Here is a 72,089-nt window from a genome sequence, read left to right on the forward strand (position 1 = left end):
TGTCTGGGGGGATTTGATTTCTGAAGGTTTAAATAAATTGATTTAGTATCTGCCCTGCAAATGTGTGTCTGTGCAAAAGTCACTTGATTTCAAACACATAATTTTCCACTTTAAATATCCAGGAAATGTGAAAGCCGCTCGGTCATATCCGAGTCTTTGGGACTCCATGGACTATACAGTCCATGGAAATGTCCAGACCAGAATACTGGTATTAGTAGCCTTAGCCTTCTCCAGGGTATCTTCCCAACTCAGGGACTGAACCCAGGTCTTCATCATTTCAGGTGGATTCTTTACCAGATACCAAGGAAGCCCCAGGAAACTGTGCCTTTAATAGGACAAGTGTTCATCAGAGGCAATTCTGATGAGGATTTGATAAAGATACATTCGTGTGTCCAGGAGAGAGGGAGAGAAAAGACTAAACAACCATGGGACAGGAGACAGGGGACAGGATCTCCCCCTATCCTTTTAGATGCAATTAAGACTACATACTTCGTCAATGCAATTAAACTACCCAAAGAAGTGGCAGTAATACTCCGCTGGGGCCATCAAATGGATGATTCTGACGTAACAGAGGGAAAAAGAATAACCTACCAACAAACGAAAAAGACAGCCACCCAGTCTTTAATACTCAGGCTCCCCTTCTGTGGGGCTTCCCTCCTTATTCAGTTGGAAAAGAAGCTGCCTGTAATTCAGGACACTGCCTGCAGTATAGGAGACTTGGGTTCGATCCCTGGATTGGGAAGATCCCCTGAGAAGGATATGGTAACCCAGTCCAGTATTCTCGCCTGGAGAATCCCATGGACAGAGGAACCTGGCAGACTACAGTCATTGGGGTCTTGAGTTGGACACGACTGAGTGACTAAACCACCACCTCCTGTGGGACAAGGTTCACACTGATATTAAACCCCATTATTCCCCTGAGGAACTTTGATGTTCCCTGTCTGATGGAGATATTTTACTCCCCTCTGGATGGCTTCAAACAGATAAGAAACGTACCTTACCCTCTAGTGGTCAATTCAAAGTTCTTAAAACTTGACATCAAACATCCAATTTGGGAATTGAAAACACTTCCCAAGTTGCTTCATGTCTATTTAAACAAAAGGGATTAAGAAAAACTAGAAGTCAAATTGTCACCGGATGTAAACTATGTTTCTTAGTTTCAGAATACTAAGATCATGGCATACGGTTCACATCACTTCATGGTAAATAGATGGGGAAACAGTGGCTGACTTTATTTTGGGGGGCTCCAAAATCACTGCAGATGGTGACTGCATCCATGAAATTAAAAGACGCTTACTCCTTGCAAGGAAAGTTATGACCAGTCTAGGTAGCATATTAAAAAGCAGAGACAGTAATTTGCCAACAAAGGTCCGTCTAGTCAAGGCTATGTTTTTTTTTTTCCAGTAGTCATGTATGGATGGGAGAGTTGGACTATAAATAAAGCTGAGCACTGAAGAATTGATGCTTTTGAACTGTGGTGTTGGAGAAGACTCTTGAGTCCCTTGGACTGCAAGGAGATCCAATCAGTCCATTCTAAAGGAGATCAATCCTGAGTGTTCACTGGAAGGACTGATGTTGAAGCTGAAATTCCAATCCTTTTACCACCTGATGCGAAGACCTGACTCATTGGAAAAGACCCTGATGCTGGGAAAGATTGAGGACAGGAGGAGAAGGGGACAACAGAGGATGAGACAGTTGAATGGCATTATTGACTCGATGGACATGAATTTGAGCAAACTCCAGCATTTGGTGATGGACAGGGAGGCCTGGCGTGCTGCGGACCTTGGGGCCTCAAAGAGTCAGACACGACTGAGCAACTTAACTGAACTGAACTGTAAAATATGTCAAAAGAATAATCCTCATGACAGCCAATCAGCTCCTCCAGGTTTACAACATACAAAATATCCTGGAGAAGACTGGCAGATAGATTTCAGCATATGCCTAAAGGCAAGAGACACCAATATCTACTGGGTTTTGTTGATACCTTTACCGGGTGGGTAGAGGTAGAACGGAACAGGCAAAAGAAGTAATTGAAATTTTAATACATGAGGTCACTCTTTGCTTTGGTCTACTTGGAAAAATTTCAAGTGACAATGGCCCAGTCTTTCAGACTGCAATAACTCAATGAGTCTTTCAGGCCCTAGAAATTGAGTTTCACTTACGTTGTCCTTAGAATCTCAATCTCTTGGCTAGGTAGATAAAGCCCACAATATAATCAACAGACATTTATGAAAACTATCACAAGAAACTCCCCTTCCATGTATTTCACTACTCTCATTAGCTGTAGTAAGAAATACTTCACAGTCTCTAGGACTCAGCACTTTTGAGATGTTATATGGAAGGGCATTTCTCACAAATGACTGACTTTCAGATCAAGAAACAGTTGAATTAACAAAAGTTGTCACTAATTAACTTCTTTCCAAAGACAGCTACGACTTTAACAGATGGGATCGCACAACAAAAAGAAAATCAAAAGTCCTAATATAATCCTGGGGACCTGGTATTAGTAAAGACCATTCCTAACAATTCAGTTCAGTTCAGTCGCTCAGTCGTGTCTGACTCTTTGCGACCCCATGAATCACAACACGCCAGGCATCCCTGTCCATCTCCAACTCCCGGAGTTCACTCAAACTCATGTCCATCGAGTCGGTGATGCCATCCAGCCATCTCATTCTCTGTCGTCTCCGTCTCCTCCTACCCCCAACGCTCCCAGCATTAGTCTTTTCCAGTGAGTCAACTCGTCGCATGAGGTGGCCAAAGTATTGGAGTTTCAGTTTTAGCATAAGTTCTTCCAATGAACACCAAGGATTGATCTCCTCTAGAATGGACTGGTTGGATCTCCTTGCAGTCCAAGGGACTCTCAAGAGTCTTCTCCAGCACCACAGTTCAAAAGCATCAATTCTTCGGCGATCAGCTTTCTTCACAGTCCGACTCTCACATCCATACATGACCACGGGAAAAACCATAGCCTTGACTAGACGGACCTTGGTTGGCAAAGTAATGTCTCTGCTTTTCAATATGCTGTCTAGGCTGGTCATAACTTTCCTTCAAAGGAGGAAGCGTCTTTTAATTTCATGGCTGCAATCAGCATCTGCAGTGATTTTGGAGCCCCCCAAAAAATAGAGTCTGACACTGCTTCCACTGTTTCCCCATCTATTTCCCATGAAGTGATGGGACAAGATGCCATGATCTTAGTTTTCTGAATGTTGAGCTTTAAGCCAACTTTTTCACTCTTCTCTTTCACTTTCATTAAGAGGCTCTTTAGTTCCTCTTCACTTTCTGCCATAAGGGTGGTGTCATCTGCATATCTGAGGTTATTGATATTTCTCCTGGCAATCTTAATTCCAGCTGTGCTTCTTCCAGCCCAGCTTTCCTCATGATGTACTCTGCATACAAGTTAAATAAGCAGGATGACAATATACAGCCTTGATGTACTCCTTTTCCTATTTGGAGCCAGTCTGTTGTTTCATGTCCAGTTCTAACTGTTGCTTCCTGATCTGCATACAGGTTTCTCAAGAGGCAGGTCAGGTCGTCTGGTATTCCCATCTCTTTCAGAATGTTCCACAGTTTACTGTGATCCACACAGTCAAAGGCTTTGGCATAGTCAATGAAGCCGAAATAGATGTTTTACTGGAACTCTCTTGCTTTCTCCATGATCCAACAGATGTTGGCAATTTGATCTCTGGTGCCTCTGCCTTTTCTAAAACCTTCTTGAACATCTGGAAATTCATGGTTCACATGTTGCTGAAGCCTGGCTTGGAGGATTTTAAGCATGGCTTTACTAGCGTGATTCCCTCCTCAACCCCCACATGGGAGGGATCTTATTCTGTAATTCTCTCTTCATCTGACACTGTTAAGGTTACAGGTATAAACACCTGGAATCATCACACATGGATAAAATCTTGGAATCCTCCCAGAAAAAATCAGGGACCATCGAATACCCTCAATGCAGAAATCACAAGAGAATTCTCAGTGCTTGGAATGTCAATACACCCTCTTGGAAAGATTGAATGGACTGTTCCAGAAGGGCCCAGCTAAGTTACTCTTCTAACACAACATACACAGACACATACTACTCTATTTTGTTCTTAATGTAATAATGACCTCTCAAGTCCCTTTAGATTGGACACAGAAAGTTTTCATTTTATGGGCACAGTCTCACGCAATGTTCGAAAATCAATCCTGTGGTTGGGTCTGTGGAGTTCTCCCATTAATCTCCATTCATGGACTGCCTTGATTAATGTCACCCTTAGATGAATCTGATTTTTAAAAGGTATGTCATTTTATGCTCCCCTGGTGTGTCAGATGGTAATGAATGCGTCTGCAATGATGGAGACCTGGGTTTGATTTCCTGGGTTGGGATGATCCCCTGGAGGAGAACACAGTGACCCACTCCAGTATTCTTGCCTGGAGAATCCCCATGGAGAGAGGAGCCTGATGGTCTGCAGTCCATTGCGTCGCAGAGTCAGACATGGCTGAGTGACTAAGCGTATGTCATTTTGTCCAAGACGATAAAGATCAAACGAAAAATTTAAATGTCCTTAACATGAATTTATTGGCTTGGTGTAATACTACTAACACTTTGGGTCACAATCTACGTTTTGATTGTGATCAAACAGAAAGAGATGCCTATGGCTATTCTATAAAAGAAGCAACCAATACTAGTTATGCCTGCAGGGGAACCAAAACCACACGATGTACTGCCAACAAGTACACCAAATCTGGGACCAGTACATGTGAACAACCCCAGAAAATGAGCAATTGACAACAACAGCTCCCATTTGTTAGAAACAAAATAGTCATACCAAATTATATCCTGACAGTACTAAACCTTCAGGATTCTTATCAACGTCTTTATGTAATCCAACAATAGCAGTAAATCACATGAACTCAGCAGATTCAGTCATATAGCCAGGGACTAATTGGGTTAACAGTCCAGACATATGATTTTTAGCCCCGATGGAAGGCACTGCATATGTGGGACCATTCTTTGGCCACAGTTACCCCCAGGATGGATTGCAAAATGTGCCCTGGGATTATCGTTTGCACATGGTCAAATTTTGAATGAATTACCTCATAAGCAAGTCAATCTCTCTATACTACAGGTGAGATGGACGCCATCTGTGTTCCACTAGTATGACTATCGGACTCCAATATTTGTGCCATCACTTGGCACCACTGACATAACACTCAGAGAAGAAGCCTTGACTAATTTGACAAGACAAGCTTCAAATGATACTATGCTAGAGATTGCAGCCTTCATTTTCAGACAAGCTTTAATGTGCCAAGCTCTACTCCAAAATAGAATGACATTAGGTATATTAATGGCAGCACAGGGAGGAACTTGTGCCATAATTCATACACAGTGTTGTGTATATATAGGTGATTACTCACAAAAATGTGTCTGGTTTTCTTTTTTTCTTTTAATTTATTTATTTTAATTGGAGCCTAATTACATTATGGCAATGGTTTTGCCATACACTGACATGAATCTACCCCGGGTGCACAAGTGTTCCCAATCTTGAACCCCCCTCCCACCTCCCTCCTTATCCCATCCCTATGGTTCATCCCAGTGCACCAGCCACGAGTATCCTGCATCATGCATCGCACCTGGGCTGGCGATTCGTTTCACATATGATAATATACAAGTTTCAATGCCATTCTCCCAAATCATCCCACCCTCGCCTTCTCCCACAGAGTCCAAAAGACTGTTCTATATATCTGGGTCTCTTTTGCTGTCTCCTATACAGTGTTATCGTTATCATCTTTATAAATTCCATGTATATGAGTTAGTATACTGTATTGGTGTTTTTCTTTCTGGCTTACTTCACTCTGTCTAATAGGCTCCAGTTTCATCCACCTCATTAGAACTGATTCAAATGTATTCTTTTTAATTGCTGAGGACTACTTCATTGTGTATATGCACCACAGCTTTCTTATCCATTCGTCTGCTGATGGACATCTAGGTTGCTTCCATGTCCTGGATATTATAAACAGTGCTGCAATGAAAATTGGAGTACATGTGTCTCTTTCAATTCTGGTTTCCACGGTATGTATGCCCAGGAGTGCGATTGCTGGGTTGTATGGCAGTTCTTTTTCCAGTTTTTTAAGGAATCTCCACACTGTTCTCCATAGTGGATGTACTAGTTTGCATTCCCACCAACAGGGCAAGAGGGTGCCCTTTTCTCCACACCTTCTCCAGCATTTATTGCTTATAGACTTTTGGATAGTAGCCATTCTGACTGGTGTGAAATGGTACTTCATTGTGGTTTCAATTTGCATTTCTCTGATTATGAGTGATGTTGAACATCTTTCATTTCTTTGTTAGCCATCTGTATGTCTTCCTTGGAGAAATGTCTGTTTAGTTCTTTGGCCCATTTTTTGATTGGGTCATTTATTTTTCTGGAATTCAGCTGCAGGTGTTGCTTCTATATTTTTGGGGTGAATTCCTTATCAGTTACTTCATTTGCTATTATTTTCTCCCATTCTGAAGGCTGTCTTTTCACCTTGCTTATAGTTTCCTTTGCTGTGCAGAAGTTCTTAATTTTAATTAGGTTCCATTTGTTAATTTTTGCTTCTATAAAGCTGAAACTGCAATACTTTGGCCACCTCATGAGACGAGTTGACTCACTGAAAAAGACTCTGATGCTGGGAAAGGTTGGGGGCGGGAGGAGAAGGGGACGACGGAGAATGAGATGGCTGGATGGCATCACCGACTCTGTGGACATGAGTTTGAGTGTACTCCGGGAGTTGGTGATGGACAAGGAGGCCTGGCGTGCTGTGATTCATGGGGTCGCGGAGAGTCGGACACGACTGAGCGACTGAACTGAACTGAACTGAACTGAACTGATTTCCAATATTCTGGGAAGAGGGTCCTTGAGGATCCTGCTGTGATTTATGTCAGAGAGTGTTTTGCCTATGTTCTCCTCTAGGAGTTTTATAGTTTCTGGTCTCACACTTAAATCTTTCATCCATTTTAAGTATATTTTTGTGTATGGTTTTACGGAATGTTCTAGTTTCTTTCTTTTACAAGTGGTTGACCAGTTTCCCCAGCACCATTTGTTAAAACTATTGTCTTTTCTCCATTTTATATTCTTGCCTCCATTGTCAAAGATAAGGTGTCCATCAGTCAGTTCAGTTCAGTCACTCAGTTGTGTCCGACTCTTTGCGACCCCATGAATCGCAGCACGCCAGGCCTCCCTGTCCATCACCAAATCCCGGAGTTCACTCAAACTCATGTCCATCGAGTCGATGATGCCATCCAGCCATCTCATTCTCTGTCGTCCCCTTCTCCTCCCGCCCCCAATCCTTCCCAGCATCAGAGTCTTTTTCAGTCAGTCAACTCGTAGCATGAGGTGGTCAAAGTATTGAAGTTTCAGCTTTAGCATCAGTCCCTCCAATGAACACCCAGGATTGATCTCCTTTAGAATGGACTGGTTGGATCTCCTTGCAGTCCAAGGGACTCTCAAGAGTCTTCTCCAGCGCCGCAGTTCAAAAGCATCAATTCTTTGATGCTCAGCGTTCTTCACAGTCCAACTCTCACATCCATACATGACCATGGAAAAACCATAGCCTCGACTAGACGGAACTTGGTTGGCAAAGTGATGTCTCTGCTTTTTAATATACTATCTAGGTTATTCATAACTTTCCTTCCAAGGAGTAAGCGTCTTTTAATTTCCTGGCTGCAATTAGCATCCGCAGTGATTTTGGGGCCCCCCCAAATAAAGTCTGACACTGTTTCCACTGTTTCCCCATCTATTTCCCATGAAGTGATGGGACCAGATGCGATGATCTTTGTTTTCTGAATGTTGAGCTTCAAGCCAAACTTTTCACTCTCCTCCTTCACACTCATTAAGAGGCCTTTGAGGTCCTCTTCACTTTCTGCCATAAGGGTGGTGTTATCTGCATATCTGAGGTTATTGATATCTCTCCTGGCAATCTTGATTCCAGCTTGTGCTTCTTCCAGCCCAGCGTTCCTCATGATGTCCTCTGCATATAAGTTAAATAATCAGGGTGACGATATACAACCTTGACGTACTCCTTTTCCTATTTGGAACCAGTCTGTTGTTCCATGTCCAGTTCTGACTGTTGCTTCCTGACCTGCATACAGGTTTCTCAAGAGGCAGGTCAGGTGGTCTGGTATTCCCATCTCTTTCAGAATTTTCCACAGGTGTGTGGTTTTAACTCTGGGCTTTCTATTTTGTTCCATTTATCTATATTTCTGTCTTTAACGCAGTACCATACTTTCTTGATGATTGTGGCTTTGAGGTAGAGCCTGAAGTCCAGCAGGTTTATTCCTCCAGTTACATTCTTCTTCTTCAAAATTGCTTTGGCTATTCGAGGTTTTTTGTGTTTCCATACAAATTGTGAGATTATTTATTCTAGCTCTGTGAAAAATACCTTTGGTAGGTTGATAGGGATTGCATTAAATCTATAGATTACTTTGGGTATTATACTCATTTTCACAATATTGATTCTTCCAATCCACGAACACGTTATATTTCTCCATCTATTAGTGTCTTTTCTGATTTCTTTCACCAGTGTTTTATAGTTTTCTATATACAGGTCTTTTGTTTCTTTAGGTAGATAAATCCCTAAGTATTTTATTCTTTTCGTTGCAACAGTGAATGGAATAGTTTCCTTAATTTCTCTTTATATTTTCTCATTATTAGTGTATAGGAATGCAAGGGATTTCTGTGTGTTTGTTGATTTTATATCCTGTAATGTTACTATATTAATTGATTAGCTCTAGTAATTTTCTGGCAGAATCTTTAGGGTTTTCTCTGTAGAGGATCATGTCATTGGTGAACAGTGAGAGGTTTTCTTCTTCTTTTCCTATTTGGATTCCTTTTATGTCTTTTTTGCTCTGATTGCTGTGGCCAAAGCTTCCAAAGTTATGTTGAATAGTAGTGGTGAGAGTACGCACCCTTGTCTTGTTTTTGACTTTAGGGGAAACAATTTTAATTTTTCACCATTGAGGATAACGTTTGCTGTGGGTTTGTCATATATAGCCTTTATTATGTTGAGGTATGTTCCTTCTATTCCCGCCTTATGGAGGGTTTTTATCATAAATGGATATTTATTTTTGTCAAAGGCTTTCTCTGCATCTATTGAGATAATCATATTGTTTTTTTTTTCACTTTGTTAATGTGGTGTATTACATTAATGGATTTGCGGATATTGAAGAATCCTTGCATTCCTGGGATAAAGCCCACTTGGTCATGATGTATGATCTTCTTAATGTTGTTGGATTCTGATTGCTAGAATTTTGTTAAGGATTTTGTCATCTATGTTCATCAGTGATATTGGCCTGTAGTTCCCTTTTTTTGTGGCATCTTTGTCAGGTTTTGAGATTAGGGCGATGGTGGCCTCATAGAATGAGTTTGGAAGTTGACCTTCCTCTGCAATTTTCTGGAAGAGTTTGAGTAGGATAGGTGTTAGCTCTGCTCTAAATTTTTGGTAGAATTCTGCTGTGGAGACATCTGGACCTGGGCTTTTGTTTGCTAGAAGATTTCTGATTACCGTTTTGATTTCCGTGCTTGTGATGGGTCTGTTAAGATTTTCTATTTCTTCCTGGTTCAGTTTTCAAAAGTTTTACTTGTCTAAGAATTTGTCCATTTCTTCCAAATTGTCCATTTTATTGGCATATAATTGCTGATAGTAGTCTCTTTTGATCCTTTGTATTTCTGTGTTGTCTGTTGTGATCTCTCCATTTTCATTTCTAATTTTATTGATTAGGTTTTTCTTCCTTTGTTTCTTGATGAGTCTGGCTAATGGTTTGTTAATTTTATTTATCCTCTCAAAGAACCAGTTTTTGGCTCTGTTGATTTTTGCTACGGTCTCTTTTGTTTCTTTTGCATTGATTTCTGCCCTAATTTTTAAGAATTTTTTTCCTTCTATGAACCCTGGGGTCCTTCATTTCTTCTTTTCTAGTTCCTTTAGGTGTAGATTTAGGTTACTTAGTTGACTTTTTTCTTGTTTCTTGAGATATGCCTGTATTGCTATGAACCTTCTCCTTAGCACTGCTTTTACAGTGTCCCACAGGTTTGGGGTTGTTGTATTTTCATGTTCATTCATTTCTATGTGTATTGTGATTTCTTTTTTGATTTCTTCTATGATCCGTTGGTTATTCAGCAGCGTGTTGTTCAACCTCCATATGTTGGAATTTTTAATAGTTTTTCTCCTGCAATTGAGATCTAGTCTTACTGCATTGTGGTCAGAAAAGATGCTTCGAATGATTTCACTTTTTTTGAATTTACCAAGGCTAGATTTATGGCCCAGGATGTGATCTCTCCTGGAGAAGTTTCCATGGTACTAGAGAAGAAGTTGAAATCAATTGTTTTGGCGTGAAATATCCTATAGACATTAATTAGGTCTAACTGCTCTACTGTATCATTTAACGTTTGTGTTTCCTTGTTAATTTTCTGTTTAGTTGATCTATCCATAGGTGTGAGTGGGGTATTAAAGTCTCCACTCCAAAATTACTGCAGATGCTGATTGCAGCCAGGAAATTAAAAGACGCTTGCTCCTTGCAAGGAAAGTTATGACCAACTTAGATAGTATATTAAAAAGCAGAGACATTACTTTGCCAACCAAGGTCCATCTAGTCAAGGCTATGGTTTTTCCCGTGGTCATGTATGGATGTGAGAGTTGGATTGTGAAGAAAGCTGATCGCCGAAGAATTGATGCTTTTGAATTGTGGTGCTGGAGAAGACTCTTGAGAGTCCCTTGTACTGCAAGGAGATCTAACCAGTCCATTCTAAAGGAGATCAATCCTGGGTGTTCATTGTAGGACTGATGCTAAAGCTGAAACTGCAATACTTTGGCCACCTCATGCTACGAGTTGACTCATTGGAAAAGAGTTTGATGCTGGGAAATGTTGGGGGCGGGAGGAGAAGGGGACGACAGAGAATGAGATGGCTAGATGGCATCACAGACTCGATGGACATGAGTTTGTGTGAACTCCAGGAGTTGATGATGGACAGAGAGGACTGGCGTGCTGTGATTTTTGGGGTCGCAGTGAGTCGGAAACGACTGAACAACTTTACTGAACTGAACTATTATTGTGTTGTTGTTAACTTCCCCTTTCATACTTGTTAGCATTTGTCTTACATATTGCAGCACTCCTCTGTTTGGTGCATATATATTTATAACTGTTCTATCTTCTTCTTGAATTGATCCTTTGATCATTATGTAGTGTCTTTCTTTGTCTCTTTTCACAGCCTTTGTTTTAAAGTCTGTTTTACCTGATATGGGTATTGCTACTCCTGCTTTCTTTTGGTCTCCCTTTGCATGGAATATCTTTTTCTAGCCCTTCATTTTCAGTCTGTAGGTGTCCCTTGGTTTATGGTGGGTCTCTTGAAGACAACATATATGGAGTTCTTGTTTTTGTATCCATTCAGGCAGGCTTTGTCTTTTGGTTGGTGAATTCAACCCATTTACATTTAAGGTAATTATTGATAAGTATGATCTTGTTGCAGTTTACTTTATTGTTTTGGGTTCGAGTTTATACACCTTTTCTGTGTTTCCTGTCTAGAGAATGTCCTTTAGCATTTGTTGGAGAGCTGGTTTGGTGATGCTGAATTCTCTCAGCTTTTGCTTGTCTGTAAAGCTTTTGATTTCTCCTTCATCTTTGAATGAGATCCTTGCTGGGTATAGTAATCTGGGCTGTTGGTTATTTTCATTCAACACTTTAAGTATGCCCTTCCATTCCCTCCTGGCCTGAAGAGTTTCTATTGAGAGATCAGCTGTTATCCTTATGGGAATCCCCTTATGTGTTATTTGTTGCTTTTCCCTTGCTGCTTTTATTATTTGTTCTTTGTGTTTGATCTTTGTTAATTTGATTAATATATGTCTTGTGGTATTTAGCCTTGGGTTTTTCCTGTTTGGAACTCTCTGGGATTCTTGGACTTGGGTGATTATTTCCTTCCCCGTTTTAGGGAAATTTTCAACTATTACCTTGTTAAGTATTTTCTCATGGTCTTTCTTTTTGTCTTCTTCTTCTGGGACTCCTATGATTCAGATGTTGGGGCATTTAACATTGTCCCGAGTTGTCTGAGACTATCCTCATTTCTTTTAACTTGTGTTTCTTTTATCCTCTCCTTCATCCTCTAATTTATTTCTACCATCCTATCTTCTAACTCACTTATTCTATCTTATCCCTTCGTTATTCTACTGTTGGTTCCCTCTGGAGTGTTTTTGATCTCATCTATTGCATTATTCATTGCATGTTGACTCTTTTTTTTTTATTTCCCTCAAGATCCTTATTAAACCTTTCTTGCATATTCTCTTCCTTTGACTCCAGGTTATTTATCTGTAACTCCAATTTGTTTTCAAAATTTTGGATCATTTTCACTATCATTGTTTGGAATTCTTTGTCGGGTAGGTTCCCTATCTCTTCTTCTTTTGTTTCGGTTGCTGGGCATTTATCGTGTTCCTTTACAAGCTGGCTCTCATCTTGCTTACATTGCTATTTCGGGGAGGGGGGGACCTTTCCATCTTCTGGCAGTTTGTGGAGTTCTCTTTATTGTGGAATTTCCTTGCTATGGGTGAGGTTGGACGGGTGGCTTGTCAAGGTTGCCTGGTTAGGGAAGCTTGTGTCAGTGTTCTGGTGGGTGGAACTGGATTTCTTCTCTCTGGAGTGCAATGAAGTGTCCACTAATGAGTTATGAGATGTCAGTGGGTTTGGAGTGACTTTGGGCAGCCTGCATATTGAAACTCAGGGCTATGTTCCTGTGTTGCTGGAGAATTTGCGTGGTATGTCTTGCTCTGGAACTTGTTGGCCCTTGGGTGGTGCTTGGTTTCAGTAGGCATGAAGGCGTTTGATGAGCTCCTATCAATTAATGTTCCCTGGAGTTAGGAGTTCTCTTGTGTTCTCAGGATTTGGACTTAAGCCTCCTGCCTCTGGTTTTCAGTCTTATTCTTGAAGTAGCCTCAAGACTTCTCCATCTGTCACTTCCAAGGCGGTTCCCTCTGTTTTAGCTTCTTATGTTTGCTGGTCTCTTCAGTGTCTAATTTCCACCCTGACACGAGGGGGTGGTGGTGGACACTTTTTAAGGCTCACTTGTTCAGTCCTGCATTGGGGAGGGAGGAAAGCTGCAAACAAATAACACTGGTGTCTGTGGGGAGTGCTCGCGGTGTCTTAGCCACACTGGGCTTACCCCCGCTCATGGCGTGTGTGCTGTCCCAGTCTACACTGCACAGGCTCTAGGTTGCTCTGCTGGGAACTGCCTGAGGCTGGCGCTGGGTTGCATGCACTTCCCAGGTGTAAGCCGCTCAGGTTCAGGGACTTGGGTACTCCACAAAGGTGCAGACTTGGTTGTGCCTGCGTTTTGTGCCCGTCCCCAGTCTGAGCAGCTCAGGTTACCAGGTGTTTGGCGAGCGCTGTCACTGTGACTTATCGCCTCCCCAGTCCCTGCCCTGCTGCTCAGTTTTCTGGGTGTACAACTGGTGCACCTTCTCATGCAGATGTTGACCGGCCAGAAACCCAAGAAGTCTTGGTTAGCAATGAAGCCTGCTTGCAGTTTGGTAGTGGATGCCTCTCTGGGGCCCCAGTTGCTCCTTCTGGCTCTCGCTGCCCTCCCCTGCCTGTCTCCGGTGGGGGATGGGGAATGAGCCTTTGCAGCCGGCTAGCCCTGCTCAGTCCATTTTAGTTCACTGATTCCTAGAATATCTACGTTCACTCTTGTCATCTCCTGTTTGACCACTTCCAATTTGCCTTGATTCATGGACCTAACATTCCAGGTTCCTATGCAATATTGCTCTTTATAGCATCGGACCTTGCTTCTACCACCAGTCCCATCCACAACTGGGTATTTGTTTTGTTTTGGCTCCATCTCTTCATTCTTTCTGGAGTTATTTCTCCACTGATCTCCAGTAGCATACTGGGCACATACCGACCTGGGGAATTCCTCATTCAGTAACCTATCATTTTGCCTTTTGATACTGTTCATGGGGTTCTCAAGGCAAGTATACTGAAGTGGTTTGCCATTCCCTTCTCCAATGGACCGCATTCTGTCAGACCTCTCCACCATGACCCGTCCATCTTGGGTGGCCCCACACGGCCTGGCTTAGTTTCATTGAGTTAGACAGGGCTGTGGTCCATGTGATCAGATCGACTAGTTTTCTGTGATTATGATTTCAGTGTGTCTGTCCTCTGATGTCCCCTCGCAATACCTACCATCTTATTTGGGTTTCTCTTACCTTGGAAGTGGAATACCTCTTCACAGATGCTCCAGCAAATCGCAGCCACTGTACCTTACCTTGGATGTGGAGTAACTCCTCTCGGCCATGCTTCTGCGTGTGGTTGGTTGCACCGGAGCCGGCGTCTCTCACGTCTGTGCTGCCGGACCCTAAGTAGAATATATTTATTGTGCCTAGGTTTAACATAAGCTAAATAAGATCTTATTACATCTGCTACAAAATTTTTAGCAAGGAAAGTAACTCAATGTGAAAAAAAACTTTTAAGGAACGAGTGTAAATGAGATTGAATTTTCAGTGAACTTTCAGAAAGAATTATGTGTTTTAGGATTTGTCCAGATATTCTACAACTTGAGATTTAAATATTTGCTAAAAAAAGTTATGAATGATTTGTGGAAAATGGACTCCCGAAAGAATTTTGTACCTAATCAATAAAAAATGACGAAGTTTTAAAAAACTTTCTTCGAATCAATGAACATTTAAAGTAAGCTGAGGCAAAGGGTAAATTCGGCTTCTCTCTCATAAAAAACTCAGTTTTCTGAAGATGTTATGTTGCCTTTGATAATAGAGTTTACGTTTGTTTACCTTTTTAAACTATCTGTTTTGTATTTGGCTTGAAATCTTTTTATTGTCACTTTGCCTAAGTAAATCACATTCTTTCACAGTGACATATGATTCTCTTGTGTTTTAAATTTTTTTGGTGAAATTCTTTTGATAAAATTTCTCAGATAAAAATACCTCTATCTAAATATGGGATGTTCCAAATGGTCCCTAAAACAACCCAAAGGAAGATATTAAGCTAATTAGTTTCTCTTGGTATGGAAAACTACATGGGAGATGTTGTCAGATGAGTAATAAATCTTAAGTTATATCGTAAATGATATCGATATTGTGGAGATTATATGGAATTCCTGAAAACCTGTTACGTTCTGGTAGAATATTATTAATCATTATTCTAGTTATTATCTGAAAGTGTTATATATCACAGCAATAAAACTTTGCTTCGTCAATTATGTTGTAAACACATTTAAAGATTCCATCTTAAGTCTTTTTTCATTGTAGACAGTTATGGTATCACTCTGATGCCTTTGCATAAATGCTTTATCTTCAAGAAGATGTATACACAAGTCTTTTGGATAAATGCAAGTTTCTGACTTCCAGACCATTATGGTGAACTGATAAAAAAAAAAATTATGAAAGGATTCTAAAGGGGAAATTGAAGGCTTCATAAAGCTGCCAACATAAACAATTATTTACATAGAACTGAATGAGCTAGTACATACGGTTATAATTTTTTTTTATGATTTGAATCTAAAAAAAAAAATTACTGGTTTAAATCTGTTTTGCAGGTGTAAGTAGAACCTTCTCCTTGAACTAATTTTGACTTTACAGTAACTTGGTATGTTACACCTTATGTGAGTAAAATTGAAACATTTATCTTTTGCTGTCTATGCAGCTGATCCTGCCAGTAATATAGGCTTATCTCAAAGATTAAGCCACGCATAAATGTGAATGGCCAGCACAATGAATCTGCATATAGCTCATTAACTCAGTTATTTTCCCTTGGGTTTCTTGATTATTGCAACTGGATTACAAGTAGCTCAGCTAATCATTGTTTAAATTTCTTCTTTGTTTTCAAATCATGCTTTGTGTCTCTCTGATGAGCCACGTCATCTTCGATGTTGCCAGCTTCGTAACTTATGTCCCGCCTCGTTTACAGGATTTTTGTCTCCTGCAGTTACTAATGTGTAATCAAGCCTGCAAAAAAACTTTTATGGTTAAACATTTTGAGAAAGTCACACTTTAACATAAAATAATCATAACAGTGTGATTCTATATATGGGAAGAAGCAATAAGGGAAAATGACTCCTGCATTAGAGTTAGCCAGAATCCAGAGAATTTTTAATTATTGATGGGGCCTCATCCAAAACTTAACACCTATAGTGGCACATGGAGAATTTTTGCCTGAACTGGACAGAGACTCCTAGTGCCATGGGACAAGAGTTGATTATGAAATGTCTCCCAAACATTGGTCACATTCATGACCAAGAGGGCAAGACCTGAGAAATGGAACCAGCAGTTGCAGCCCTCCAACATGAGCTGGTCAGACTAGAAGGAGGAGAATTCCTGCTGTCTAGGAGCCATCAGACTACAACCACTTCCTATGGTGAACCCTGGGAAAAATGCTGAGAATACGTGATTACAGGACCCCAGAGAGCTGAGGTGCATTACCAAGGAAATATTTGTAATGAGCTCTGACTCTGGCCTCTTCCATGCATGGAAAAGTGCTAAATTCCTTAACTTAAAATGCCTCCTGCATCTCAAGTTTAGTATTTCTAAGTCTACAGGTGTAAAGTAGACACTTTCTAAAGAGGAACAAAAAGAAACGAAATCTCATTTGAAATATGAAACTGTGCCACTGATGGCAGACACTCAGAGAAAGAGCCATCTGACCAAGCAGCATGGTGGTTGCCCTTTTCTTCCACATGATTATGGAGTGGGCTTGGAGGGTGGTGAATTCTCTTTGAGAACAACCAATTCCGACTCTGTGTTGGCACTGTTTCTTTAACTTAATTTTCATTGTTGTTGCTGTCATAATCATACATGATGGCCTGCCTCAGGCGACCCTCTGCCCTAATGGTAAACTAAAGAGCCTTCGTTCACCTCACAAGCAGATAATCTGACCCTGCCTACCTCTGAAAAGCAGAGATTAACACCCTGCTTCCAAAGGCTGGCCCTTCCAGGAGATGTTTTGCAAGACTGAAGACCCTCTTAACTTGACTTCCTCATTGTCTCCAGTTCTCTATTCTTCCTTTTTACTTTGGTTCCTCATTGCTTCTCTCCATCTGGCTCTACATAAGAACTGGGCATCCAGAACCTGACAAGATGGTTACTTTGGGACATTAGTCTGCCATCTTCTTGGTCAGCCTGCTTTTTGAATAAAGTTGTGTCAGTTCAGTTCAGTTCAGTTCAGTCGCTCAGTCGTGTCTGACTCTCCGCGACCCCATGAATCACAGCACGCCAGGCCTCCCTGTCCATCACCAACTCCCGGAGCTCACTCAAACTCATGTCCACAGAATCGGTGATGCCATCCAGCCATCTCATTCTCTGTCGTTCCCTTCTCCTCCCGCCCCCAACCTTTCCCAGCATCAGACTCTTTTCCAGTGAGTCAACTCGTCACGTGTGGTGGCCATGGTATACCTTGCCTCAATACCTTGTCTCTCGGATTCATTGGCCTGGTGGTAACAAAACTAGAAAGTCTTTGCAACAGAACTAAAGACCTCCCCATAATGAAACAAAGATCCCATGTGCTGAAACTAAGACATGATTTGGACAAACAAATGAGTAAATGCCGGGAGCCAGCGAGGGAAATCCTACCCGTGGCAAAGGCCAACTGGGGAAGAGGCCTGACGGGCCAAGGCTAATCAGGACTCGAGGAACCCCCTGGACTTACCTGAGCATCTACCCCAAAGAAAACCAGAGTCTGACTGCTTTACTATCTTACACCTCTTACCAAGTCCTCTAATACTTATGGGGGCTTCCCCCCAACCACCTTTCTCTGAAAACATTAATTCAGAGCTGTAGTTTAAAAGTTCTCCTCGGAGACGCCCGGCTCCGGCGGCGCAGGTGCAGACGCGGGAGACGCCCGGCTCCGGCGCAACCGACCACGTGCAGAATCGTGGCTGAGATGAGCTACCCTGCGCCCAGGGTTAGGGCGGTGGCCTAGAGGAGCTGTACCACGTCCAGGAGGCGGTGGCTGCTTGGGCACCGGAGGGCCGAGAGGAGCTGATCCACATTCAAAGCAGGAGGGGCGGCCTTGAGGAGATACCCCTCATCCAAGGTAAGGTACAGCGGCTGCACCTTGCTGGAGCAGCTGGGAAGAGATACTCCATGACCAAGTGGAATATAAGAATCCAGTGTTCTGGGGAGGAAGGAACAAGATGGCGGAGGGATAAGATGGCAAGACCACTTTCTCCCCCACAAATTCATCAAAAGAACATTTGAACGCGGAGTAAAGTCCACAAAACAACTTCTGAATACTGGCAGAGGACATCAGGCTCCCAGAAAAGCAGCCCATTGTCTTCTAAAGGAGAGAGAAGAAATCCAGCTGCACCCACCAGAACACTGACACATGCTTCCCTAACCAGGGAACCGGACAAGTCACCCGTCCAACCCCACACACAGCGAAGAAACTACAGAATAAAGAGAACTCCACAAACTGCAAGAAGAGGGAAAGGCCACCCCAAGCAAAGCAATATAAGCAAGATGAAGAGGCAGAGAAATACCCAGCAAGTAAAGGAACAAGATAATTGCCCACCAACACAAACAAAAGAAGAAGATATAGGGAATTTACCTGATAAAGAATTTCAAATTTTGATGGTGAAAATGATTCAAAATCTTGAAAGCAAAATGGAGTTACAGATAAATAACCTGGAGAAAAGGATTGAGAAGATGGAAGAAAGATTTAATAAGGACTTAGAAGAAATAGAAAAGAGTCAATATACAATGAATAATGCAATAGATGAGATCAGAAACACTCTGGAGGGAACAAACAGTAGAATAACAGAGGCAGAAGACAGGATAAGCGAACTAGAAGATAGAATTGTAGAAATAAATGAAACAGAGAGGAAAAAAGAAAAACAAATTAAAAGAAATGAGGACAATATTAGAGACCTCTGGGACAATGTTAAATGCTCCAACATTCGAATCATAGGAGTCCCAGAAGAAGAAGACAAAAAGAAAGACCATGAGAGAATATTTGAGGAGATAATAGTTGAAAACTTCCCTAAAATGGAGAAAGAAATAATCACCCAAGTCCAAGAAACACAGAGAGTCCCCAACAGGATAAACCCAAGGCGAAATACTCCAAGACACATATTAATCAAATTAACAAAGATCAAACACAAAGAACAAATATTAAAAGCAGCAAGGGAAAAGCAGCAAATAACACATAAGGGGATTCCCATAAGGATAACAGCTGATCTTTCAACAGAAACTCTTCAGGCCAGAAGGGAGTGGCAAGACATACTTAAAGTGATGAAAGAAAATACCCTACAGCCCAGATTACTATACCCAGCAAGGATCTCATTCACATATGAAGGAGAAATCAAAAGCTTTACAGACAAGCAAAAGCTGAGGGAATTCAGCATCACCAAACCAGCTCTCCAACAAATGCTAAAGGATCTTCTATAGATAGGAAACACAGAAAAAGTGTATAAACTTGAACCCAAAGCAATAAAGAAAATGGCTACGGGATCGTACTTATCAATAATTACCTTAAACGTAAATGGGTTGAAATTTTCAAAAAGGCTAGGAAACAATTCTCATAGCCATCAATAGTTCAGTGTTGAATTCATGAATAGTTTTTAAAGTTTGGGACAAACTGTAGTATTTGCTATTTGAAGTACTATTTGTAATTGGCATATTACGATGTAACATTGGTCTTCATTTCCAACTTAAAACGCCTAAAAATGCCTAACAGGTTTTTAGATTTGTGAATTTTAATTGAAATGTATTTTACGATGTTACTAAACCTGCAGAAATATTGAAATATTTCAGAGAACTTATTCACTGTACATTTAATTTATTTTATTTATTAAAGTTATGAACTGCAGGAAGTTTTACTTGTTGGGTCAAATGCTTGTTGCTTCAAATGCTTGTTGCATTTGAAGTGCTAGTTACAAGAAAATCAAATACCTTCAATGTATAAATGCTATTAAGTTTTTAAAGGACTCTGGAGTATAAGTAAGTTTGTTTAAAGAAATTTAGTCTGTTCAACTTGAAAAAAATAAATAAATAAAATTGGATTATTTGATTTAAAAAAAAATAAAAAATAAACAGCACAGTCTTTTATGTATTGTTAAAAGTTTAAAAAAAAAATTCATTACAGCAAGGTTAGTTAGACACATGATGGATGCAGCTTTAATCCTGCCATATATTATTACAGTTAAAATGTAAATGATGAAAAATATTTTGTGCTTATCAGCATTTATGTGTAAATGTGTTTTACAGTGATATATGGTGTTATATTTCTATTATTGTGATGAAAAAGAAAACAATACAAAAAGACGAAGTGTTTATTAAAACATGAAAAAAGAAAAAGAAATAAATTATTTTGCAGCACTGAAGAGATTATAGAAAGTAAATAAGCTAGATCAGACCTGTTTTATGTAGTAATTTTATAGTTTATTTTAATTATTTCAGTTGTAAAATATTGTTATACTGTTAATTAGTTCTGATTGTTCATATTAAACTATTGTAATGCAAATAAATAAATAAATAAATAAGGGAAAAAAAAATATAAAAGTTCTCCTCGGCTTAATAGGAGTGTTCCAATCCAAGCCCCTCTGATAGCTTTCTAACTTGCATGACAAGTTTGTCCGGGCTCTTACAACTATGAATGTGACTGTTTATAGCCTCCCAGCCATGCAAGGACAGAAAGCCTAATATTCTAAAATACAGGAATCTGTTGAAGAAGTTAAAATCATTAAAATAGTACTAAAAATGATTTCATTGTTGAATCAATGCTTACTGCAGTTTCCTCTATCTATTGTATCCTTGGAAATATATTAATCACATATAGAGAATATAAGTAGTAGCCTTTGATTTAACCACATCAGATCTTAAGTTAATAAATTCCTTTCTTGTAGCTCACTACACCGGTGCCTTATAGGAATGTAACTTTGTTATGTGTCTAGCGCCTAACTTTAGGAAAGTCACCTTAAAAGAATATAAGCCTTTTACTTGCTAACTAACCTATTGTTAGGAGAGAGGGCCATAAAACTGTTAGCAGGCCCCCTGGCCAGAAGATAATGTAAACCACCTAAAACTTTTATCATGAGACACACAAAAATAAGCCCTGATCCTGATAAGAATCAAGACTGCTAGACCCCAGGTGATTTTGGCGTGACTCTATACCTCTCTTTCTCTGTTTCTTATGCGCATAACTTAGGGTATAAAAGCAGCACTGGAAAATAAAGTTTTGGGCCTTGCTCACTGAAGCTTGGTCTCCCCGTGTTGTTCTTTCTCTTTTTCCATCCTTTTCTCTATTCTCCTTTTTCTGGTTGAGATCCTTGGAGCGCTGGGCCCTCTGCGTTTACTTATCTGCCTGGGCTTCTAAGACCCACTCTAGGGGGTGCCCTGGTGGGGTGCCTCCAGTGATTCGAGAGGGCGCCTGCGGCCTATGTAAACAGAGCAAACCCCGTGCTGGGGTTTTATTGGTTTCCAGTGTAAACCAAGGAATCATCAGCCCCTGTCTCTCTCTTTCTCTCTCTCTCTCTCTGACGCCGACGCCGTTCATCCCGAGGATACCCTGGGCCATATCGAGGCTGGTCCCCTATAAGTAAATACATAAACATTAAAATAGATCTTTGTGGTAATACAAGTTATTTATGCAATTATTTCCTTAAAAAAAAAACTGAACTTGTGATTTATTATCTCAACTTAAATGTTACTACATTGCAACACTGCACATGAATTCTAGATGGAACCTGAAAGTTTTAGTAGCCAAGGTCAATAGTTTGCTTGCACTATTTAGACAGGAGTTGTGCAATCGAAGATGTAAAATCAGTGGTTACAGAGAAAACAGACAAGTAAAACAAAATTAATTAACTGGGAGAGACAGGCTTCAAAGTTCAGTTCAGTTCAGTCGCTCAGTCATGTCCAACTCTTTGAGACCCCGTGGACTGCAGCACACCAGGCCTCCCTGTCCATCACCAACTACGGGAGTTTACTCAAACTCATGTTTCATTGAGTCAGTGATGCCATCTAACCATCTCATCCTCTGTTTTCCCCTTCACCTCCAGCCTTCAATGTTTCCCAGCATCAGGGTTTTTTCAAGTGAGTCAGTTCTTCACTTCAGATGGCCAAAATATTGAAATTTCATCTTTGGCATCAGTCCTTCCAATGAATATTCGGGGCTGATTTCCTTTAGGATGGACTGGTTTCATCTCCTTGTAGTCCAAGGGACTCTCAAGAGTCTTCTCCAGCACCACAGTTCAAAAGCATCAATTCTTCAAGACTCAGCTTTCTTTATAGTCCAACTCTCACATCCATATATGACAACCGGAAAAACCATAGCCTTGACTAGATGAAACTTTGTTGCCAAAGTAATGTCTCTGCTTTTTAATATGCTGTCTAGGTTTGTCATAACTTTCCTTCCAAGGAGTAAGTGTCTTTTAATTTCATAGCTGCAATCACCATCTACAGTGATTTTGGAGCCCCCCCCCCCCAAAATAAAGTCAGCCACTGTTTTCAAAGTTACAGAAACCTAAATTAATTTGAGAAGGAGACACAAGGAAGATGTACCAGGCATAGCTTAGCATTATTTTAAGGGAGTTACAAGAGAAATATTTGTGTAAGATGGTTCTCTTTTTATTTGTCATGAGGTTATTTATCAGTAGTCATATATGAATGTGAGAGTTGGACTATAAAGAAAGCTGAGCCACCCAAAATTGATGTTTTTGAACTGTGGTATTGGAGAAGACTCTTGAGAGTCACTTGGACTTCAAGGAGATCCAACCAGTACATTCTAAAGGAGACTGAGTTTGAGTGAACTCCGGAAGTTGGTGATGGACAGGGAGGCCTGGCGTTCTGTGATTCATGGGGTCGCAAAGAGTCGGACACGACTGAGTGACTGAACTGAACTGAATGAAATAGTTTGTATTAAAGGTCATATGACTTCCCTTTGGTACAAAAGAACAGGATTTTTTGTTTTTTTGCATGAATTATCTTATGGATGGCAATTTTCTTATTTTTTAATTTATTTTTTGATAGGAGAATTACTTTACAATGTTCTCTTGGTTTATGTTGTAATCCAATACAAATCGGCCATAATGAAACATACATCACTTCTCTTGTGAGCCCCCTCACTTCACTCCGCCCCACCATTCTGGGTCATCATAAAATACCCCACTGGGCTCTCTCTTTTTCTGTAACTTCTCATCAGAAGAAGGAAATGGCAACCCACTCCAATATTCTTGCCTGGAGAATCCCATGGATGGAGGAGCCTGGTGGGCTACAGTCCACGGGGTGGCAAAGAGTCGGACGCGACTGAGCGACTTCACTTCACTTCTCATCAGCTACCTGTTACTTGCAGGGAAGGAATGGAGACACGGATATACAGAACAAATTTGACAACACAGTGCGGAAAGGACAGAATGACACGAGTGGAAGACAACAGGATTATCAAAACTATTGCAATAAACTCTTAGTAACTGATGCTTAATTTCCCCTTGATTGGAAGATAATGAGGCCTTCCTAAGATGGGGTGGCGTTTGGATACATTCTCAAAGACACGTGTTGGTGGGAACCCCGAAGAAGAACCTGAAAATTCTGGAAGGACAGAGGTAAAGATGAAAGGGTGATGATGGGAGAATAGAGGGTGTTAGCTGAGATCGCATCCCTGCTCGAAATTATCTGATTCAGGGAATTTTTCTGGTGGTCCAGTAGTCATGATTCTGCCCTTTCACTGCACTGGGTACAGGTTCTATTCCTGGTTGGAGAACTAAGAATCTACACGCTTCTTGGTGCGGCCAAAATTAACAAACAGCCAAAAAAATAAATAAAAAAATAAAAAGACTATTACTTGGATCAAAGACCAAAGAGAGGAAATCAATTCATCATATTCTGAGACATGAAACTCTTCTATCACACAGATTTCACAGCAAAAATTGAAACAGGATATTATGCAGAGGAATGTGCTAATGAAAAAGAGAAATGTGATATTGCAACCGGAAGAAAGGGACAAAAAGAAAATAAAAGATAATACTGAAGTTCCATGTGAGCCATGAGGGAAAGTATCAACTGAAGATGTGAACTGAAGATATTCTTGACAGAAGCTCTCCACAAAGGTCTGATTTCACTTGAATAGAAGGATTCTGTGTTTTGATTTGTCCTGAAAGTAGCCAGTCCTGGGTCAGCTCTCAAGCGTTTTCTCTTAGCTGACTTGAGAATCCTGAAACTCACTGCTTCTTCATTTCTATATTCAGAACAAAATTAATCTTTTAATGTGCTCATTTGATGAATTACGATCAATGAAGATGAACTTAAGTAAAAATTTGATTTAAAAATATGAAAAACAGATTCTATTGATCTTTAAGAGGCCTTGAAAATAACTAGAACTATAGAATGAGGAAATAAATATTCTCCATTCAAAATTCTAAATATTATGAGAACTACTGTCCCAATTTTGTGCTCACCCAGAGAAACAAGTGAGTCAGTGAATAAATACTGTATTACAGATTAGATGGGTAAAGGGTGTCTGGAAAGGAGTAATGAAAATGAATTGTTGACATGCCTTTTTCAGACGAGGTTAAGGGGCATTTGAGTGGATCGTCCTCCCAGTTACAAGGAAGAAAAGGCCTGCTTTGGTGCAGGAGGAGGTGACAAATGCTTTGTGCCCATGTGCTCCTCACCTCGGAAATAGGAGGCTTTCCAAGGGTCTCCTAAGAAATAGATTTTCCTTGGCTAACCCACACAATCGATCTTTCCTTTTAGATAATAAATTTTAAACACTCTCCTCCATGTTAAGGAAACAATATAGGAGAGGGGGACAACTTCTATGTACCCTGGATAGCTTATTCCATTTTTTATCTCAGGACATAAAGAAAAATGAATATTTCTGACTTTGAAAGATCACATGTGTACCGAGATTTCTCACTCACTCAGTCAAAAGTTCACATCTATGACAGCCTCTCTTAAAACAAACCTTATTATTAAAATGACAGAATGCCAGAAAAGCTTATCCCCGCCAACCAGGATATCGAAGATGACATTTGTGTAACTTTGGTCATATGAGGAAAAAAACATTGGCTCATGACCCATCACACCAAATGATGTGCGTTATAAAAGTGGCAGCAATTTCACATCCTCTCCAACCGCTGGGACACCTTCAGCTTCTGCAGAAGAAGAACCAGTAAGATGAAAGTTCTGCTGTTCAATCTTGTCCTTGGTCTGCTTTATGCATGTCAAGGTGAAGCCCAGCAACTTCTCAAACCGGTACCAGGGGTGGTGCAAGCTGGGAGGAGTTCTTGGGGTATCTGTGTGTGTCTCTTTTGGGGTTTGGTCGTGTGGATTCATAAGTCTAGCCATCTCCCTGCAACTCAAAATTGCTCCATTCACTGGCTCTGTACCTGTTCTGTATCATCTTCAAATCATCTCTACCATCTATTAACTGGCTCTCGTGCATGTTCACAGAGCTTGTAAAACAGAAGGAAGATCAAACAGCTGCTGACTGCAGCTCTTGCATTTGACAAGACAGCTCAAGCTATCTCAGTAATAGTTCAGTTCCTTCCTTTATGTGAGTTAGTTTTCACATGACTTTATACCTAGGTTGTGTTCATAAAGATAGGTAATTTCTGTCCAAGTGGAAGGATAGGGAAACTCCTGAGGGATGATGTCGGGCTGAATTAACAGGGATGGACTAGATTCTTTTTTTTTTTTTTCTTAATTGGAGGTTAATTGCTTTACAATATTGTAGTGGGTTTTTTTTTTTTTTTTTTTGCCATACATTGACATGAATCCGCTGTGGGTATACATGAGTTCCCAATTCTGAAGTCCCCTTCCACCTCCCTCCCCATCCCATCCCTCAAGGTCATCCCAGTGCTCCAGCCTTGAGCACTTTTTCTCATGCATCAAACCTGGACTGGCGATCTATTTCACATGTGGACTAGATTCTTAATAGGAATTTTGATTTCAGTTTTCAGGAGAATGGAGAACCCTTTACATCGCATCCAGTAACATTGAGAAGATCACTGAGAATGGGCCATTTCACATTTACGCACGTTACATTCAGTTTAATGCAGACAACACAGTAGACGTCGACTTTTATATCAAGTAAGTAAAAATAACCCAGAAGGAAAACACACATAAATCTCTGAGCTGAGGGAGGGTGTGGTTTCCCCATCAGTGGGGAACTCTGAGTTCCCTGAGCTGTGGGCCTGAGCAGGGTCTCTGAGCTGGGACCTGAAGGGAAGATTACTTGTGAGCCTCCAAGGAATGCCCTGGAACCTCTGCTTAGAGGGCGAGGTCCCAGAAACTCCACTGGCATCGACTCATTACAGGAAAGATGGAAACAGCAGTGGAAGGAGCTCATGTGCTTTAACCCCACAATCCCCACCAGGGGCTTAAACCCTTCCTGCACAATTTGTAAGAGACAGTTTCCACCGAGTCCAGAAGCTGAGGGCAGGGGGAGAGCACACAGTGAGCTCTGCCCTGCAGGGTTTCCTCATGGGATGTTTCATCACCACTGAATTTACAAAACCCGTGGCCATCCCAAAAGAGCTTCCTGGGTGGTACTAGGGGTAAAGAATGCGCCTGCTAATGCAGGTGACATAAGAGACATGAGTTTGATTCCTGGGTTGGGAAGATCCCCTGGAGGAGGATGTGACAACCCACTCCAGCATTCTTGCCTGGAGAATCCTATGGTCAGAGGAGTCTGGAAGGCTACAGTCCTTGGGGTCATAAAGAGTGGACACGGCTGAGGAATGGAGCACACACCCATTGTCCTAAGTACCATTCATGATATGGCCATTATACTGCAGTTGGTTCATTGAGAGCATGCAAATATAGCAGATGCCAACACAAGTTTGCTGAGCACCTATTTTCCACAAAAAGAATACAAACTCAGATATATATATATAGAGAGAGGAATACAAATATCAAGAAAAAACAACTAAAAGTTTTATGCTTAGAGATATGGGTTCACACATGTATATAACTGCTTATATATTAAATATGTATATACGTCATAGTATGGAATGCATGTTTTGTTAGTCATTCAGGCATGTCTGACTCTTTGCGACCCCATAGACAGTGTAGCCCCCAGGCTCCTCTGTCCATAGAATTCTCCAGGAAAGAATCCTGGAGTGGGTGGTCATTCCATTCTCTAGGGAATCTTTCTGACACAGGTATTGAACTCAGGTCTCCTGCATTGCAGGCAGATTCTTTAACATGTGAACCAGGAGAGTATACATACAACCAAATTACAACCACACATATGGAAACAGACTGACTCACACACACACACACACACACACACACACACACACACACACACATTCTATCCCAGGAGACACACTTGTCTCTTTTCACTAATTTTTTAAAAGAAAACTTATTATTGCCCTCTGCTGTTTTTACAGTTATTGAGCCCTATGTTTAACTTCTCATGTGGCCACTCCTTCTGAAGTTCATCTTTACTGAAGTGTATTTATGTGGAATTATTTGCACCTTTGTGGAGGGCACAGTTCAATGAGCTTGCACATGTGCACAAATGTTTCACCATCTCCACAGTCAAGATATAAAACTCTGGGCTTCCATGGTGGTTCAGTGGATAAGTAGCCACCTGCCAATGGAGGAGACCAGGGTTCAGTCGCTGGTCTGGGAATAACCCACATACCGGGGAGAATCTATGCATGTGTGCTGCGACTACTGGGCCTGTGCTCTAGAGCCTGTGCTCCACAACATAAAACCACCTCACTGAGAGGCCTGGGCACTGCAACTACAGAGTAGCCTTTGCTCCCACACCGGGGTAGCAACAAAGACCCAGCACAGAAAAAAATAAGCATTTTTTTTAAGGTCTAAAATTTCCCCTTCATTGTTGCTTTAAAAAAAAAAAATTTGGAGGCTAATTACTTTGCAATATTGTATTGGTTTTGCCATACATTGAGATGAATCTGCCCCGGGTGTACATGTGTTCCCCATCTTGAACGCCCTCCCGACTCCCTCCCCATCCCATCCTTCTGGGTCATCCCAGTATACCAGCCCCTAGCATCCTGTATCATGCATCGAACCTGGACTGGCGATTAGTTTCACATATGATAAAATACATGTTTCAATGCCATTGTCCCAAATCATCCCACCCTTGCCCTCTCCCACAGAGTCCAAAAGACTGCTCTATACATCTGTGTCTCTTTTGCTGTCTCGCATACAGGGTTATCGTTATCAACATTCTAAATTCCATATATATGCATTAGTATACTGTACTGGGGTTTTTCTTTCTGGCTTACTTCACTCTGCATAATAGGCTCCGGTTTCATCCACTTCATTAGAACTGATTCAAATGTATTCTTTTTAATGGCTGAGTAATACTCCATTGTGTATATGTACCAAAGCTTTCTTATCCATTTGTCTGCTGATGGACATGTAGGTTGGTACCATGTCCTGGCTATTATAAACAGTGTTGTGGTGAACATTGGAGTACACGTGTCTCTTTCAATTCTGGTTTTCTCAGTGTGCATGCCCAGCAGTAGGATTGCTGGGTCCTATGGCAGTTCTATTTCCAGGTTTTTACGAAATCTCTACACTGTTTTCCATAGTGGTTGTACTAGTTTGCACTCCCACCAACAGTGTCAGAGGGTTCCCTTTTCCCCACACCATCTCCAGCATTTATTGTTTGTAGACTTTTGGATGGCAGCCATTCTGACTGGCATGAAATGGTACCTCATTGTGGTTTTGATTTGCATTTCTCTGATGATGAGTGATGGTGAGCATATTTTCATGTGTTTGTTAGCCATCTGTATGTCTTCTTTGGAGAAATGTCTGTTTAGTTCTTTGGCCCATTTTTTGATTGGGTTGTTTATTTTTCTGGAATTGAGCTATAGGAGTTGATTCAACATTTTTGAGATTAATCCTTTGTCAGTTGCTTCATTTACTATTATTTTCTCAAATTCTGAAGGCTGTCTTTTCACCTTGCTTACAGTTTCCTTTGTTGTGCAGAAGCTTTTAATTTTAATTAGGTCCTATTTGTTTATTTTTGCTTTTCTTTCCAATACTGTGGAAGGTGGGTCATGGAGGATCCTGCTGTGATTTATGTCGGAGAGTTTTTGCCTATGTTCTCCTCTAGGAGTTTTATAGTTTCTGGTTTTACATTTTGATCTTTCATCCATTTTGAGTTTATTTTTGTGTATGGTGTTGGGGAGTGTTCTAGTTTCATTCTTTCACAAGTGGTTGACCTGTTTTCCCAACATCAACTGTTAAAGAGATTGTCTTTTCTCCATTGTATATTCTTGCCTCCCTTGTCAAAGATAAGGTGTCCATAGGTGCATGGATTTATTTATGGGCTTTCTATTTTGTTCCATTGATCTATATTTCTGTCTTTATGCCAGTACCATAGTGTCTTGCTGACTGTGGCTTTGTAGTAGAGCCTGAAGTCCGGCAGGTTGATTCCCGCACTTCCATTATTCTTTCTCAAGATTGCTTTGGCTATTCGAGGCTTTCTGTATTTCCATACAAACTGTGACATTATTTGTTCTAGCTCTGTAAAAAATACCGTTGGTAGCTTGATAGGGATTGCATTGAATGTATAAATTACTTTGGGTAGTATACTCATTTTCACAATATTTATTCTTCCAATCCATGAACACGGTATATTTCTCCATCTATTAGTATCCTCTCTGATTTCTTTCACCAGTGTTTTATAGTTTTCTATAAAGAGGTCTTTTGTTTCTTTAGGTAGATATATTCCTAAGTATTTTATTCTTTTCGTTGCAATGGTGAATGGAAGAGTTTCCTTAATTTTTCTTTCTGTTTTCTCATTAATAGTGTATAGGAATGCAAGGGATTTCTGTGTGTTGATTTTATATCATTGGAAGGACTGATGCTAAAGCTGAAACTCCAATACTTTGGCCACCTCATGCGATGAGTTGACTCACTGGAAAAGACTCTGATGCTGGGAAAAGTTGGGGGCGGGAGGAGAAGGGGACGACCGAGAATGAGATAGATGGATGGCATCACCGACTCCGTGGACATGAGTTTGGGTGAACTCCGGGAGTTGGTGATGGACAGGGAGTCCTGGCATGCTGTGATTCATGGGGTCGTGGAGAGTCGGACACGACTGAGCAGCTGAACTGAACTGAACTTTACTATATTCATTGATTAGCTCTAGTAATTTTCTGGTAGAGTCTTTAAGGTTTTCTACGTAGAGCATCATGTCATCTGCACACAGTGAGGGTTTTATTTCTTTTCCAATGTGGATTCCTTTTATGTCTTTTTCTGCTCTGATTGTTGTGGCCAAAACTTCCAAAACTATGTTGAATAGTAGTGGTGAGGGGGGCACGCTTGTCTTCTTCCTGACTTTAGGGGAAACGCTTTCAATTTTTCACCATTGAGGATAATGTTTGTTTTGGGTTTGTCATATATAGCTTTTATTATGTTGAGGAGTGTTCCTTCTATTCCTACCTTCTGGAGGATTTTTATCATAAGTGGACATTGAATTTTGTTAAAGGCTTTCTCTTTATCTATTGAGATAATCATATGGTTTTTATTTTTCATTTTGTTAATGTGGTGTATTACATTGATTTGTGGACATTGAAGAATTCTTGCATCCCTGGGATAAAGCCCACTTGGTCATGATATATGATCTTTTTAAGGTGTTGTTGGATTCTGATTGCTAGAATTTTGTGAAGGATTTTTGCATCTATGTTCATCTGTGATATTTGCCTGTACTTCTCTTTTTTGTGGCATCTTTGTCAGGTTCTGGGATTAGGGTGATGGTGGCCTCATAGAATGAGTTTGGAAGTTGACCTTCCTCTGCAATTTTCTGGAAGAGTTTGAGTAGGATAGGTGTTAGCTCTTCTCTAAATTTTTGGTGGAATACAGCTGTGAAGCTGTCTGGGCCTGGGCTTTTATTTGCTGGGAGATTTCTGATTACAGTTTCAATTTCCATGCTTGTGATGGGTTTGCTAAGATTTTCTATTTTCCCTTGGTTCAGTTTTGGAAAGTTGCACTTTTCTAAGAATTTGTCCATTTCTTCCAAGTTGTCCATTTTATTGGCATTTAATTGCTGATCATTGTCTCTCATGATCCTTTGTATTTCTGTGTTGTCTGTTGTGATCTCTCCTTTTTCATTTCTAATTTTATTGATTTGTTTTTTCTCCCTTTGTTTCTTGATGAGTCTGGCTAGTGGTTTGTCAATTTCATTTATCCTCTCAAAGAACCAGCCTTTGGCTTTGTTGATTTTTGCTATGGTTTCTTTTGTTTCTTTTGCATTTTTTTTCTGCCCAATTTTTAAGAATTCTTTCCTTCTACTAACCCTGGGGTCCTTCGTTTCTTTCTTTTCTATTTGCTTTAGGAGTTGAGTTAGGTTATATAGTTGACTTTTTTCTTGTTTCTTGAGGTATGCCTGTATTGCCATGAACCTTCCCCTTAGAACTGCTTTTACAGTGTCCCACAGGTTTGGGTTTCTGTGTTTTCATTTTCATTCCTTTCTATGCATATTGTGATTTCTTTTTTGATTTCTTCTATGATTTGTTGCTTATTCAGCAGCGTGTTGTTCAGTCTCCATATGCTGGAATTTTTAATAGTTTTTCTCCTGTAATTGAGATCTAATCTTACTGCATTCTGGCCAGAAAAGGTGCTTGGAATGATTTCATTATTTTTGAATTTATCAAGGCTAGACTTATGGCCCAGGATGTGATCTATCCTGGAGAAGGTTCTGTGTGCCCTTGAGAAGAAGGTGAAATTCATCATTTAGAGGTGAAATGTCCTATAGATGTCAATTAGTTCTACCTGGTCTACTATATCATTTAAAGTTTGTGTGTCCTTGTTAATTTCTGTTTAGTTGATCTATCCTTAAGTGTGAGTGGGGTATTAAAGTCTCCCACTATTATTGCATTGTTGTTAACTACCCCTTTCATATTTGTTAGTATTAGTCTCACATATTGTGGTGCTCCTATGTTGGGTGCATATATATTTATAATTGTTATTTCTTCTTCTTGGATTGATCATTTGATCATTATGTAGTGTCCTTCTTTGTCTCTTTTCACAGCCTTTATTTTAAAGTCTATTTTATCTGATATGAGTATTGCTACTCCTGCTTCCTTTTGGTCTCTATTTGCCTGGAATATCTTTTTCCAGCCTTTCATTTTCAGTCTGTATGTGTCTCTTGTTTCGAGGTGGGTCTCTTGTAAACAACATATATAGGGGTCTTGTTTTTGTATCCATTCAGCCAGTCTTTGCCTTTTGGTTGGGGCATTCAACCCATTTACATTTAAGGTAATTATTGATAAGTATGATCTTGTTGCCATTTACTTTATTGCTTTGGGTTCGAGTTTATACACCCTTACTGTGTTTCCTGTCTAGAGAAGGTCCTTTAGCATTTGTTGGAGAGTTGGTTTGGTGATGCTGAATTCTCTCATCTTTTGCTTGTCTGTAATGCTTTTGATTTCCCTTTCATATTTAAATGAGATCCTTGCTGGGTACAGTAGTCTGGGCTGTAGGTTATTTTCTTTCATCACTTTAAGTATGTCTTGCCATTCCCTCCTGGCCTGAAGAGTTTCTGTTGAAAGATCAGCTGTTATCCTTATGGGGATCCCCTTGTGTGTTATTTGTTGCTTTTCCCTTGCTGCTTTTAATATTTGTTTTTTTATATTTGATCTTGTTAATTTGAATAATAGGTGTCTTCGAATTTTTGCCTTGGGTTTGTCCTGTTTGGGACACTCTGGGTTTCTTGGACTTGGGTGATTATTTCCTTCCCCATTTTAAGGAAGTTTTCAACTATTATTTCCTCAAGTATTTTCTCATGGTCTTTCTTTTTGTCTTCTTCTTCTGGGAAGCTTATGATTCGAATGTTGGGGCATTTAACCTTGTCCAACAGTTTTGTGCTTTATTGACTATGTCAAAGCCATTGACTGTGTGGATTACAATAAACTGTGGAAAATTCTGAAAGAGATGGGAATACCAGACCACCTGATCCTCCTCTTGAGAAATCTGTATGCAGGTCAGGAAGCAACAGTTAGAACTGGGCATGGAACAGCAGACTGGTTCCAGGTAAGAAAAGTTACTTCAAGGCTGTATATTGTCACCCTGCTTATTTAACTTGTATGCAGAGTACATCATGAGGCACGCTGGGCTGGAAGAAGCACAAGCTAAAATCAAGATTACTAGGAGAAATATCAATAACCTCAGGTATGCAGATGACACCACTCCTATGGTAGAAAGTGAAGAGGAACTAAAACGACTCTTGATGAAAGTGAAAGAGGAGAATGAAAAAGTTGGCTTAAAACTCAACATTAAGAAAACTAAGATCATGGCATCTTGTCCCATCACTTCATGGGAAATAGATGGGGAAACAGTGGAAACAGTATTAGATTTTATTTTTTTTGGGCTCCAAAATCACTGTGGATGCTGATTGCAGCCATGAAATTAAAAGACGTTTACTCCTTGGAAGGAAATTTATGGCCAACCTAGATAGCACATTAAAAAGCAGAGACATTACTTTGAGAACAAAGATCCGTCTAGTCAAGGCTATGGTTTCTCCAGTGGTCATGCATGGATGAGAGAGTTGGACTGTGAAGAAAGCTGAGCGCTGAAGAATTGATGCTTTTGAACTGTGGTGTTGGATAAGGCTCTTGAGAGTCCCTTGGACTGCAAGGGGATCCAACCAGTCCATCCTAAAGGAGATTAGTCCTGGGTGTTCATTGGAAGGACTGATGCTGAAGCTGAAACTCCAATCCTTTGGCCACCTCATCCAAAGAGTTGACTCACTGGAAAAGACAATGATGCTGGGAGGGATTGGTGGCAGGAGGAGAAGGGGACGACAGAGAATGAGATGGCTGAATGGCATCACCGACTCGATGGACATGAGTTTGAGTGAACTCCGGGAGTTGGTGATGGACAGGGAGGCCTGGCATGCTGCTATTCATAGGGTCACAAAGAGTCAGACACGACTGAGCGAGTGAACAAAAGTGAACTGAACTGAAATGAAGTGAACCTTATCCCAGAGGTCTCTGAGATTGCCCTCAGAGACAATTGGTGTTTATTTTTTCCTGTTTCATTTGTTTCTACCATTCTATCTTCTCTCGCACTTATCCTGTCTTCCGCCTCCATTATTCTACCTTTGGTTCCCTCCAGAGGGTTTTTTTATCTCATTTGTTTCATTATTCATTATATATTGACTCTTTTTTATTTCTTTCTCTTTTATTTCTTCTAGGTCCTTGTTAAACTTTTTTTTTATTTCTTTCTCTTTTATTTCTTCTAGGTCTTTGTTAAGCCTTTCTTGCATCTTCTCGATCCTTGTCTCCAGGCTATTAATCTGGAACTCCATTTTGATTTCAAAATTTTGGATCATTTTCACTCTCATTATTAGGAATTCTTTATCAGGTATATTCCCTATCTCTCCTTTTTTGTTTTTGGTGGATATTTATCCTATTCCTTTACCTGCTGTGTATTTCTCTGCCTCTTCTTCTGCTTATATTGATGTGTTTGGGGTGGCCCCTCCATATCCTGGCAGTTTGTGGAGTTCTGTTTATGTGGAATTTCCTCACTGTGGGTGGGGTTGAACGGGTGGCTTGTCAAGGGTTCCTGGTTAGGGAAGCTTGTGTCGGTGTTCTGGTGGGTGCAGCTGGATTTCTTCTCTCTGGAGTGCAATGAAGTGTCCAGTAATGAGTTATGAGATGTCAATAGGTTTGGAGTGACTTTGGGCAGCCTGTATATTGAGGCCCAGGGCTATGTTCCTGTGTTGTTGGAGAATTTGTGTGGTATGTCTTGCTCTGGAACTTGTTGACCCTTGGGTGGTCCTTGGCTTCAGTGTAGGTATGGAGGCGTTTGATGAGCTCCCATAAATTAATATTTCCTGGAGTCAGGAGTTCTCTGGTGTTCTCAGGATTTGGACTTAAGCCTCTTCCTCTGGTTTTCAGTCTTATTCTTTCAGTAGCCTCTAGACTTCTCTATCTGTCACTTCCAAGGCAGTTCCCTCTGTTTTAGTTTCTTCTGTTTGCTGGTCTCTTCAGTATCTAATTTCTTCCCTGACACTAGGTGGCGGTGGTGGACACTTTTTAAGTGCTCACTTGTTCAGTCCTGTTCTGGGAAGGGAGGAACGCTGCAGACAAATATCTCTGGTGTCTGTGGGGAGTGCTCACAGTGTCTCGGCCACACTGGGTGAGCCTCCACTCATGGCGTGTGTGCTGTCTCAGTCTACACTGCACAGACTCTAGGTTGCTCTGCCTGGAACTGTCTGAGGCTGGCGCTGGGTTGCATGCACTTCCCAGGTCAAAGCCGCTCAGGTTCAGGGACTCGGGTACTCCACAAAGTCGCAGAGTTCATTGGGCCTGGGTTTTTTGCCCTTCCCTAGTCTGAGCAGCTCAGGTGACCAGGTGTTTGGTGAGCACAGTCTCTGCGACTTATCACCTCCCCAGTCCTTGCCCTGCCACTCGGTTTTCTGGGTGTACAACTGGTGCACATTTTCAGACAGATATCGACCAACCAGAATCCCAAGATGTCTTGGTTAGCAACAAAGCCTGCTTGCAGTTTAGTACTGGATGCCTCTCTGGGGCCAGGATTGTCTCCTTCTGGCTCTGGTTCCCTACCCTGCTTGTCTTGGAGGGTGAAAGACCATCCGCAGCCTGCTGTCTCTAGTCCTTTATTTTGTGAGCAGGTATGGTGGTGTCTTAGGTTAAGGCTTTTCATCTTTCTGCAGCGTAGCTATCCCACAGTCTGCTTTGCTATCTCAAGTTAGATCCCTCAGATTTCCCTCAGGACATTCAGGCCTGGTCTTTAAGCAATGCATCCCGCACCTCCCTGCCAAGCCCCCCCCCCCCCCGCCCCCGCTTGCTAGTGGCAGCTGCAGGAGTCTGTGCTGCTTCTCCCTTGGGAGTTACCTTTGGGCACATAATCTGTGGGTTTTAATTATTCATTTCTTTTTCCTCCTGGTTATGTGGCCCTCTGGGTTTCCAAGGCTCACCACAGAATCGCCAGTGAGAGTGTTTCCTGGTGTTTAGAAACTTCTCTCTTTTTTAAGCCTCCCTTCCCGGGACGGATCTCCATCCTTACCTCTTTTGTCTCTCTTTTTATTGTATATGTTTTTCCCTACCTCCTTTCAAAGACTATGGGCTGCTTTTCTGGGTTCCTGATGTCCTCTGACAGCATTCAGAAGTTGTTTTGTGGAATTTCCTCAGCGTTCAAATATTCTTTTGATGAATTTGTGGGGGAGAAAGTAGTCTCCCTGTCCTATTCCTCTGACATCTTAGGACCGCCCCCTGCTTCTATTCACTTATCATTAAGTGTCTAACCCCTCAGGCAATAGGCAAGAACTAATTTGCTTCATCTCCCCTCTTCTGAAACTTCACATGACAAAATTAGCCACTCTGCATCATGTTCCCTGCTATCTACCACTCAGCACAATATTTTGAAAGTGTATCTCAGTGTCTGCATATGCAAGGAGTCATGTTTTTCAAGCCAATTGAAAGAACTTGTTTGCATAAATAAAATTTTGTGTATTTGCAGTTATTGGAAAATTAGTTTGTTTCCATGTCACATTGTTTCCAGTAACTTCAACGCATTTGACCAATGACTGAAAAGAGCGAGCTCAATCCATTGTGGACATTCTTTCCCGAGGTGTCCGTTCAAAAATTAATCCAATTCTTCTTGTCCTTTAATATTTGCTTTGTGTGCACACATACTATGTGCCAAATAACACCTTTTTTCATGTCCATGCACAGAAGACCCATAAAAAGTCACCCAAACTTTTCTGTTATAAAGGTAACAATATACTCTTATCATGTGCTATATATGTATAATTTCCTTATGTCATGTAAGCATATGATGTAAGCACTCATGTGTTCTTGTGTGCTTGCTCATGTGTGTGTATGTGTTATGTGCATGTATACATACATGTGTCTTTCAGTGTTTAAACCTCTTCTGGAATGTCGATGGAAGAGTGTGTGTTTTGAGAAAAGTAAGCATCTTTCCTCTACCTTTTTGTGATATTTGGCTCTCGTATTCTCTAATGAATCACTGCCAGAGTTTTGAGAAGCCCCAAGGCCTGAGATGATGTCTACACCTCAGTTTTCAGAAAATGTATCAAAGAAAGAGTCTTTCTTTTTCTTGTTTTTGTTTTCCCTAAAATTCTAGATTTCTCCAAGGTATTGGCTTTTCACACGGCCTGTTTTGTATTTGAAGTTTATCTTTGGAAATACTAGTCAGATTGAATGTGTATACAAACCATCCTTGTCTCTTGATAGTGGATTTTAGACAACACATTCTTTCTCTTTTGAAGGTGACATTTTTCACATGCACTGATACCTGACACACATTTTTGGCTGTGATACAAAAAGAATCCTAATATGCATCAAATTCTTATTTTAATCAACCAACTTGAATATGTTTTGTTTCTAAGGTCAAATGGAGAATGCATAAAAAAACACATCACAGCACAGAAGCAACAAAATTTCACTTATACTGCTGAATGTAAGTATGGGTATTTCACTGGTAAGAGTATGTCTGGGTGGAAATCTTGATCTCAATTTTCTTCAGTAGCTCCATACACCTGAATTATACTCCTACTAACAATTAGACTGGAACATATCCTCACGACTGAGTGTTACTCACCAAGATTAGAGCCAGACATCCTAGAGTGTTAAGTCAAGTGGGCCTATGGAGCATTACTGTGAACAAAGCTAGTGGAGGTGACAAAATTCAAGCTGACCTATTTCAAATCCTAAAAGATGATGCTGTTAAAATGCTGCACTCACTGTGTCAACAAATTTGGAAAACTCAGCAGAGGCCAGAGAACTGGAAAAGGTCACGTTTCATTCCAATTGCAAAGAAGGGAAATGCCAGACTGTGTCCCAACTACCACACAATTGCACTCATTTCCATGCTAGAATGGCAATGTTCAAAATCCTTCAGTTAGGTGTCAGAGGTAAGTGAACCATGAAGTTCCATAGGCACAATCTGGGTCTTGAGGAGGCAGAGGAATAAGACATCAAATTGCCATCTCTCCCTGGATCGTGCAGAAAACAAGGGAATTTGAGAAAAATATCTGCTTCATTGACTATGCTAAAGCTTTCCCCGGTGAATCACAAGAAACTGTGGCAAATGCTGTAAGAGATGGGAATACCAGACCCCCTTGCCTGCCTCCTGAGAAATCTGTATGCAGGAAAAGAAGCAACAGTTAGAACAAGAGATGGAACAATGGACTGGCTCAAAATTGAGGAAGGAATATGTCAAGACTATATACTATCACCCTGCTTATTTAACTTATATGCATGGTACATCATGCGAAATGCCAGGCTGAATGAAGCACAAGCTGGAATCAAGATTGTTGAGAGAAATGTCGGCTATATCAGATATGGAGATAACACCACTCTTATGACAGAAAGTGAACAGGGAAAAAAGATCCTTTTTATGAGGGTGAAAGAGGGGAGTGAAAAATTTGTCTTACAACACAACATTCAAAACTAAGATCATGGCATCCAGTACTATTCAGTTCAGTTCCGTTCAGCCGCTCAGTTGTGTCCAACTCTTTGTGACCCCATGAACCGCAGCACGCCAAGCTTCCCTGTTCATCACCAACTCCCGGAGTCCATCCAAACTCATGTCTATTGAGTGGGTGATGCCATCCAACCATCTCATCCTCTGTCGACCCCTTCTCCTCCTGTTCTCAATCTTTCCCAGCATCGGGGTCTTTTCAAATGAGTCCACTCTTCGCATCAGGTGGCCAAAGTATTGGAGTTTCAGCTTCAGTATCAGTCCTTCCAATGAACAACCAGGACTGATCTCCCTTAGAATGGACTGGTTGCATCTCCTTGTGATACAAGGGACTCTCAAGAGTCTTCTCCAGCACCACAGTTCAAAACCATCAATTCTTCAATGCTCAGCTTTCTTTATAATCCAACTCTCACATCCTTGTATGACCACTGGAGAAACCATAGCCTTGACTATAGATGGACCTTTCTTAACAAAGTAACGTCTCTGCTTTTTAATATGCTGTCTAGTTTGGTCATAAATTTCCTTCCAAGGAGTAAGTGTCTTTTCATTTCATGGCTGCAATCACCATCTGCACTGATTTTGGAGCCCAAATAAATAAAGCCAGCCACTGTTTCCACTGTTTCCCCACCTATTTCCCATGAAGTGATGGTACTGGATGCCGTGGTCTTAGTTTTCTGAATGTTGAGCTTTAAGCCAACTTTTTCAGTCTCCTCTTTCACTTTCACCAAGAGGCTCTTTAGTTCTTCAATTTCTGCCATGAGGGTGGTGTCATCCAATACTATCACTTCATGACAAATAGAAAAAGTGTAAGCAGTGACAGTTTTCGTTTTCTTGGGCTCAAGAATCCTTGCAGACACTGACTGCAGCCATGAAATTAAAAGATGCTTGCTCCTTGGAAGAAAAGCAATGGCAATCCTAGACAGTGTAGTAAAAGGCACAGACATCACTTGGCGAACAAAGGTCTGTATTGTCAAGTGGTGATGCTTTTTCCTGTAGTCACGAACAGAAGTGAGCTGCACCATGAAGAAGGCTGAGCGCCAAAGAATTGATGCTTTTGAACTGTGGTGTTGGAGGAAACTCTTGAGAGTCCCTTGGACTTCAAGGAGACCAAAGCAGCCAATCTTAAAGTATATCAATGCTAAATATTCATTGGAAGGACTGAAGCTGAAGCTCCAATACTTTGACCACCTCGTTGGAAGAGCCCATTCAGTGTAAAAGACCCTGATGCTGGGAAAGACTGAAGACAAAAAGAGAAAGGCGGCAACAGAGTATGAGATGGATAGGCAGCATCACCGCATCAAAGGACATGAATTTGACAAACTCTGTGAGACAGTGAAGGACAGAGGCCCCTGGTGTGCTAGTGTCCATAGAGGTGCAAAGATTCGGACATGATTTAGCGACTGAATGACCAGAAGAACGAGCCTAAGCGCAGGTGTAGAATTCATATTCCATAGGGTTCTCACAGAGAATTCACAACAGTCTTTGAAATGGCATCTCAAGGTTCTATATTGAATTTGCACATCAGTGTCATTCACTTTTTAAAAACAATCACAAAAGATCCTAATCCTTACCATGACAATGGAAGAATTCAAATCCAAAAAAACTATCCTGACTTCAATCATAACATCGACTTCTGTTCAAAGCAATCGGAATTCTGGCTAGCATTGACATCCTTAAGTTCTTTATGAGAACTCTAAACATCATTCCTGATTTTAAATGGTCCTTGAGGTACATTAATGGCCTAAGAGGTACGGGCTTCCCAGGTGGAACTAGTGGTAAAGAACCCAGCTGACAATGCAGGAGACAGAAGAGATACGGGTTTGATCCCTGGGAAGATTCTCCCGGAGGAGGGCATGGCAATTCACTCCAGTAAGCTTGCCTGGAGAATCCCTGTAGAGCATGGAGGGCTAGAGCCCCAGGGTCGCAAAGAGCCAGACACGACCGAAGGGATGTCACATGCAAGAGGAACATATTTGATTGACATTTAAATACATCACTATGTGATTGCAAAGTCAGACATGACTGAGCAACTGAACTGAACTGAGGTGATCGCAACCCTGCCTAAACTGACAAGTGGCACCGTGTCTATGAGCACTTAGAAGTAAAATGTATGCCTGAAACATTTCCCAGTGTCTATAAGCACAAATTTCTCCACCCTTTCATTCATAACTTGTAATGTTTGATGATTTTTAAACTATGCTTTCATTTTCTCACTCCTATATTACTTTTTCCTTTGGCTGAACCATGAATGCTTCCACTGTCTTTACCTTTCTCCACTCTTGTCATCCTTTTTAGCCGGATTTTTGCAGAGTGACTAAAGATGGGAGAGAGAATAGCAGGTCTTCTTGTAAGGTCTCTTGCAAGTGCTACTCCCTACCTTTGTTTTAGGTACTGTGAGGTGTACCCACGTCAAGCACAGCACACAGTCAGTGGCCTTGATAGAGACCTGACATCCAGAAGATGAAATTATTCTCACTGTCTTATATTACCTTCACAGAGAATTCAGTGATGCTGCAATGCCCACCTTTGTGAAGTCATGGTTAACCACAGGGTGTAACTGGTAATCTGAGGACCTGCATTTTTGGTTGCTGCTCAGTTGCTTCATTGTGTCCGACTCTCTGCAATGCCATGGTTTGCAGCACTCCAGGCCTCCCTGTCCTTTACTATGTTCTGGAGTTTGCTCAAACTCATGTCCGTTGAATTGGTGATGCCATCCCACTATCTCATCCTCTGTCACCCCTTTATCCTCCTGCCCTCAATCGTTCCAAGCATCACAGTCTTTTCCAATGAGTTGGGTCTTTGCATCAGGTGACCAAAGGATTGGAGCTTTCAGCTTCAGCATCAGTCCTTCCAATGAATATTCAGGGATGCTTTTCTCTAGAATTGACTGGTTTGATCTCCTTGCTCTCCAGGGATGCTCAAGAATCTTCTGTAGCAGCACAGTTTAAAAACATCAATTCTTCGGCACTCAGGCTTCTTTATGGTTCAACTGTAACATCCGTACATAGATAAATTTTCCCAGCGTGACCCATATTTCCTGGACTCAGCGTGGCCTTAGGAAAGTTGAATACACCTCTTGGGACTATGAGATGGGAAGTTGCTTTGGATACTATTTTTTCCAAGCACATAAAGAATTTTCAGTGTTTCAGACAATGAGCAGTAAGTTGTGTGTCCATGTTTCAGGAACACACCTGGGCGGTTTTACATCCCATCTTGCTGAGTGATTCCAATCGGGTGTGATGGATGCCAGGAGAGAGAGAATGGATATAGAGGATTTAGATGTGATGCACAGTGGGTCAGAGTTCCATCTTGTCCAGAAACTAGGGGCAGAGTGGTCAGGCAGGGCAGAGAGGAGGGGCAGCCCTCCAGGTGGTGATGGAGCTTACATTGAGATGGTCATTGCCTGCCTGTCCCAGCAGGTCAGCTGTCTTCACAACAATGTCTATGGCCATGCTGTTTGTCATAACCCAGACTGAGGGACAGTGAAAATGCAATAATTAATATAAAGTGTTCAAACATTGCCTGCCACAAACTAGGCACTCAGGAACGCAAGTTTATGAATGGTAAGTTCATTTTGGTCAAGAGAAATCAATTTCATGGCTGGGTTAACAGAAATACAAAGAAGTTTTGAATTAGGGTTTGAAAAAGAGGCTCCTACTATTGAAAACTCAGTAAGGGACTTCCCTGGTGGCCCAGTGGATAAGAATCCGCCTGCACGTGCAGGAGACATAGGTTCAATCCCTGGTTCCGGAAGAGCCCACATGCTGTAAGCCCATGCATCACAACTACTGAGCCAGCACTCAAGAGCCCACAAGCAGCGACTACTGAGCCCAGGCACCTCAGAGTCTGTGCTCCACGAGAGAGAAGTCACTGCAGTGAACAATCCCTGGACCACAGCTAGAGAGTGGCCCAACGGTCAGCAAAAGTAGAGAAAGACTGCGGACAGTGGCGAAGACTCAGAATAACCAAAATTTAATTAAATAATGAAATAGACTAAAAAGTACATTGCTTGGGTTCATTAGGACACAGGTTCTAGAAAGCATCCAAGTAAGACAGCAAGGAGTGACTGCTTAACTAGAAAAACATGGGAATGAGGGAAAGCCTTGCCTGCTTTCCTTGCTGGCATAACCACGGGAGAATTCAGTGTAGCCCTGGAGTCAGACACCAATCCATACAGCGCATACCTTTCTTAATGCCCTAAGTCTGTCGCACTCCATCTGACTGACAACCAATGAATGTGGGGTTGTATATATGTATCTTTTCTCTCTCACAGATGCGGGTCAAAATGAAGGTCGAGCTCTTTACGTGTCCCATAACTCTGTAATAGGACATGTTATCAACGTGGATGAAGAAGAAAACGAGACAGATTTGGTTGGAATAATTGGTATGAGACGCCCCTGGTGCCTCAGCTGGTAAAGAATCCTCCTGCTATGCAGGAGACCTGGGTTCAATCCCTGGATTGGGAAGATCCCCTGGAGAAGGGAAAGGCTACCCACTCCAGTATTCTGACCTGGAGAATTCCATGGACTGTATAGTACACAGGTTCACAAAGAGTCAGACACGACTGAATGACTTTCATGCTTCTCATGGCATCTTAATATCCCATTGCCATTGTCATGCAACATGCCCACTGTCAGTAGTTTCATTCAGAAAACCAGGAGGTATTGACAATATTCACTATTCATTGTAAAAGATCTGCATATTTATGTTCACTGAGCTAAGGATCCTGGAAGGTAATCCACCAAGAAACAGGGGCTGAATATAATTTTCAAATATTTGAAAATAATCTCCCACCTTTCAAGTTTTTAAAAATTGCTATTACAGTTTTTTTTAAAAATGTATCAACTAAGCTCAAGCCATAATGAGGCTGACCTGAATGACGTCATTTTACAACAGTTTTCCCACGCAGTTTAACCCTTGGAACAAAAACTTGTTAAACTTCATCCTGTTTTGTTATCACAATGCATTGTTCCTATGAACAGTGACATGACCCCCAAATGGCCTCATAGAAGCACTGAGGTGTGTGCCATTGAGACAGCAGATGTCTGTTTCAGAAAAGGAATTGGGTTGAATAATGGGTTAAAGTCTAAATTGTCTCCCACATGGTATGTGATGGGGTAAACGTGTCCTTGTAAGGGGGGAACAGTGTTTCCTAATAATTTGGGTCTAGAACAAGACAGGAGTGTCAGGTAGAGGTAGTGGGAAGTTGATAAAGAAGCAAGTCAGTTGCCTACTCAGATGGTTGAATCCCAAATTCATGGAGCACCTACAAGTTTCTGGGTTCTTTCTGCTGACAGAGGCAGAATTTAATTACAGAATTGGATGGAAATTAATTCTTAAGATGGAAGATACCTGTGTCATGGAACATGGAAACTGTTTGAGGCTCTCTTAAATCATACAAGTGAGGATCTGATTGACATGTTCAATTTCTTGTTGTGTATATTCAGACATTTCTGTGGGTTCTGAGAAACAACACTGTCCTTTCTGTACATTGATTATCAGGCACAGATCATAAGATTTCAGACAGTGACTTTGAGAGGTTCAAAGAGGAGACGAGAGACAAAGGGATTCCAGAAGAAAACATTGTGAATTTCATCGATAATGGTAACGAAATTATATTTTTTCCTGAATATCGTTCACCTGTAAATTGTAAATATGTAAAATATGTAAATATCATTAAAAAATCAACTTATTTAAAATAGCTTCTCCCAGAATTAATCTCTTATAAAATACATTACTTAGAAAGAAAGAAACCTTACAAATACAGTGGAATGGTAATAACTGGTGGCTCTTTTATTTCTCCCATTTTGTTTTTCCACAGATGACTGTCCAGAGGCGTGAACAAAAATGACTTGGACACAGACACTTTTGTAAGTAGACCTGGTCTGTTATTAATGCTGCCCCACCAAATAAATAAAAAAGGGCATACCGTTATTTACTTCGGTCCTGTCTGACTCTTACCAACTCCATGCATTTTGGCCTGCCAGGCGCCTCTGGCCATGGGATTCTCCAGGCAGGAATACTAAAATGGGTTGCCATTTCCTTCTCCAAGAGATCTTCCAAACCCAGGGATCAAACTAACATCTCTTATATCTCCTGCATGGGCAGGTTGGTTCTTTACCACCTCTGCCAATTTCATACATGCCAAATTTTACAGGTAATTTTTTTTTTTTTTTTTGCCCCAGAAACTTACATTATGTCACTAGAGAACTTTGTTACATTAGGTAATCTCTCTTCTCTGGAGCCATATTAAATTGCAAACTGATTGGTTGACTAATGCTGAGCATCTTTAATGAGAACGTGTCAATCTGCAGGAATCTTGCAGACCAGACTCATCAAAGAGAAGCAGGAATCACCAAAAATTGGTGGAAACTTAGTGTTCCTGTCAGTCCTGACCTCATGGTTGTCCATACACGTCCCTTCTCCAGGAGACCCAGGATTAAATACAGTTCACCTTTCCTGCAAGATTAGTTTTTAATCTCACACGATGCTGACAGAACCAGTAAAGCCATTCCAACTGCACTGTCTGAAATAAGCATTTGAATTATAGTCCCCTCCACAAGGGGAATTCTTTTAGTGGAATCTTTAAGCTTTCTAAAGTAAGACAGCCTCAGAAAATGACACTGATCTAGGCTAAATGTGGCTCTAATTTTCTGTTTAGAAAAAAAATGAAAGAAAAGAGGCAAGGAAAACACCAGCTGGCAGGTAAATATGGTAAAAAAAAAAAAAAAAAAAGACATGCTGAAAACATTCAAAGGATTATTACTCAGCTATAAAAATGAATGAGATCATGGCATTTGCAGCAACATGCATGGACCTACAGAATGCCGTACTAAATGACATAAATCACAAAGAGAAAGACAAAAACAATATATATCGCTTATACGTAGAATCTAAAATAAGACTTGCAGGAGGTTATTTTCAAAACAGAAACACACTCGCAGACATAGAGAACAAACTTATGATTGCAGAGAGGGAGGAAGTTGGCTAAGGGTTAGGAGTTTGAGATTAACACATGCAAAGTATTATACACAGGGAAGATAGACAAAAAGATATTTCTGTACAAAGCAGGGAGCTATATGCAACACTCTGTAAAAACCTAAATGGGAAAAGACACTAAAAACAAAACCCCAGATATTCATAGCTTCATGTATAAATCAATCACTTTGCTATACACTTGAAACCAATACACCATTGTTAATCAACTCTACTTCAAAACAAAATTAAAATTAAACAATTAACTCTTGAAGACCCGAAAGACAAATGTTTTGGAATTAGGAGAAGAGACTAATTCAGAAAATGCAAACTTAAAACAGATTTTAAACCATCTTTAGATGAACCATTCGAATGAATATGCATTCCGAAACTATTACTCCTAGAATAACTCCCCAGTGGGAAAGTTTTCCCCGCATGTACATCCTGGGGAAAATTCCACAGGGACCCCCACCTACATCACTGAGATGTGGAGTGTTGAGGTCCACCAGGATTCTAACACTGGATCACCTACCAGCTCCTGTACCGTGGACAGCCTACTGCCTGAGGCTCACCCCTGTCAGCTGTCACACAGTCAACTCGACTAAACCTTTGGTCCTATTTCATTCACCTACAGGAATAGTCCCTGAGAGGAGACACATCCTCATCTCCATGGAATCAATGTCAACAACACGAAGACGACCTTCTTGGTTCCTGATTAACACAGTCCTTCCCTCTTCACACTCCCTGTCCAATCTCATCTCTCCTGGTCACTAAATCATGTCCTGTCTGGTGGTGTTTGATTTCTGAGGGTTTAAATACACTGATTTAATTTCTGCCCTGCACATGCGTGTCTGTGTAAAAATCATCTAATTTATTCATTTTTTAAAAGTTGACTGATTTATTAAGAACTTGTCATAGACCAAACACCGCGCTAAGAACCTCACTTACATTATCTAATTTTATCACCAGTTAGCTTTGGGGGCAAGTATTATTGTTGTTCTTATTGATGGAGCAGAAAAGCACAGCTCAGAGATATTAGCTTGCTGAAGTCCCTTGGCTTGTGAGTAACAAAGCTGAGATTCTGACACTGAACCCCGAGGCCAGCATCCACCTCTAATTTAAAACACACAAATGTCCATGTTGATTATGCAGGAAACTGTGTCTTTTTTAGGACAGGTGTCCATCACAGACAACTCCGATGAGGATTTGATAGCGATGCACTCACGTGTCCACGTGAGATGAAGAGAAAGGATTCAACTATCATGGGACTCAGGACAGGATCCTCTTACTGTACTGGGAGTGGGGCTTCTGATCAAGAAAAAGTCCTCAGAAAGCAACTAATTCATTACAGGGCATTACAGGGAAAAGAGCTTGAGTTGGCCCCACAGAGCTCCATAGAGAGAAAGTGTCAGATGCCACGGGCTGCAATTGAGGGTCAATGTCTATTCCGACAGCACCAACACTTCTCATTGAGCTGAAGGACTGATATTTCTTAACCATTGCTGTTGATCCGTTGTTTGCTTGAGCTGTGTGCACCTCAGAGCATTTCCCTGACATTGAGTGGAAAAATGATCACTCTTTCCTGACTCATGCTAATGGGTCACCCTTGGAAGGTATGCTGAAATGAACAACCTGGATAACTATTTCAGAGGAATCCCTACGCTGGGTCACCTGCTTCCAGGTGGAGACTCCAGAGAGAACAGTGTACATGTCTTCCTCACATCTTTGTACATTCCTGTTTGTCCAACTGAACCTTGATGGCTGTGTTTCCCTGGCGGTCACAGTTCTCAGGACAAACAGTCACAGAGCCCAGGTGCTGTGTGGCTCCTAGACACACCCAGGCCGGTATCCCCCAGCCCTGAATGTCTAGAGTCTTCTACCTTGTCCACAAAACAATGCTGTCCTGGGTCCCTTCTCCTGAAGTTATACAGCCGTGCATGTGACTAAGGACCCATGGACATGGTTTTGGATTCTAGACTTTAACAGGTGCTCTGGTCTTTCTTTTCACCAAGAAATGCCCCTGTAGTACACACAGGTGCCCACATTTGCCATGCAAGAAAGAAACTCCGCATGAAACAGCCTTATTACTCACTCACCAGCTCTAGCACTGGAGACTCAGTAACACCAATATTCAGGACCATGACAATGTGGCAGCTACTCACTAGTGCATGCAGACTGCTTATATAAAGAAGAAGAGCTGATGAAGTGGTAAGGACGGTGAGTTAGGGAACGCGGGGCTGTGACACCAGAAGGAGGACCTTGTCCGTTAGAGGCTTGCAGGTTCTTACAAAGACTGAGGCTTCATTCTCTGTCCGAGCAGCAGGTTAACTCAGGTCATCCAGGATTTCTCCCCCTCCCCGTGATGGACATGACTGCCTAATTCTCTGAGAGGTGTTTTCCTGTGTGTTGTGGTCTGTTAGACAGCCTGATTCACCACCAATGACCATAAGAAGGTATCACCTAACAATTGTTGCAAAGAAGAACCCGTTACCAGTTTTTTTTACTAATATCCTGTCTCATTTATAGGATTGTTGTTTCTTGAAGTTACTAATGTGTAATCAGGCCTCCAGCAAAACTTTTATGGCTAAACATTTAGAGAAAATCACATTTATAACGTGAAAAAATTGTTACAGAGTGAATTTATGTATGGGAAGAAGAAAAAGGGATAGTCTCTCTTCGATTAGTTTTACAAAATCCAGAGAAGTTTTAATTATTGATGGGGCCTCGTCCAAAACTTAACACCTGGAGTGACATATGAAGAATTTTCATATGCCTGGACTAGGATGAGCCTCCCAGTGCCATGGGATAAAAGTTAATCACGAAACGTCTCCCAAAATATTGGTCAAATTCTTGACAAAGAGGGGAAGACCTGAGAAATGGAATCAGCAACTGCGGACCTCCAGCATGGGCTGGTGAGTCCTGAGGAAGGAGAATACTTGCCATCTGCTGCTGCTGCTGCTGCTAAGTCACTTCAGTCGTGTCCGACTCTGTGTGACCCCATAGACGGAAGCGCACCAGGCTCCCCCTTCCCTGGGATTCTCCAGGGAAGAACACTGGAGTGGGTTGCCATTTCCTTCTCCAATCTAGCAGCCATCAAATTGCAGCGACTCCCTATGGTGAACCCAGAGGAAATGCTGGGCACATAGGATTACAGGCCCTCAGATAGTAAGGCACATACCAAGAAAGTATTTGTAATGAGCCCTGACTCTTGCACATTTCCATACATGGAAAAGTGCTAAAGTCCTTAACTTGAAATTCTGCCTCCTATATTTCAAGTTCAATATTTCTAAGGTGACAGCTGTAAAGCAGAGACTTTACAGAAATGAACAAAAAGAAGAGAAATCCAACATATGAAACACTGGCACCAATGGGGGACACTCGCAGAAAGATCCATCTGACAGGGCAGAAAGGTCGTTGCCCTCTTTTTCCACAAGGTTGTGGAATGGGTTTTGACAGTAGTGAATTCTTCTTGTTTTTTTAAAAATTAATCTATTTAAGTGCAGGCTAATGACTTTACAATATTGTAGTGGTTTTGCCTTACATGGGTATGAATCAGCCATGGGTGTACATGTGTCCCCCATCCTGCACCCCCTCCCACCTCCCTCCCCATCCCATCCCATCCCTCAGGGTCGTCCCAGTGCACCAGCCCTGAGCGCCCTGTCTCACGCATCAAACCTGGTCTGGCAATCTATTCCATATGTGGTAATATACATGTTTCTATGCTCTTCTCCCAAATCATCCCACCCTCGCCCTCTCCCACAGAGTCCAAAAGACTGTTCTTTACATCTGTGTCTCTTTTGTTGTCTCACATACAGGGTCATCGTTACCATCTTTCTAAATTCCATATATATGCGTTAATGGACTGTATTGGTGTTTTTCTTTCTGACTTACTTCGCTCTGGTTAATAGGCTCCGGTTACATCCACCTCACTAGAACTGATTCAAATGCATTCTTTTTGATAGCTGAGTAATACTCCGTTGTTTATATGTTACCACAGCTTTCTTATCCATTTGTCTGCTGATGGACATCTAGATTGCTTTAATGTCCTGGCTGTTATAAACAGTGCTGTGATGAATATTGGGATACACGTGTCTCTTTCAATTCTGGTTTCCTTTTTGTGTATGCCCAGCAGTGGGATTGCTAGGTCGTATGGCAGTTCTATTTCCAGTTTTTTAAGGAATCCCCACACTGTTCTCCATAGTGGCTGTACTAGTTTGCATTCCCACCAACAGTGTAAGAGGGTTCCCTTTTCTCCACACTCTCTCCAGCATTTATTGTTTGTAGACTTTTGGATAGCAGCCATTCTGACTGGCATGAAATGGTACCTCGTTGTGGCTTTGATTTGCATTTCTCTGATAATAAGTGAAGTTGAACATCTTTTCATGTGTTTGTTAGCCATCTGTACGTCTTCTTTGGAGAAATGTCTCTATTTCCTTCCCCATTTTAGAGAAGTTTTCAACTATTATCTCCTCAAGTATTTTCTCATGGTCTTTCTTTTTGTCCTCTTCTGGGACTCCTATGATTCGAATGTTGGGGTGTTTAACACTGTCCCAGATACCTCTGAGGTTATCCTCATTTCTTTTAATTCTTTTCCTTTTTTCCTCTCTGATTCATTAATTTCCACCATTCTATCTTCCACCTCATTTATCCTATCTTCTGCCTCAGTTATTCTACTGTTGGTTCCCACCAGAGTGCTTTTTATCTCAATTATTGCATGATTCATTATTGATTGACACTCTATTTCCTCTAGTTCCTTCAGTTCAGTTCAGTTCAGTTCAGTCGCTCAGTCGTGTCCGACTCTGCGACCCCATGAATCGCAGCATGCCAGGCCTCCCTGTTCATCACCAACTCCGGGAGTTCAACCAACCTCATGTCGATCTAGGTCCTTGTTAAACATTTTTTGCATCTTCTCAATCCTTGTCTCTAGTCTGTTTATCTGTAACTCCATTTTGCTTTTGAGACTTTGGATATTCTTTACTATCATTCTGAATTCTTTTTCAGATAGACTCCCTATCTCCTTCTCTTTTGTTTGGTTTGGTGGGCATTTATTATGTTCCTTTACCTGCTGAATATTTATCTGCCTTTTCATTTTGTTTAGATTGCTGTGTTTGGCTGGCCTTTCTGTATGCTGGAAGTTTGTGGTTCCTCTTTATTGTGGAGTTTCCTCCCTGTGGGTGGGTTTGGATGGGTGGCTTGTCAAGGTTTCCTGGTTAGGGAAGCTTCTTTCAGAGTTCTTGTGGGTGGAGCTGGATCTCTTGTCTCTGGACTGCAATGAAGTGTCCAGCAGTGAGTCCTGGGGCGTTTATGGATATGGCATGAATTTGGACAGCCTGTACTTTAATGTTCAGGTCTAGGTCCTGCCTTGCTGGAGAATTAACGTGGTATGTCTTTCCCTAGAACGTGTTGGCTCTTGGATGGAGCTTGGTTTCAGTGTAGGTATGGAGGCTTTTGGATGAGCTCTTGACGATTAATGTTCCCTGGAGTCAGTAGTTTTCTGGTGTTCTCAAATTTTGGATTTAAGCCTCCTGCCTCTGACTTTCAGTCTTATTCTTACAGTAGCCTCAGACTTCTCCACCCATATAGCACTGATGATAAAGCATCCAGGTTAATGGTGAAAAGATTCTTCACAATGAGGGCCACCCAGAGAGATTCACAGGGTGAAGTAGAGAAAAGAAGCAGGAGGGAGGAGATAGAGGTGACCTGGGGAAGAAAAGGGACAGTGAAAAGCGGAGAGAGAAACCAAGCCAGTAATCATGCCCCTAAGTAAAAATGGGTACTGAAGATTAGATTCCTAAAGGTACAAAATTGATAGCAAATGCCAGAAAGCAAAGATCAATAATCTAGAGTAGAGGAAAATACAAAAAAGAAACGAAAAAATACAATATTAAAAATACAAAACAAAGTGAATCTCAAAAATTGTTAAAACGATATTTGCTTTAAAAATAGGGTCTTTGTTGGCAGGGTAATTGTAGGTTATAAAAATGAAAATTAAGGTGTAACAAAGAACTTAAAAGTAAAAATTTTTTTTTAATTAAAAATGATGATAGAGAGAGGAGGGAGAAAGATGGCCGAGGAATAGGACGGGAGACCACTTTCTCCCCCACAAATTCATCAAAAGAACATTTGAACGCTGAGTAAATTCCACAAAACAACTTCTGAATGCCAGCAGAGGACATCAGGAACCCAGAAAAACAGCCCATTGTCTTCGAAAGGAGGTAGGAAAAAACATAAAAGATAAAAAGAGAGACAAAAGAGGTAGGGATACAGCTCCGTCCCAGGAAGGGAGGCTTTAAAAAGAGAGAAGTTTCCAAACACCAGGAAACACTCTCACTGGCGAGTCTGTGGCGAACCTTGGAACCTCAGACGGCCACATAACCATAAGGAAAAAGAAAAAAATAATCAAAACACACAGATTATGCACCCAACGGAAACTCCCAGTGGGGAAGTAGCGCGGATGCCCTCATCCGCCAGTAGCAAGTAGGGGCTGGGCTGGGAGGAGGTGGCTGCATTGCTTGGAGTGAGGACCGGGCTTGAATGCCACGAGGGCAGTCTGAGGGAGCTGACTGGAGATAGGAAAGCAGACTATGGGATAGCTACCCCGTGAAAAGGCGAAAAGCCCTAACCTAAGACTCTGCCAGACCCACTCACCGAACAAAGAACTGAGCAGAGCTAGCCGGCTGCAGACGGAGGGCAGCCAGAGCTGGAAGGGGGCAATCACTGCCCCAGAGCAGCATCAGATACCAAACTTCAGGCAGGCTTTGCTGCTAACCAGAATTTCATGGGTTTCTGGCCAGTCGACATCCGCCTGAGAAGGTGCGCTGGTTGTACAACCAGAAAACTGAGCAGCAGGGACCAGTGAGGCCATAAGTCGCAGCTACAGTGGGCGCCAAACACCTGGCCACCTGAGCTGCTCGGACCAGGGAAGGCAGAAAACGCAGGCCCAACCAAATCTGCACTTTTGTGGAGTACCTGAGTACCTGAACCTGAGCGACCCAGACCTGGGATGTACATGCAACCCAGAGCCAGCCTCAGACAGTTCCCAGCAGAGCAACCTAGAGCCTGTGCAGTGTAGACTGGGACAGCACACACGCCATGATCGGGGGTAAACCCAGTGTGGCCAAGACACTGTGTGCACTCCCCACAGACGCCAGAAGTATTTGTCTGCAGCATTGCTCCCTTCCCAGAACAGGACTGAACAAGTGAGCCTTAAAAAGGGTCCACTACCGCCTACTAGTGTCAGGGCATAAATTAGACACTGAAGAGACCACCAAATAGAAGAAGCTAAAACAGAGGGAACCGCCTTGGAAGTGACAGATGGATAAGTCTTGAGGCTACTTCAAGAATAAGACTGAAAACCAGAGGTAGGAGGCTTAAGTCCAAATCCTGAGAACACCAGAGAACTCCTAACTCCAGGGAACATTAATCGAGAGGAGCTCATCAAATGCCTCCATACCTACACTGAAACCAAGTACCACCCAAGGGTCAACAAGCTCCAGAGCAAGATATACCATGCAAATTCTCCAGCAACACCAGAACATAGCCCTGAGCTTCAATATACAGGCTGCCCAATGTCACTCCAAACCCACTGACATCTCATAACTCATTAGTGGACACTTCATTGCACTCCAGAGAGAAGAAATCTAGCTCCACCCAACAGAACACCGACACAAGCTTCCCTAACCAGGGAACCTTGACAATCACCCATCCAACCCCACACACAGCGAGGAAACTACATAATAAAGAGAACTCCACAAACTGCCAGAAGACGGAAAGGCCACCCCAAACACAGCAATATAAGCAAGCTGAAGAGGCAGAGAAATACCCAGCAAGTAAACGAACAGGATAAATGCCCACCAACACAAACAAAAGAGGAAGAGATAGATAACCTACATGATAAAAATATTCCAAATAATGATAGGGAAAATGATCCAAAATCTTGAAAACCAATTGGAGTTACAGATAAATAAACTGGCGGAAAGGATTGAGAAGATGCAAGAAAGGTTTAATAAGGATCTATCAGAAATAAAAAAGTGTCAATTTACAATGAATAATGCAATAGATGAGATCAAAAACACTCTGGAGGGAACCAACAGTAGAATAACGGAGGCAGAAGATGGAGTAAGTGAGTTAGAAGATAGAATGGTAGAAATAAATGAAACAGAGGAAAAAAAGAAAAATTAATTAAAAGAAATGAGGACAATCTCAATCCTCTGGAACAATGTTAAACGCCCCCACATTCGAATCAAAGGAGTCCCAGAAGAAGAAGACAAAAAGAAAGACCATGAGAAAATACTTGAGGAGATAATAGTTGAAAATTTTCCTAAAATGGGGAAGGAAATAATCACCCAAGTCCAAGAAACCCAGAGAGACCCAAACAGGATAAACACAAGATGAAATACCCCAAGACTGCTCGCTCAGTCATGTCTGATTCTTTGCGACCTCGTGGACTGTAGCTCACCAGGCTCCTCCATCCATGGGATTCTCCAGGCAGGAATATTGGATTGGGTTGCCATTTCCTTCTCCAATTAATCAAATTAACAAAGATTAAACACAAAGAACAAATAATAAAAGCAGCAAGGGAAAAAAACAAATAACACACAAGGGGATCCCATAAGGATTACAGCCGATCTGTCAATAGAAAATCTTCAGGCCAGGAGGGAATGGAAGGGCATACTTAAAGTGTTAAAAGAAAATAACCTGCAGCCCAGATTAGTGTACCCAGCAATGATCTCATTCAAATATGAGGGAGAAATCAAAAGCTTTACAGACAAGCAAAAGCTGAGAGAATTCAGCATCACCAAACAAGCTCTCCAACAAATGCTAAAGGAACTTCTCTAGATAGGAAAAACAGAAACAGTGTATAAACTCCAACCCAAAACAATAAAGTAAATGGCAACGGGATAATCAGTTCAGTTCAGTCGCTCAGTCGTGTTTGACTCTTTGCGACCCCATGAATCACAGCGGGCCAGGCCTCCCTGTCCATCACCAACTCCCGGAGTTCATTCAAACTCATGTCCATCGAGTCGGTGATACCATCCAGTCATCTCATTCTCTGTTGTCCCCGTCTCCTCCCGCCCCAAATCCCTCCCAGCATCAGAGTCTTTTCCAGTGAGTCAACTCGTCGCATGAGGTGGCCAAAGTATTGGAGCTTCAGCTTTAGCATAAGTTCTTCCAATAAACACCCAGGACTGATCTCCTTTAGAATGGACTGGTTGGATCTCCTTGCAGTCCAAGGGACTCTAAAGAGTCTTCTCCAGCACCAAGGTTCAAAAGCATCAATTCTTTGGCGCTCAGCTTTCTTCACAGTCCAACTCTCACATCCATACATGACCACGGGAAAAACGATAGCCTTGACTACACGGACCTTGGTTGGCATAGTAATGTCTCTGCTTTTTAATATACTATCTAGGTTGGTCATAACTTTCCTTCCAAGGAGTAAACGTCTCTTAATTTCAGGGCTGCAATCAGCATCCGCAGTGATTTTGGAGCCCCCCAAAATAAAGTCTGACACTGATTCCACTGTTTTTCCATCTATTTCCCATGAAGTGATGGGACCAGATGTCATGATCTTTGTTTACTGAATGTTGAGCTTCAAGACAACCTTTTCACTCTCCTCTTTCACTTTCATCGAGAGGCTTTTGAGTTCCTCTTCACTTTCTGCCATAAGGGTGGTGTCATCTGCATATCTAAAGTTATTGATATTTCTCCCGGCAATCTTGATTCCAACTTGTGCTTCTTCCAGCACAGCGTTCCTCATGATGTACTCTGCATATAAGTTAAATAAGCAGGGTGACAATTTTCAATCTTGACGTACTCCTTTTCCTATTTGGACCCATTCTGTTGTTTCATGTCCAGTTCTAACTGTTGCTTCCTGACCTGCATACAGGTTTCTCAAGAGACAGGTCAAGGGGTCTGGGATTCCCATCTCTTTCAGAATGTTCCACAGTTTATTGTGATCCACACAGTCAAAGGCTTTGGCATAGTCAGTGAAATAGATGTTTTTCTGGAACTCTTTTGCTTTCTCCATGATCCAGCGGATGTTGGCAATTTGATCTCTTGTTCCTCTGCCTTTTCTAAAACCAGCCTGAACATCTGGAAGTTCATGGTTCACATATTGCTGAAGCCTGCCTTGGAGAATTTTCAGCATGATTTTACTAGCGTGTGAGATGAGTGCAATTGTGCGGTAGTCTGAGCATTCTTTGGCATTGCTTTTCTTTGGGATTGAGATGAAGATTGACCTTTTCCAGTCCTGTGGCCACTGCTGAGTTTTCCAAATTTGCTGGCATATTGAGTGCATACTTTCACAGCATCATCTTTCAGGATTTGAAATAGCTCAACTGGAATTCCTCACCTCCACTAGCTTTGTTCATAGTGATGCTCTCTGAGGCCCACTTGACTTCACGTTCCAAGATGTCTGGCTTTAGGTGAGTGATCACGCCATCATGATTATCTTTGTCGAGAAGATCTTTTTTGTACAGTTCTTCTGTGTATTCTTGCCACCTCTTCTTAATATCTTCTGCTTCTGTTAATGCCATACCATTTCTGTTCTTCATTGAGCCCATCTTTGCCTGAAATGGTCCCTTGGTATCTCTAATTTTCTTGAAGAGATCGCTTGTCTTTCCTATTCTGTTGTTTTCCTCTATTTCTCTGCATACCCCAAGTGCAAATTGCGGTGGCTGCACGGGGGCAGGAGGGCCGAGAGGAGCTACTCCACGTTCAAGGTCAGGAGGGGCGGCTGTGAGGAGATACCACTCGTCCAAGGTAAGGTGCACCGGCTGTGCTTTGCTGGAGCAGTCATGAAGAGATAACCCACGACCAAGGTAAAAGAAACCCAAGTAAGACGGTAGGTATTGCGAGAGGGTATCAGAGGGCACACACACTGAAATCATAATCACAGAAAACTAGTTGATATGATCACACGGACCACAGCCCTGACTAACTCAATGAAACTAAGCCATGCTGTGTTGGGCCACCCAAGATGGGCATGTCATGGTGGAAAGGACTGACAGAATGTGGTCCCCTGGAGAAGAGAATTTCAAACCACTTCAGTATACTTTCCCTGAGAACCCCATGAACAGTATGAAAAGGCAAAATGATAGGATACTGAATGAGGAATTCCCCAGGTCTGTAGTTGCCCAGTATGTTACTGGAGATCAGTGGAGAAATAACTCCAGAAAGAATGAAGGGATGGAGCCAAAGTAAAAACAATCCCCAGTTGTGGGTGTGCAAGGTCTGCTGCTGTAAAGAGCAATATTGCATACGAACCTGGAATGTTAGGCCCATGAATCAAGGCAAATTGGAAGTGGTCAAACAGGAGAGGGCAAGACTGAACATAGACATCCTAGGAATCAGTGAACTAAAATTGACTGGAATGAGTGAATTTAACTCAGATGACCATTATATCTACTACTGTGGGAAGGAATCCCTTAGAAGAAATGGAGTAGCCATCATGGTCAACAAAAGAGTCCGAAATGCAGTACTTGGACTCAATCTTTAAAACAACAGAATGATCTCTGTTCATTTCCAGGCAAACCATTCAATATTACAGTAATCCAAGCCTATGCCCCAGCCAGTAAAGCTGAAGAAGCCGAAGTTGAACGGTTCTATGAAGACCTACAAGACATTTTAGAACTAACACCCAAAAAAGATGTCCTTTTCTTTATAGGAGACTGGAATGGAAAAGTAGGAAGTCAAGAAACACCTGGAGTAACAGGCAAATTTGGTCTTGGAGCACGGAATGAAGCAGGGCAAAGGCTAACAGAGTTTTGTCAAGAGAACGCACTGGTCATAGCAAACACCCTCTTTCAACAACACAAGAGAAGACTCTACACATGGACATCACCAGATGGTCAACACTGAAATCAGATTGATTATATTCTTTGCAGCCAAAGATGGAGAAGCTCTATACAGTTAGCTAAAACAAGACCGGGAGCTGACTGTGGCTCAGATCATGAACTCCTTATTGCCAAATTCAGACTTAAATTGAAGAAAGTAGGGAAAACCACTAGACCATTCATATATGACCTCAATCAAATCCCTTATGATTGTACAGTGGAAGTGAGAAATAGGTTTAAGTGACTAGATCTGATAGATAGAGTGCCTGATGACCTCTAGAGGGAGATTCGTGACATTCTACAGGAGACAGGGACCAAGACCATCCCCATGGAAAAGAAAGGCAAAAAAGCAAAATGGCTGTCTGAAGAGGCTTTACAAATAGCTGTGAAAGGAAGAGAAGTGAAAAGCAAAGGAGAAAAGGAAAGATATAAGCATCTGAATGCAGAGTTCCAAAGAATAGCAAGGAGAGATAGGAAAGCCTTCCTCAGCCATCAACAGGAACATCCTTATCAATAATTACCTTAAATGTTAATGGGTTGAATGCCCCAACCATAAGACAAAGACTGACTGAATGGATTTAAACACAAGACCCCTATATATGTTGTCTACAAGAGACCCACCTCGAAATGAGGGAAATAACAGACTGAAAGTGAAGGACTGGAAAATGCTATTCCACACAAATAGAGACCAAAAGAAAGCAGGAGTAGCAATACTCATATCAGATAAAATAGACTTTAAGACAAAGGTTGTGAAAAGAGACAAAGAAGGACACTGTATAATGATCAAAGGATCAATCCAAGAAGAAGATATAACAATTATAAATATGTATGCACCCAACATAGTAGCAACGCCATATGTAAGACAAATGCTAACAAGTATGACAGGGGAAATTAGCAATAATACAATAATAGTGGGAGACTTTATTACCCACTCACACCTATAGATAGATCAACTAAACAGAAAATTAACAAACAAACACAAACGTTAAATGATACAATAGACCAGTTCAGTTCAGTTCAGTTTAGTCGACAGTCGTGTCTGACTCTCCGCGACCCCATGAATCACAGCACGCCAGGCCTCCCTATCCATCACCAACTCCCGGAGTTCACTCAAACTCATGTCCACAGAGTCGGTGATGCCATCCAGCCATCTCATTCTCCGTCGTCCCCTTCTCCTCCCGCCCCCAACCTTTCCAGCATCAGAGTCTTTTCCAGTGAGTCAACTCGTCTCATGAGGTGGCCAAAATATTGCAGTTTCAGGTTTAGCATCAGTCCCTCCAATGAACATCCAGGATTGATCTCCTTTAGAATGGACTGGTTGGATCTCCTTGCAGTATAAGGGACTCTCAAGAGTCTTCTCCAACACCACAGTTCAAAAGCATCGATTCTTCGGCGATCAGCCTTCTTCACAGTCCAACTCTCACATCCATACATGACCACGGGAAAAACCATTGCCTTGACTAGACGGACCTTGGTTGGCAAAGTAATGTCTATGCTTTTTAATATACTATCAAGGTTGGTCATAACTTTCCTTCCAAGGAGCAAGCGTCTTTTAATTTCATGGCTGCAATCAGCATGTGCAGTGATTTTGGAGCCCCCCCCAGAAAACTAGATTCTGACACTGCTTCCACTGTTTCCCCATCTATTTCCCATGAAGTGATGGGACCAGATGCCATGATCTTAGTTTTCTGAATGTTGAGCTTCAAGCCAACCTTTTCACTCTCCTCTTTCACTTTCATCAAGAGACTTTTGAGTTCCTCTTCACTTTCTGCCATAAGGGTAGTGTCATCTGCACATCTGAGGTTATTGATATTTCTCCCAGCAATCTTGATTCCAGCTTGTGCTTCTTCCAGCCCAGCGTTCCTCATGATGTACTCTGCATATAAGTTAAATAAGCAAGGTGACAATATACAACCTTGACGTACATCTTTTCCTATTTGGAACCAGTCTGTTGTTCCATGTCCAGTTCTAACTGTTGCTTCCTGACCTGCATACAGGTTTCTCAAGAGGCAGGTCAGGTGGTCTGGGATTCCCATCTCTTTCAGAATGTTCCACAGTTTATTGTGATCCACACAGTCAAAGGCTTTGGCATAGTCAATGAAGCAGAAATAGATCTTTTTCTGAAACTCTCTTGCTTTCTCCATGATCCAGCGGATGTTGGCAATTTGATCTCTGGTGCCTCTGCCTTTTCTAAAACCTACTTGAACATCTGGGAGTTCACGGTTTACATACTGCTGAAGCCTGGCTTGGAGAATTTTGAGCATGACTTTACTAGCGTGTGAGATGAGTGCAATTGTGCGGTAGTTTGAGCATTCTTTGGCATTGCCTTTCTTTGGGATTGGAATGAAGACTGACCTCTTCCGGTCCTGTGGCCACTGCTGAAGTTTTCCAAATCTGCTGGCATATTGAGTGCAGCACTTTCACAGCATCATCTTTCAAGACTTGAAATAGCTCAACCGGAATTCCATCACCTCCACTAGCTTTGTTTGTAGTGATGCTTTCTAAGGCCCACTTGACTTCACATTCCAAGATGTCTGGCTCTAGGTCAATGATCATGTTATCGTGACTATCTTGGTCATGAAGATCTTTTTTGTACAATTCTTCTTTGTATTCCTGCCACCTCTTCTTAATATCTTCTGCTTCTGTTAGGTCCATACCATTTCTGTCCTTTATCGAGCCCATCTTTGCATGAAATGTTCCCTTGGAATCTCTAATTTTCTTGAAGAGGTCTCTTGTTTTTCCTATTCTGTTGTTTTTCTCTATTTCTTTGCATTGATCACTGAGGAAGTCTTTCTTATCTCTCCTTGATATTCTCTGGAACTCTGCATTCAGATGCTTATATCTTTCCTTTTCTCCTTTGCTTTTCACCTCTCTTCTTTTCACAGGTATTTGTAAGGCCTCCTCAGACAGCCATTTCGCTCTTTTGCATTTCTTTTCCATGGGGATGGTCTTGGTCCCTGTCTCCTGTACAATGTCACGAACCTCCGTCAAGAGTTCATCAGGCACTCTATCTATCAGATCTAGTCCCTTAAATCTATTTCTCACTTCCACTGTATAATCATAAGGGATTTGATTGAGGTCATATCTGAATGGTCTATTGGTTTTCCCTACTTTCTTCAATTTAAGTCTGAATTTGGCAATAAGGAGTTCATGATTGGAGCCACAGTCAGCTCCTGGTCTTGTTTTAGCTAACTGTATACAGCTTCTCCATCTTTGGCTACAGATATAATCAATCTGATTTCGGTGTTGACCATCAGGCGATGTCCATGTGTAGAGTCTTCTCTCGTTTTGTTGGAAGAGGGTGTTTGCTATGACCAGTGCGTTCTCTTGACAAAACTCTATTAGCCTTTGCCCTGCTTCATTCCGTGTTCCTAGGCCAAATTTGCCTGTTACTCCAGGTGTTTCTTGACTTCCTACTTTTGCATTCCAGTCCCCTAGAATGAAAAGGACGTCTTTTTTGGGTGTTAGTTCTAAAAGGTCTTGTAGGTCTTCATAGAACCGGTTAACTTCGGCTTCTTCAGCATTACTGGTTGACCCCATGAACAGTAACAAAGGGCAAAATGATAGGACACTGAATGAGGAATTTCCCAGGTCAGTAAGTGCCCAGTATGCTACTGGAGATCAGTGGAGAAGTAACTCTATAAGGAATAAACGGATGGAGCAAAAGCAAAACCAATACTCAGTTGTGGATGTGACCAGCAATAGAAGGAAGGTCCGGTGCTGTAAAGAGCAATATTGCATAGGAACCTGGAATGTTAGGTCCATGAATCAAGGCAAATTGTAAGTGGTCAAACAGGAGATGGCAAGAGTGAACGTCGACATTCTAGGAATCAGTGAATTAAAATGGACTGGAATGGGTGAATTTAACTCGGATGACCATTATATCTACTACTGTGGGCAGGAATCCCTAAAAGAAATGGAGTAGCCATCATGGTCAACAAAAGAGTCCGAAATGCAGTACTTGGATGTAATCTTAAAAATGACAGAATGATTTCTGTTCGTTTCCAAGGCAAACCATTCAATATTACAATAGACCAGTTAGACCTAATTGATATCTATAGGACATTTCACCCCAAAACAATGAATTTCACCTTCTTCTCAAGCGCACACAGAACGTTCTCCAGGATAGATCACATTCTGGGCCATAAATCTAGCCTTGGTAAATTCAGAAAAACTGAATCCATTCCAAGCATCTTTTGTGACCACAATGCAGTAAGACTAAATCTCAATTCCAGGAGAAAAACTGTTAAAAATTCCAACATATGGAGGCTGAACAGCACGCTGCTGAATGACCAAAAAATCACAGAAGAAATAAAAAAAGAAATAAAAATATGCATAGAAACGAATGAAAATGAAAACACAACAACCCAAACCTGTGGGACACTGTAAAAGCAGTGCTAAAGGGAAGGTTCAGAGCAATACAGGCACACCTCAAGAAACAAGAAAAAAGTCAACTAAACATCCTAACTCTACATCTAAAGCAACTAGAAAAGGAAGAAATGAAGAACCCCAGGGTTAGTAGAAGAAAAGAGATCTTAAAAATTAGGGCAGAAATAAATGCAAAAGAAACAAAAGAGACTATAGGAAAAATCAACAAAGCCAAAAGCTGGTTCTTTGAGAGGGTAAATAAAATTGACAAACCACTAACCAGACTCATCAAGAATCAAAGGGAGAACATCCAAATCAATAAAATTAGAAATGAAAAGGGAGATATCACAACAGACAACACAGAAATACAAAGGATCATAAGAGACTGCTATCAGCAATTATACGCCAGTAAAATGGACAACTTGGTAGAAAGGGACAAATTCTTAGAAAAGTACAACTTTCCAAAACTGAACCAGGAAAAATGTAAATAGACCCATCTCAAGCACGGAAATTGAAACTGTAATCAGAAATCTTCCAGCAAACAAAAGCCCAGGTCCAGATGGCTTCACAGATGAATTCTACCAACAATTTAGAGAAGAGCTAACACCTATCCTACTCAGACTCATCCAGAAAATTGCAGACGAAGGTAAACTTCCAAATTCATTCTATGAGGCCAGCATCACCTTAATACAAAAATCTGAAAAATATGCCACAAAAAAAGAGAACTACAGACCAATATCACTGATGAACATAGATGCAAAAATCCTTCACAAAATTCTAGCAATCAGACTCCAACAACACATTAAAAAGATCATGCATTATGACCAAGTGGGCTTTATCCCAGAGATGCAAAGATTCTTCAATATCCGCAAATCAATCAATGTAATACACCACATTAACGAATTGAAAAATAAAAACTATATGATTATCTCAATAGATGCAGAGAAAGCGTTTGACAAAATTCAACATCCATTTATGATAAAAATACTCCAGAAGGCAGGAATAGATGCAACATCCCTCAACATAATAAAGCTATATATGACAAACCCACATAAACATTATCCTCATTGGCGAAAAATGAAAGTGTTTCCCCTAAAGTCAGGAACAAGACAAGGGTGCCCACTCTCACACCTACTATTCAACATAGTTTTGGAAGTTTTGGTCATAGCAATCAGAGCAGAAAAAGACATAAAAGGAATCCAAATTGGAAAAGAAGTAAAACTCTCACTGTTCACCAATGACATGATCCTCTATACAGAAAACCCTAAAGACTCTACCAGAAAATTACTAGAGCTAATCAATGAATATAGTAAAGTTGCAGGATATAAAATCAACACACACAAATCCCTTGCATTCCTATACACTAATAATGAGAAAATAGAAGGAGAAATTAAGGAAACAATTCCATTCACCGTTTCAACGAAAAGAATAAAATACTTGGGAATATATCTACATAAAGAACAAAAGACCTGTATATAGAAAACTATAAAAAACTGGTGAAAGAAATTAGAAAAGACACTAATAGATGGAGAAATATTCCATGTTCATGGATTGGAAGAATAAATACTGTGAAAATGAGTATACAACCCTAAGTTATCTATAGATTCAATGCAATCCCTATCAAGCTACCAACAGTATTTTTCACAGAGCTAGAACAAATAATTTCACAATTTGTTTGGAAATATAAAAAAAACTTGAATAGCCAAAGCAATCTTGAGAAAGAAGAATGGAATTGGAGGAATCAACCTACTGGACTTCAGGCTCTACTACAGAGCCACAGTCATCAAGACAGTATGGTACTGGCATAAAGACAGAAATATAGACCAATGGAACAAAATAGAAAGCCCAGAGATAAATCCAGACACCAATGGATACCTTATCTTTGACAAGGGAGGCAAGAATATTCAATGGAGAAAAGACAGTCTCTCTAACAAGTGGTGTTGGGGAAACTGGTCAACCACTTGTAAAAGAATGAAACTAGAACACTTCCTAACAGCATACACAAAAATAAACTCAAAATGGATTAAAGATCTAAATGTAAAACCAGAAACTATAAAACTCCTAGAGGAGAACATAGGCAAAACATTCTCCAATGTAAATCACAGCAGGATCCTCCATGACCCACCTCCCAGAATATTTGGAATAAAAGCAAAAATAAACAAATGGGACGTAATTAAAATTAAAAGCTTGTGCACAAAAGGAAACTGTAAGCAAGGTGAAAATACAGCCTTCAGAATAGGAGAAAATAATAACAAATGAAGCAACTGACAAAGAATTAATCTCAAAAATATACACACAACTCCTGCAGCTCAATCCCAGAAAAATAAATGACCCAATCATAAAATGGGCCAAAGAACTAAACAGATATTTCTCCAAAGAAGACACAGATGGCTAACAAACATGAAAAGATGCTCACCATCTCTCATAATCAGAGAAATGCAAATCAAAACCACAATAAGGTACCATTTCACTCCAATCAGAATATCTGCTATATAAAAGTCTACAAGCAATAAATGCTGGAAAGGGTGAGGAGAAAAGGGAATCCTCTTACACTGTTGGTGAGAATGAAAACTAATACAGCACTATGGAGACCAGTGTGGAGATTCCTTAAAAAACTGGAAGTAGAACTGCCATACGACCCAGCAATTGCACTCCTGGGCATACACACCAAGGGAACCAGAATTGAAAGAGACACGTGTACTCACTCCAATGTTCTTTGCAGCAGTATTTATAATAGCCAGGACATGGAAGCAACCTAGATGTCCATCTGCAGAAGAATGGATAAGAAAGCTGTGGTACATATACACAATGGAGTAATGGAGTACTACTCAGCCATTAAAAATCATACATTTGAATTAGTTCTAATGAGGTGGATGAAACTGGAGCCTATTATACAGAGTGAAGTAAGCCAGAAAGAAAAACCCCAATACAGTATACTAACGCATATATATGGAATTTAGAAAGATGGTAACGATAACCCTGTACTCGAGAGAGCAAAAGAGACCCAGATGTATAGAACAGTCTTTTGGACTCTGGGAGAGGGTGAGGGTGGTATGATTTGGGAGAATGGCATTGAAACACGTATATTATCATATGTGAAACGAATCGCCAGTCCAGGTTCGATGCATAATACAGGGTTCTCAGGGCTGGTGCACTGGGACGACCCAGAGGGCTGATAAGTGGACGGAGGTGGGAGGAAGCTTCAAGATGGTGAACACATCTACACCCGGGGCAGATTCATGTCAATGTATGACAAAACCAATACAATAATGTAAAGTTATTAGCCTCCAATTAAAATAAATATATTCAATAAATAAATGAATCTTTGAACCCCTTGACCCTGTGGATCACAATAAATTGTGGAAAATTCTCAAAGAGATGGAAATACCAGACCACCAGACCTGCCTCTTGAGAAAACTGTATGCAGGTCAGGAAGCAACAGTTAGAACTGGATATGGAACAACAGACTGGTTCCAAATAGGAAAAGGAGTACGACAAGGCTGTATATTGTCACCCTGCTTGTTTAACATATATGCAGAGTACATCATGAGGAACGTTGGGCTGGAAGAAGCACAAGCTGGAATCAAGATTGCCGGGAGAAATATCAATAACCTCAGATATGCAGATGACACCACCCTATGGCAGAAAGTGAAGAGGAACTAAAAAGCCTCTTGATGAACATGAAAGAGGAGAGTGAAAAGGTTGGCTTGAAGCTCAACATTCAGAAAACAAAGATCATGGCATTTGGTCCCATCACTTCATGGGAAATAGATGGGGAAACAGTGGAAGCAGTGTCAGACTCTAGTTTTCTGGGGGGCTCCAAAATCACTGCAGATGCTGATTGCAGCCATGAAATTAAAAGGCGCTTCCTCATTGGAAGGAAAGTTATGACCAACCTAGATAACATATTAAAAAGCAGAGACATTACTTTGCCAACCAAGGTCCGTCTAGTCAAGGCAATGGTTTTTCCCGTGGTCATGTATGGATGTGAGAGTTGGACTGTGAAGAAAGCTGAGCGCCGAAGAATCGATGCTTTTGAACTGTGGTGTTGGAGAAGACTCTTGAGAGTCCCTTGGACTGCAAGGAGATCCAACCAGTCCATTCTAAAGGAGATCAATCCTGGGTGTTCATTGGAAGGACTGATGCTAAAGCTGCAACTGCAATACTTTGGCCACCTCATGCGACGAGTTGACTCACTGGAAAAGACTCTGATGCTGGGAGGGATTGGGGGTGGGAAGAGATGGGGACGACAGAGAATGAGATGGCTAAATGGCATCACCGACTCGATGGACATGAGTTTGAGTGAACTCCGGGAGTTGGTGATGGACAGGGAGGCCTGGTGTGCTGTGATTCATGGGGTCGCGGAGAGTTGGACAGGACTGAGAGATTGAACTAAACTGAAGTGAACTAAAAAAAAATAATAATAAAACTAAAAATGATAATAGTAAAAATATATCTAAGAATTTCTCGGAGCTGTTGAGGGCAATGTAAGTTCAGTTTAGTTTCAAATAGTTTCTTGTTCCAGCTTATACTTCGTCTCAAGGTATATAGGCCCCTTGAAGTACTTAGTGCTAAACACAGGGTTTTAATCTGTTGCCCTGTCACTTCCAGAGTGGTTCCTTCTTCTTTGTTTATTTTGTCTTCCTCTGTTTGCAAGTCTCTTCAGTGTCTAATATCCGCCCTGACAAACGGGGGCAAAGGTGCTCACTTATTCAGTTGTTCTTGTTCAGTTGTGCTATCGGGTGGGAAGAACACTGCAAATAAATATCACTGGCGTGTCCCGGGAATGCTCAAAGTGTTTGGACCACATGGGGTTTGCCCCAGCTAACAGCAGCGTGTGCTTTCCCAGTCTCCACTGCTCAGGCTCCAGGTTGCTCTGCAGGGGGACTGTCCAAAGTGGGCCCTAGGTTTTGTGCACTTCCCAGGTCTAAGTTGGTCAGGTTCAGGTTCTTGGGTACACCACAAAGGCACAGACTCAGTTGGGAGTGTGTTTTGTGCCCTTCCAGCTCCAAGCAGCTCCAGCAACCAGGTACATGGCAAGCTCACAGTTCCCAGTGGGCTGTGTGTCTCAATCACCTCCCTGGTCCCAGCCACCTGGTTTCCTGGGTGTGCCACTGGAGTGCCATACAGGTGCGCTGTGTGTCTCCTTTAGGGCACTGATTTCTGGCTGTGATACTCCTGGCAGACATCAACTGCCCAGGATCCCAGGAAGACTTGGTTAGCAACTGGGGGCCTGCTCGCAGCTGGAGGATGTCACATTCTCCTCCTTTGGTGGAGGATGCTGTCCTGGAGCCAAGATTGCCCCTCGCCTTCCAGCTCTGGCTGTCCCCTGCCTGCTTCTCTTCCTCTGGCACAGGATGGGCTGGTCCACAGCTGGTAGGTCTCCTTTGGTGTTCACTGAGTCCTTTGCTTTGTGAGTGGGCCAGGCTGCCCCTCGGGTTAGTGCTTTTTGCAGCAATGTTCTCTCTCTCTCTCTTTTTTCTCTCTCTTGCTATCCCGCAGTTTGAGTTGCTATCTCATGTTAGCTCCCTCAGATTGTCTACAGGGCATTCAGGCCTGGTCCTTGCCCTAAGCATGCACCCCGCACCTCCCTGTTCAGCCGCCACTTGCTGGTGGCTGACAGAGCATCTGGGCTACTTCTTCACTGGGAGTTGGCGGTTAGCCACGTATTCTGTGGGGTTTTTTTTTTCTTTCCCTTCCTGGTTATGTTGCCCACTGATATTCCAAAACTCCACACAGACCTGCCGATGAGAGGGTGTTCTGGTGTTTGGAAATTTCTCCTTCTTTATGACTCCCTCCCCAGGACAGGTCTCCACCCCTAACTCTTTTGTCTCTCTTTATGTCTTTTATATTTTGTCCTACCTACTTTCTTTTTTTTTCCTATTTCCTCTAATTACTTTTCCTGTTAACTTTTGCATACATGTCCTACCTACTTTCAAAGATAAAGGGTTGCCTTTCTGGGTGCCTGGTGTCCTCTGACAGCATTCAGAAATTGTTTTGTGGAAGCTGCTCAGCATTCAAATGATCTTTTGTTGAATTGTGGGGGAGAAAGTGGTCTTCCTCTCCTATTCTCCTGCCATCTTAGGACCGCCCCCTCAGTAGTAAATTCTTATAGAGAATAACCAATTCTGATTCCATATTGGAGCTGTTTCTTTGGCTTGCTTTTCATTCCTGTTGCTCTTATAATCATACATGATGGCCTACCTCGGAGGATGCTGCCACTGTGCCCTACTATTTAATTGAAGTGACTTTGTTCAGCTCACGGGGAGATAATCTGACCATTCCTTCCTCTGAAAAGAGGAGATGAACACACTCCTTCCAAAGGTTGGCCCTTCCTGGAGATGTTTTACAAGACCGAAGACACTTTTTACTTGACTTCCTCACTGTCTCCCATTCTCTGTTCTGCGTTTTGACTTTAGTTCCTCACGGCTTCTATTCATCTGGCTCTGTATAAGGACCTGGCATCCAGAGTTTGACAAGATGCTTACTTTGAGACTTTAGTCTGCCATCTTCTCACTCAGCCAGCTTTCTGAATAAAGTTGTATTCCTTGCCTCAGCATCTTGTTTCTTGGATTCATTGGCCTGTCGGTAACACAACTAGAGAGCCTGTGAGCTGTAACTAAAGATCTCCTTATAATGAAACAAAGATTCTGCAACTAAGACCTGATGCAAACAAACAAATAAACATTTTAAAAGAGCTTTTTGGTAATACAGGTTACATAAGCAATTATTTGCTTTAAAACAAATGGACTTGTGGTTTGTTATCTTAATTTAAATTGTAACTGCATTGGAACCTTATTCTTGAATCTGAGAGTGAACCTAGAGTTTCTGGTAGCCAAGGTCAATAGTTCCCTTGCACTGTTTAGACAGGAATTGTGCAATCTAAGATATGAAAACAGTGGTTACAGAGAAAACAGACAAATAATGCAAAATTGATAACCTGGGAGAGAGAGGCTTCATACTTATAGACATTTAGATAAATTAGAAAAGGGGAAACAAGGAAGACGTAACAAACATCGCTTGGAATTATTTTTGGGTGGTTAAAAGAGTAACATTAGGGTAAGATTGTTGTCTTTTTATTCATCATTAGATTACCCATATTTTGACCATTATTAATAAAGAGTTTACATCAAACGCCATATGACTTCCTTTCCATAGAAAGCAACAGGAGTTTTTCTTGCATGAATTACCTTATGAATGTGAATTTTATTTTTTAAAATTTGTTTTTTAATAGAAGAATTGCTTTACAATGTTCTCATGGTTTCTGTCCAATACAACAATACAATTATGCCATAATTATACGTGTATCACCTTCCTTTTGAGTCCCCTCCCCTGACTCCACCCTACCCCCCTCTAGGTCATGATAAAGCACCTAGTTGGGCCCCCATTGTTTCAGCAATTTCTCACAACTACCTATCATTTGCAGGGGAGGAATGGTGACACAGATAGTGAGAACCGACTTGTGAACATAGAGAGGGGACAGAGTGAGACAATTGGAAAAAATCAGGATTATCACAACTGTTGCAATAACCTCTTAGAGCAACTCTGTTTAATTTCCCTCCCCTTAATTCGCAGTTAGTAAAGTCTCCCTAAGATTGAATGGAAACATTCCCACAGGACACATGTTGGTTAGAATTCAAAAGGGAAGTGCAAATGTTGGAGGAAAAGATGAAAGGGTTGGAGGAAAAGATGAAAGGGTTATGATGGGAGGCCAAGGGGTGTTGCTGCTGCTGCTAAGTCGGTTCAGTCGTGTCCGACTCTGTACTACCCCATAGACGGAAGCCCACCAGGCATCCCCGTCCCTGGGATTCTCCAGGCAAGAACACTGGAGTGGGTTGCCATTTCCTTCTCCAATGCATGAAAGTGAAAAGTGAAAGTGAAGTCACTCAGTCGTGTCTGACTCGTAGAGACCCCATGGATTGCAGCCTACCAGGCTCCTCCGTCCATGGGATTTTCCAGGTAAGAGGACCGGAGTGGGTTGCCATTGTTAGCTAAGATCAAATCCCTATTGGAAATTATTTGAACTGGGGACTTTTCTGGTGGTCCAGTGGTTAGAATTCTGCACTTCCCCCACACGGGGTATTGGTTCCATTCCTGGTTGGAGAACTAAGAACCTGCATGTTGCTTGGTGCAGCCAAAATAAACAAACAGACAATAAGCCAAATTATTATCTGCATCAAAGACCAAAAAGAGGAAACATTTTCAGGACATTTTGTGACTTGAAACCCTTCTACCACACAGATTTCACAGTCAAAAATACAACAGGATAATAACAGGATAATGTGTTAATTAAAGAGAAAAAATGATATTGCTACAGAAAAAAAAAAAAAAGAAATAAAAAAAAAGTGGATAATACTGTTGGATCCATGTGACCGTGAAGGGAAGGGATCACCTGAAGATATGAACTGAAGATATCCTTGAAACAAGCTCTTCTCAAAGGTCTGACTTCAATCTAAGAGAAGGATTCTGAACTCTAATTTGTCCAGGGAGCAGCCAATACTTGGTTAGTGCTTTGGGGGTTCTTGCTCAGCTGACTTGGGAATCCTGAATCTCACTGTTTTTCCACTTCTGGACTCAGAACAAAATTAATCTTTTAATGTATTTATTGATAAATTACTATCAATGGAGATGAACTTAAGTAAATATTTGATTAAAAAATACAAAAAGAACCCCCCAAACAAACAAACAAACAGATTCTCCTTCTCTTTTAGTGACCTTGAAAGAAAGGAGTTACAGACCTATAGAGTTGGGAAATACATTTTTTTTTTCCATTCAAAATTATAAAAATTATGCTAACTGCTGTCCTGCTTTCTTGCATGCCCAGAGAAACAACTGAGTCAGTGAGTAAATGCTACATTAGAAATTAGATAGGTAAAGGGTATCCAGAAAAGGAGTAATGGAAATGAATTGTAGACATACCTTCTTCAGATGAGCTTAAAGGGCATTTGAGCAGATGGTCCTCACAGTTATAAGGAGGAAAGAGCCTGCTTTGGTGAAAAAGGAGGTGACAAATGCTTTGTGCTGACATGTTCCTCAACTCGAAGAAATAGGCTTTCAAAGAGTTTCTTAGGAAACAGATCTTCTCTGGCTCACCCACACAGTCAACTTTTACATTTAAATAACAAATTTTAAGCATTCTTCTCCATGTTAAGGAAATAATATAGGAGTGGGGGATATGTACCTTGGACTGCTCATTCCATTTTGAATATCAGGAGACAGAGAAAAAATAAATATTCCTGATCTTGAAATAGCAGATGTGTACTGTGATTTCTCGCTAATCTGAAAGGTCAAATGCCCACAATCTACATAAGTTTCTCTTAAAACAAATCTCATTATTAGAGTAACAGAATGCCAGAAAAACTTATCTCTGCCAATCAGATGACTTCTGTGTCACTGTGGTCACATGGGGAAAAACCATTGGTTCTTGACATGACATACCAACAGATACAGGCTATAAAAGTGGCAGCAATTTGACATCCTCTCCAACCACTGGGACACCCTCAGCTTCTACAGAAGAAGGACCACGAGAGTCAACAAGATGAAGATCCTGCTGCTTAGTCTTGTCCTCAGTCTACTTCTTGCTGGCCAAAGTGAAGCTCAGCAAATTCTCTCAGAGGTACCAAGGGTGGTCCAAGCTTTGGAGGAGGTCTAGGGGTGTATGTGTGTGAATGTCCCTTTTGAGTTTTGGTCATGTGGGTCACTAAATCTAGCCATCTCCCTGCAACTCAAAACTGCTCTATTCACTGGCTCTATACCTGTTGTTTGTGATGTCTGTATCGTCTCTACCATCTATTGATTGGCTGTCATGCACGTTCGCTGCTCTTATAAAACAGAAAGATCACACACCTGTTGGACTGGAGATTCCGCATTTAACAAGACAGCTCAAGTTCAGAAATACCTGAATTCCTTCATTTCACTTGACTTTTCACAGAAATACCTGAATCCCTTCCCTTCCTTCACTTGACTTTTCACATGATTTTGTATGTAGGCCTGTGCTCATAAAGATAGGTAATTTCTGCCCAAGTGAAAGGGCAGGGAAACTCCTGAGGGATAATGTTGGGCAAAATTCAGAGATGCACTGAGGCTCACGATAGGATTGTGATGTTAGCTTTCAGGAGAATGGAGAACCCACTACATCGCAGCCAGTAACAAAGAGAAGATCACTGAGAACGGGCCATTCCACATTTATTTCCGTTATATTGAGTTTGATGAAGGAGATGGCACAGTAGATGCCGAATTTTATTTAAAGTAAGTAAAAATAACACAGAAGGAAAACAGCTATAAACCCCGAGTCTGAGGGAGGGTATGTCTTCCCTGTCTGCAGGGAGCTCTCTGGGTGATGTTGAAAGCATGACTCCCTGAGCTGTGGGACTGAGCAGGGTCTCTGAGCTGGGGGTGGGGGAGCAGTTTCCCTATGAGCTTTCCACGGAATGTCATGGAACCTTAACTTGGGGGGCTGGGAGTCCCAGAAGCTCCACTGGCATCAACTCTTTAAAGGAAAGAGGGACA

At 41.5% G+C, this 72,089-nt stretch overlaps 3 long non-coding RNA genes across 3 annotated transcripts in view; all 3 read left to right on the forward strand.

Moving 5' to 3' along the window:
* LOC129535216 (uncharacterized) overlaps positions 1–21 on the forward strand; it is a 7,784-nt gene extending 7,763 nt beyond the window's left edge. The window contains exon 4 of the long non-coding RNA XR_016036833.1: positions 1–21. This exon is cut by the window's left edge and continues 148 nt beyond it. This is a non-coding gene — a long non-coding RNA (uncharacterized LOC129535216).
* Positions 22–25,088: 25,067 nt separating this feature from the next.
* On the forward strand, positions 25,089–37,377 carry LOC129564155 (uncharacterized). The gene is made up of 3 exons (XR_008687439.1): positions 25,089–25,197; positions 25,898–26,034; positions 37,310–37,377. It is a non-coding gene; the product is annotated as an uncharacterized LOC129564155 (long non-coding RNA).
* Positions 37,378–43,904: 6,527 nt separating this feature from the next.
* Positions 43,905–46,142, forward strand: LOC129564154 (uncharacterized). The gene is made up of 3 exons (XR_008687438.2): positions 43,905–44,007; positions 44,225–44,273; positions 46,013–46,142. It is a non-coding gene; the product is annotated as an uncharacterized LOC129564154 (long non-coding RNA).
* The last annotated feature ends 25,947 nt before the right edge of the window (positions 46,143–72,089 follow it).

Source organism: Moschus berezovskii, chromosome X (assembly GCF_049115385.1).
Source record: "Moschus berezovskii isolate FMDL1 chromosome X, NW_MosBer_1.0, whole genome shotgun sequence".
Lineage (NCBI taxonomy): Eukaryota > Metazoa > Chordata > Mammalia > Artiodactyla > Moschidae > Moschus > Moschus berezovskii.